The sequence below is a fragment of the Nyctereutes procyonoides genome, unplaced genomic scaffold (genome assembly GCF_905146905.1).
Source record: "Nyctereutes procyonoides isolate TBG_1078 unplaced genomic scaffold, NYPRO_anot_genome, whole genome shotgun sequence".
NCBI lineage: Eukaryota > Metazoa > Chordata > Mammalia > Carnivora > Canidae > Nyctereutes > Nyctereutes procyonoides.
In genome coordinates, this window is record NW_026575148.1 from 10,934,154 (window position 1) to 11,006,242 (window position 72,089).

The window sequence follows — 72,089 nt, forward strand, 5'->3', positions numbered from 1 at the left end:
CAGGCAGATGCTCAACCACTGAGCCACCCAGGTGCCCTGGATTGGATTTATGGATGGAAAATACCTCCTTTCTTTGGGAATTTAAAATCAGTCTGAACACATAGACCATTGAAACATGTGAACATCAACTTGAAACTCCATGAACCAATGTCTTCATGTAATAAGTAATTTTTAAGTTTCCTGTGCTTAGAAGTATACGTGAGGTTTACTTTCTAGAATCCACCTGATTTTAGTCTACGTTTTTAGTTTTAAATATCTAAAAAAGATTGACTAATAGAGTAAATCTTCCAATTCTAGGCAATCTAATTTGTAAAGTTCTGCCTAATTTGGCTTCCCCAGTTATTGCCTTCTTTTAAGAAATTCAAATATACCTTCAAATGGACCATCTTTAAATTACTACAATTATGCTACATATGCTGGACTTTTAAAAAGCAGCATTTGGAGTTAATTTGAGTCAGATTAAATTCTCAGAGTTAGATTAAACATAGTAGCTCAATGAATCCAACATGTTTTCATTAGATGGAAATTGTCTCCCTTTTGACATTATAGTGTTTAAGCCAGATTTATTAATTATACTTGAATTTGTGGAAGATTCCAATCAATCACTGTTGTTGCACAGGTCAGTTATTACACTGCAAGTCAAATGAAATGTCAGATTCAAAACCCTAGAGAATTTCAGGTTCCAGAAGAACAGAGAACCCTTAAGATACTAAAACTTGTCTAGAGTATATTAGTGTTAAATTAGAGACGCTGAAAAAATTCTTACAAACTTACATTAGAATCCGGAGCTTTCTTCCAATACATAGATAGTAGAGAAATATAGAATTTTTCAAATCATCTAATCAGTTATGGCCTTTTACATTTAATGAACCAAAGTGGAAACTTAATTCTCCTTTTATATCCCTTTCCTGTTTTTTAATCCAAAAGACACATTTTATAATTTTTCTTTCCAAGACACAGTTTTAGGTCTTCGTACGTTCTAAGCTGCATTTAATGTATTAAGACTTGAGTAGTTCAATTGGTTAAGTGTCTGCCTTCAACTCAGGTCATGATCTCAGGGTTCTGGGATGAAATATTATGTCAGGCTTCTTCTTCCTCTTCCTCAGCCCCTAACCTGCTTGTGCTCACTTGCGCTCATTTTCTCTCTCTCTCTCTCTCAAATAAACAAATAAAACCTTTTAAAAAAATTTTTTTGGTTACGTAATTTTGGATATCTGTCTCACTTTGTTTTTGCACTTGACTTTGTACAGATTTAACATATGCTCCTGCTGTCAGATCCTTCAGATGTTTTTTAGACTCAACAATTTGGGGATTTTTTAACATGTTTTGGACTTAGTTTTTTATTAAAATCAGAGAGTAGAATTCAGTATATTTGGTAAGAAAATAAATTTTACTTTCTACATTGCATTTCTAGGCAGAGCCATTTCAATGGGAATTTTGAAAGGTGGATTAGGGAATTGTAGCTGTTAGTTGATCTGATTCTCCAGTTAGCAGGACAGACATCTGGTCATTGACTTTTTTCTTTTTAAGAATTTTGGCTTTTGGGTAACAGAAGGTACTCATTCACTATGGGAATGGTGAACATTACATTTTGAGAGCAACTGCATTAGTAGTGTCAAAAGCAATTGTCTCAGAATAAATCTGGCCCTTCACCTTGCCTGTGTTGCTTTGTGGAATACCTCTCAGGCCTGCTTTGCTAGCCAAAGTACTCAAGTCAATGGGAACTCTTGCAGAACTAGAGGCAAGGCTATCACTTGCATTGTAATTTTGTTTATATTTATGCTTAGAGATAATGTTCCCGTTCAAAGATAAGAATCATTCAACTGTATTGCAATTATTTTATTCTTTTATGTTTGAATAATAAATACATCTAAAATATATTTTGTATACATTGAGAAGAGCATGGGCAGCCTGGGTGGCTCGGTGGTTGAGAATCTGCCTCTGGCCCAGGGCTTGATCCTGGAGTCCCAGGATCAAGTCCCTCATCGGGCTTCCTGCATGGAGGCTGCTTCTCCCTCTGCCTCTGTCTCTGCCTCTCTCTCTCTCTCTCTCTCTCTGTCTCTCGTGAATAAATAAAAAGACAAAAATCTTTTTTAAAAATTTAAAAAAATAAATTGAGAAGAATGTTATCATTTTCAAAATTTTGTTATGAGATCTTGGAGTTTATTTTTTAAGTTTTTATTTAAATTTTAGTTAGTTAACATATAGTGGAATATTAGTTTCAGGTGTATAATATAGTGATTCAACACCTCCGTACAACACCTGGTGCTTATCACAAGTGTCATCCTTAAACCCCATTGCCTATTTTACCCATCCCTCCAAACCCTCCCTGCTGGTCACCATTGGTTCCTTCTATGTAGTTAAGAGTCTGTTTATTGGGTTGCCATTCTCTCTTTTTTCCCTTTGCTCATTTCTTATGTTTCTTAAACTCCACTAATGAGTGAAATCATATGGTATTTGTTTTTCTCTGACATTCCACTTACCATAATAGTCTCTACTCCAGCCGCTTCATTGCAAATCGCAAATTTTATCATTTTAGAAAAGCAATCATTGCTACTCCATGAACAGAACGATGTACTCTTTCGTTAAAGAATATTAATATGAATTGAACTGAAATTTCTCTTATATACGTTTTAGCTGAACTCATGTCAGCATTTCCAGATCTCTTCATACTTTATTGTTTACAAATTTTGGAATATTTAAGATACTGTTATTAAGGGACTCTTTCTTGTGGAGGTTTTTTTAAAATTATTTTTTTAAAGATTTTATTTATTCATGAGAGACACGGAGAAAGAAGCAGAGACATAAGAAGAGACATAAGCAGTGGGAGAAGCAGGGGTCCTGCAGGGAGTCCCAGGAGCCCAATGTGGGTCTCAGTCCAGGACCTGGATCACTTCCTGAGCCAAAGGCAGACGGTCAACTGCTGACCCACCCAGGCATTGCTTTCTTGTGGAGTTTAATAGAGATGCCTGTAGTGTTCAAAAATAAGCAATATTTTTATTATTTTCCTATATACATACTACTTTTCATGTAACATTTTTTAATTTTTAGTATACTGTGAGATTTTTTTTCTATTCTGATACTTTAGAATTTTGAAAACAGTTTTTGATATATATATAAAGATGACATGAAATTTATTAACATTTCTTTATATTGGCCTATTCTTACATTCTATTCGACCATAGTATATTAGTCTCAAAATTTCTGTAAATTAAGGATGATCATTTTTTAAATATTAACATTATTATAGATCAATATCTTTATTTAACTTTTTTTTTTTTTCAGATTTTGGCTCAGAGTTATGCAAATATCCTGGAAAGAACAAAGCGTTCATACTTTTTCGTTTTGGCAGAGAATTCATGACAAGGAAAAGTAGTGCCTTAAAAGGTATAAAATAAAAATTCAACTCTTAGGCTCTCTGGGCAAAGAATCTTTGCTCAAGCAATAAAGATTCAGTAGTATGAAACCCAAAGGGCATATAGTGATGAGCTGGATATTTTTTCCCTGTAATCACATTCTTGAACCATGCTTTCCCCCAGCCCAGATATATGCATCTCAGTCCTCTGAAAGAGCAGCAGGACAGTGTAGTGGTTAAAGACAGTCTTTGGAACCAGACACAATAAGGGTTGAATGCCAGCTTTGATCTTAAATACCTGATTTTACCTTTCTAAGCCTTAGTTCTCTCTATGTAAAATAGAATAAAAATACCTTGCAGTATACTTTTATACTCAATTTATACGCAAATAGTACCTTACATCAAGGATTAGTGAAGGCTTTGGAGAGAAAGCATTTTGCTCTTTTGCTGTTTTTTAAGAAATCCAAGAATACCATGTTTCAACCTAGTAGTTGATGTAAAAATTAGTTATCCATCAAGTAATTCTTAAAAGAACTAAATTTTGCTGCGCTGTCAACAAATATATTTTAAATTATTGGTCCATACTCTAACAAAGATCTCAAATATTTTTTGACCAAAGACTGTCATTTCTAGACTGAGTTTCTCTATATTATTACAAGCTGCTGTTGTCACCAAAGGAACATGGGTCATTCATCTTTTTTTAATTTCTATCAACAAAATGGATATAGTCTTCTGAAATGAAAAGATACAATCCCAGTTCAATCTGGAATACTAAGATACAGTTTCTATTTTGAAAAATAGCAATATAAATCCCATAAAAAGGAAGTTAAAGGAAATCAACTATGGTGCTGATATTGTTTTTTAAATATTTTATGTTGATCGATGGCCATGTAAATATTTGAGCAGAGACACAATAATTAGATACTTCCTACCTTGTCTTCAATATCTGAAATATGTGCAAAGAATTCCTACAAATGAAGAAGAAAATTTAAAATGGTCAAAATATGAATACACAATTAATAGAAAGGCAACCCAACATCTATATGAAGTGATACTCAAACTCAGGAGTAATTTAAAAAATTAAAACCATGATGAAATATAATTTAACACCGATTATATTATTATATTTCTCTCATATTCAGAATAACATGAAGTGCAGGCAAATATATAGGAAAATGGAGGAATTTTCTTCCATTGCTGGTAGTAGTGTAAATGATTGAATAAACAATGTGTTACTTAGCAGATGTCAGTGAAATGCAGTGCTGCAATTTTACTTCTAGATTGTTTTGCGGTCCAGGAAAATGCTTGCAACAGTGTAAAATGGAACATGAACAAGAATATTCATCCTTTTATTGTTTTGATAATAAAGAGATATAAGCAACCTAATTGCAGCAGATGCTATTGGGGCCTTGACCATCTCCCCTTTATAGGGCTTTTTGTGTACCTGTCCCACAACTACCTGAGTGTGGGTCACTAAATAGTTCACAGCTGCACTTTTCTCCAGAGACTCAACCTTGTTTGACAGAAGCTTCCAATTCAGGAGGCGTCTATGGGTTTTCCAAACCCACCTTTCTACTCCTTTTTCTCTATTTAGGTCTGTCTCAAAAGCCATCCATTAGCCTACAGATGGCTGATTGATGTGGAAATAAATAACACAGACTTTGCCTCTGGGTGGGGGCAACCTCTGAAGTGTTGGTCATACTCAAGAGTCCCTTGGATCAGGCTGAGGCTAGATGAGTCCTTCTTTAACTGCTTTCCTCACTCCCTTACAAGTTTATCCTAGGAGCAGTCCCTCAATAAATAACTTAAACAAAAATTTCCATCCCAAACTCTGCTTCTTGGAAGCTTGAGATAAGAAGCTATTGTAACTGTTAGAAGAATTCTTAACTGAAATATGGCATATGTGATGACAGATTACTCTGCAGTGGTAAAAGGAAATGAATCTACCTACATAAAGCAATATGAATAATTTGCAAAAGCATAATTTTAGGCCAAAAAAAAAAAAACAAGAAAGACCTACAGCCAACATGATCAGTGTAAAATAGATATAAAAATAGCACTATCAATTTCTAATTAATAGTTTATTCAGAGTCAGGAAGAATGGGTTATAAAAATTGAATTGAGTGTAGTAGAGATGGGCCAATGTGGAAAATGAACTGAGGATTTTTCTATACGAATTTCATAAAACAAAAATAACAACAGTATAGTAGTTGCTTGAAGAAAATTTTTACTCCCTAACCTGTAGCTCATTTCCTTTTCCTTTCCTAATTAATGGATAAAAGTATATTTAAAAACACTGTTTAATATGATGTAGGGCTTTTCATCCTAATCCAACTTATTTGGGAAGTATACACATGTAAAAAAGACATTTGATTATTAATGATTTTCTGAAATATAATATATTTCCTTTCTGTTATTTCTACCTGCTTCTGACTTTAGTAATCCCTCCTTTAGTAACTGCCTAGATCAATATAAATATATATTAACTGGTCTTTTTTAAGAAAAATAATTTTTATGTGATTGTTTACTATTTCCTTTTTTTTTAAAGATTTTATTTATTCATTTGAGAGAGACAGTGTGTGAGTGAGAGAAGAGAAGCAAGGGGAGAGATAGAGGGAGCTGAGCTGAGGAGGGAGCCTGGCAGGGGGCTCGAACACAGAACTCTAGGATCATGACCTGAGCAGAAAGCAGCTGCTTAAGTGACAGCCACCCAGGCCCCTCTTTTTTTTTTTAATTTAGACCGAATTAATCAATATATAGCATATCATTACTTTCAAATGTAGAGTTCAATTATTCATCAGTTGCATATAACATCTTTAACTGGTCTTCTAGATCCATTATTGGATAAGTGGCATAAAGATGATTTGGAATGAGATGGCTGCTATTTTTACATGTGGAAACATAAGGTCTTTGCATCCTTTCTCCAACATTATTCAGGGACACATTATCTCTAGACAACATTTTGCTATTTGGCAACTACTGAAGAATTTTACCATTTGCCTGCACTAACATTTTCAGAATAATGATAATATATTTAAACGTTTATATTTTGAAAGCTATTGATAAAAAGTTTGGAGGCTTTAGTAAAATTTTAATAATACTATAGTAAGTTTTAATAATGCTACAGAGATTTTAGAGAGGAGGCCAACAAGTCACTTGCTGACCTTGTGTAAACTGAGTATTATCATTATAAATGGGATTGATCGCTTTAAAAAGTCTAAGACTTGAAATGCATTGAGCTTTTAGTAATTCTCAACAGGTAGATTCCACCAAATACTTTTAATATCGATACTTTTTTATTGGAAGCCAATCTACAGGAATGCCTGGGTAACTCAGTGGTTGAGCATCTGCTTCAGCTAAGGGAGTGATCCTGGAGTCTCGGAATTGACCGGTGTTGGGCTCCTGCAGGGAGCCTGTTTCTCCCTCTGCCTATGTCTCTGCCTCTCTCTCTCCGTGTGTCTCTTATGAATAAATAAATAAAATCTTTTTTAAAAGGAAGCCAATCTACATAACTTTCTATAACTTACTCTTTCAAATGTCATTCTTAGGTCCTGAGAGAAGAATCCCAGTATTACTAGCTCTGTGATGGAATTATAATTATAGATCAAATCAGTAATTAAAGTTTGCTGTATATGGAATAGATTCAGGTCACTCCTGGATCTGACATATCTGACCGAAATTGTGAGTTGTCATTAATTAATCTACATCAAAACTTGACCAAGAAGAACTATGAGTCTCCAATTGGAAATGATTGGCTCAGGGATTTTTTTCTTTTTTTTCTTTTTTTTTTTTTATTTGGAAACCATGACAATTACCTCCTGGGTATCCTTGAACTTCTAAAGTTTTAGGCAAAAGATGCATGTCAATATAGATGCATTAACCAGATAACCTATAGATTTTCATCAGACTCTTCAGGATCTTCATCCAAACAATAACAAAGCCAATACATTATATAATACCCACACATTCTCTATCTCTCTCCTTCCCTCCCTCTCTCTTTCAATCTGTATCTCTCTTTGAGTTAAACAAAATATCCAGAGAGGTAAGTGGACTTGTCCTAAATGGACTTGTCCTTGCTACACAGTTAAGCAGAGCTGAGACTGAAATTGCATTCTTCTGTTTTCTGGCTCTACTCTCATTTCCATTATAACAATGGTCTTTCAACTCTTGCCAGTATTTTGAAAGCATCAGTCTTGCATTATGGTAAGTAATCTACTAGTACCTTATCAAATATACCAAATAATGATAAGAAGTTATGCTCTCTTTAGTGTTTATAAATGTATTGTGGCAGTTTTGCTTACTTAGGATCTGAAAAAGAAAATCTCTCCCTTTCAACTCTGACTCCCAGGCAAAATTGTTAGAGATAAAATAAAAATGTCCTTTCCACATGTTTGATTAGTTGCCTGACAGGCTTTGGTAATTGAAACTAATTGAATCATTAACCTACATATACCAAAAAGTAAGTCTATTTTAATGATAGTCACATTAGAATTTGATGGATGGTTATTAGATGTCAACCTTATGCTTCTTACTCTTAAAAAGCCGTCTTAAAGTAAATAGCAGACCTTTATATCAGAATAGTAGTGATACATTTTAAATATACCAAATAAAGCTTATACACTGCTAGAGCTCAAACTTTGGAGAAATCTTGTTACTTCTTAGTGTCTTTTAAAATTCCCAACATATTATCATTTTTCACTGTATCATATTCTTTCATCTTTGATTTTATTGTATTAGCCACATTATATCAAGGCTTCAAAATGATTAACTCATTCAAATGATCAATCTATCTTTCAATAATGTTATATGCCAAATTATTTTTTACCTTTCTAATGTATCTGTCACAATAAAATAAATTTTAAAAAATTGTCAACAAAATTTGAGGAAAATAATCATCTAACTCTGTATAGGATCAATAAATAGTAGTTAACAAAATGATGACATACTGAACCATAAGATTGTATAAATCTTTTTTTTAAGATTTTATTTATTCATGAGAGACACACAGAGAAAGAGGCAGAGACATAGGCAGAGGGAGAAGCAGGCTCCATGCAGGGAGGCTGACGTGGGACTCAATCCTGGGACTTGATCCTGGGACTCCAGGATCACGCCCTGAGCCAAAGGCAGGTGCTTAACTGCTGAGCCACCCAGGTATCCCTAGATTATATAAATCTTAATGGTTTCTTTAGTTGGGAAAAGGTAATTGAGGAGGGACATTTCTTAAGTAGAAATATTTTTACATAAAAATGGCTATTATAAATAAAAATGCATAAAGAGGATAAACAAAAACATTTCTTAAATCAATACTTAATTTTTTAAATATATTCTATTTTATCATATGAAAAACAATTTGTCAGAGTAAATTTGTAATAGTAGATATTTTATATTGAAAGGGGAATGATAGAAAGCAAATAAAATACCAAAATGAGAATAACCAAACATACACAAACAATATATCAAGATAATTCTAAAAAGAACAGACGTATTTCAGAAAGGATTTAATAAACCCAAAAGATATTTTTATATAATAATTACTCTGCTTAACCATAATGGTTTTTTTTTCAATCCCATAAATATAAAACAAAACTAATTTTTTAAACTTATTCTATTACATTTTAAGTTTTTAGAGATGGTCTTAGTATCTAATCTGGAGCTGGTGGGAAAAGATATCCTAGATTCTACAACGATCTTCCCCTACTTCTATAAGATTAAAAAAAATAAATGCTTATGTTTAAATATGAGGATAAAGTTAAGTCCAATAATTAGATTGATTATTTGTTTTGTCACCCCATGTGATTGGATTTATCACTCTGTTGATTCTAGATATTGAGCTAAGTGAGAGCTGGTAGCCAGAGTACAAGTTAAGCAAGTATCTAACCTGAAAAAGTATTTAATACAAAGTGTAAATACTTATTCCCAAGTTCTGAGAAAACCAGGTGCATATTGATTCAGAAGAGAACTGCCTAGCCCTTAATACTTTAGAAAGATCTTATAAGCAGTAAATGCTTCATATTGAAGTCAAGGAGCCTGACTGAAACTATGAATTGTTATTTTACAACAATCAATCTGCAAGTAGATAGAGGAAACATCTACTTTATATATGAAGAAACTGAGTCAAGAGTCACCCTCGTCCAAGATCATACATTGATTTACTTCTAGGGTCGTGTTTGAAATGAACTTTCTGGACAACCAGCCCACCACTCTTTCTTTGATAATGTGTTCCATATCAACAGATATGATCACAATCATATAAGTAACCCATGTCTTCCACAAATGATTATATTAACATACAATTTATTTATAGTATGAATATCTTTGCTCAAATTAAAGATACTATCCTAAATAATGATGACTCTGAGGTTTTGTAATGATTCCTTTTACACTAGACATGATTTAGCTTATTGCTCAGCATAATAAACAGACCATTAAATACTGCATATAATTGAGTTAAAATAAATTGCTCTTTATCTGGGTTTCATTGGGCTAGCTTAATTGGCTTTATTAATAAAGACAATTTGTAATAATAGTAAGGGTAATATGTGTAACTGAATTCTTCACCATGAATATTTAACTGATACTTTAATTGGATATTTTGATTTAATGATAAAAATAATTCAGGGTAAACATAGAATTATCTTATAAATAAGTAAATAATAAAAATCTAAAAAACAGATGGTTTTAAGTGGTTTCCTTTAAAAAATATATAATTGACCAGCCCCTCTGAGGAAGTTTTGCATTTAAAAAATACACTTACATATAGATACAGAGACATGACACAAAATAAATTAATTGAAAATGGTAAGAAAGTAGTCTTCAGATACATGAAAATTCATGGAAAGGATAGGATAGCTCAATGAAACAGAACAGAAAACCCAGAAATGGACTCATGACTATATAGTCAACTAATCTTCAACAAAGCAGGAAAGAATATCCAATGGGAAAAAGTTTCTTTAATAAATAGTGTTGGGGAAACTAGGCAGCAATGTGCAGAAGAATGAAACTGAACCATTTTCTTACATCATATACAAAAATAAACTCAAAATAGATGAAAGATCTAAATGTGAGACAGGAAACAATAAAAATTCTGGAGGAAAACACAGGCAGCAACCTATCTGACCTCTGCTGTAGCAGCTTCTTATTAGACATGTCACCAGAGGCAAGGAAAACAAAAGCAAAAATGAACTATTCAGACTTCATCAAGATGAAAAGCTTCTGCAAAATGAAGGAGGCAATCAAGAAGTCTAAAAGGTAACCTTTGGAATGCGAGAAGGTATTTGCAAAGGACATATCTGATAAAGGGTTAGTATCCACTATAAAGAACTTATCAAAATCAACACTCAAATAATCAAATAATCCAGTTAAGAAATCCACAGAGGACATTTTTCCAAAGAGGACATCTAGATGGCCAACAGATACATGAAAAGATGCTCAACATCCCTCATTATCAGGGAACTGCAAATCAAAACCATGATGAGATACTATCTCACACTTGTCAGAATGGCTAAAATTAACAAACCAGGAAACAACAGGTATTGTCGGAAGGCACAGAAAAGAGAGCCCTCTTGTACTGTCAGTGGGATTGCAAACTGGTGCAGCCACTTTGGAAAAATTGTATGGAGATTCCTCAAAAAGTTAAAAATAGAACTCCCCTGTGACCCAGCAGTTGCACTACCAGGTATTTACCCAAAGGATACAAAAATACAGCTTTGAGGGGGCACATGCATCCTGATGTTTATAGGAGCATCATCTTCAGTAGCCAAATTATGGAAAGAGCCCAAATGTTCATCAATGGATGAATGGATTAAAAAAGAAAACATCAGGGATGCCTGGGTGGCTCAGCAGTTGAACATCTTTGCCTTTGGCCCCGGACCTGATCCCAGAATGCTGGATCAAGTCTCGTGTTGGGCTCCTTGCCGGGAGCCTGCTTCTCCCTCTGCCTGTGTCTCTGCGTCTCTCTCTCTCTCTCTCTCTTTCTCTCATGAATAAATAAAATCTCTTTTAAAAAAATAAATGAAAACCTCAAAAGGAATGAGATCTTTCATTTGCAATGACCTCAGTGGAGCTAGAGCGTATTATGCTAAGTCAAATCAAAGAAAGAAAAATACCATATGATTTCACTCATATGTGGAATTTAAGAAATGAAACAGATGAACATAGGGTAGTAAAAGAGAGAGGCAAACCATAAAACAGGCTCTTAACCACAGAGAACAAACAGGGTTGCTGGAGGTAGGTGGGTGAGGAGAAGGCTTAAATAGGTAATGGGGTTAAGGAGGGCATTTGCTGTGATGAGCACTGGGTGTTATATGTAAGTGATGAATCTCTAAATTCTACAATATATCTTAGCTAACTGGAATTTAAATGAAAATTAGAAACAACAACAGCAAAAATAACTTATTATTGTGTTGTTGGTTGGAGTGTTCTACAAACAACCATTAGATCTTATTCATTTGATGGCGTTAATGAGTTTTATATAGATGGTTTTCTAATTATTCTATGATTTTTTGTGAAAGGGGTGTTGAAGCCTCCAGCTGTACTTGTGGTTTGTCTATTTTATTTTTCATTTCCATCATTTCCACATCACATATTTTGCATCTCTGTTGTTTGGAACTCACATATTTAGATTGCTGTGTCTTCTTGGTGGGTTATCTGGGTTATCATGTCTCACTCTGGCTCCCATTGTTTTCTTCACTCTGAAGTATACTTTGTCTGCTAACTATATAGCTACTTCTGCTCTATTGTATTGTTTCTCAGTATTGAGGCCCCCAGCCAGACCAAACAAAACTTAAATTTATTTTACATGTAATACCCATGGGTTTCAATTGTACTAAGCAAGAGATAATAGGAAAATATCGCGAAAAAATTACTTAAACGTATTTCAGTTATTACACAATTATTTAATTCTTGAAAATAATTTGTATTAATTCCAAAAGCTCTACAACTCTCCAAAAGGTCTCAACTCTCTACAATTCTCAAATTATACAAGTTTTAAAAGGATGAGGGTCAGTAAGTTTTAAACTTTATTTTTTTAAGATTTTATTTATTTATTCATGAGAGAGACACAGAGAGAGAGAAACAGAGACACAGGCAGAGGGAGAAGCAGGCTCCATGCAGGGAGCCTGATGTGGGACTCGATCCCGAGTCTCCAGGATCACACCCTGGGCTGAGGGTGGCGCTAAACCGCTGAGCACCCCCGGGATGCCCAGTTTTAAACTTTAAATGTTAAATTCATTACCTTCAAATTAGATTAATTTAGATTATAATTTAGTTTCAAGAAGAAGTCCTAACTGATTTTGACAAAAAATTTTGCAAAACCTAAGTACAAAATTAAAAAATGAGTGCCTGTGATTGAGTATGCACAAGCTACAATACGTTTCTTTCATTTGGATTTTTAATTTTTGTAGTGTTCTTTTTAGTTATGACAGCCACTAAAATCAGATAGAGAAATAATTTTTTACAATAATTAAATTAATTCAAGAAATTTTTATTTCATGTATGGCTTAATAATTTTAATTTCTAACTTTATATATGTTTAACAATGCCCATTTTATAAGTGGTAGGTACATGTAATTTACATAATGATATAGTGGTGGATGTATATAATCAATATGCATGTTCGTGGGTATACTCAATTTAATGATAGAAATATGTGAGTAAAAACTTTGTAGACCACACTATTGTGGGTTCTACAACTGCTAACTCTTGTCCCAAGCTTCACAGCACATGTATTGAAACAGCAATATATAGCCTGATAAACATATATACTCTAGCAAGGATGCTTGATATTGGTTTATATCTGACTAGTAAAAAAATATGTTCAACTTAATAGTCAATGCACTTTGAAATATGTATGTGTGCTTGCTTTATGATCCCAGAGGTAATACGTGTTGAGAAGTTGATAACGTTATACTATTTTTCAAATAGCCACATAAAGCAATTGATCATATGTCAAGACTTGGAAAGAAACTGAAAAAAAAGAAAGCGAGGGAAAAAAACTGGCAAGAAACTGAAAAAAAAATTCCCTTTCTGAATTATGCTCCATCTTTTAATAACATGGAAGGGTAATGTACTCAAATCTAATTCTAATAAATGCTGTATTAACATTCTAGTCCTAACAACATCCAATTACTGCTAAACCTATAAAATGGGGGTTTTATAAATACAAAATTTCAACTGTGTTTTTAAAATTTCAAGACTGTTTCTATATCCCCAAACTGTTTTAATACATCACATGGCAGTGAAATATTAGGCCAAAACCAGATTACCTTATAGTAGTCACAAGGTATACACTGTTCACATATCTTTGACACATTATCAATAAAGGAGACTCTGGTATTAAATATTGATACTGCACATTATTTGTAATGCCATGTATATTTATCACATATAAATTCATGAAGAAAAAAATTCAATATATATATATATATAATTTTAGGGATTTTGTGCTCTTTTTATAGGTCTGGAAAAATGAGTATAGAATCAACTTCCATGATAAGGCATTTATGGAAAGAACATTTTGGGTCCATGGAATAGTTGCTAATAGTTTTATTTAGTAGTGTCCACTAGTAAGTTTTTCTTTGTGGTAGTATAATATATTTTTACTCCTGTTAATACAGGATTATCTATGTTTTCCTTTCCATAGAAATACATAGCTGTAACACATAATCTAAGAGCTTGACCCACACTAAAGAACCTTTTCTTTATAAAGCAATTTGTTAGGCACGATTAAATCTTATCCTGTAGGATTCCCAGATATGGAATGACTATAGCCGAAGTTACAGAAATAATAAGCAATAATAAATACCTTAGCATGGTAATGTGTTTTCTGTAACTTCGGCTACAGTCATTCCATATCTGGGAATCCTACAGGATAAGATTTAATCATGCCTAACAAATTGCTTTATTTTTTTTAACAAATTGCTTTATAAAGAATAGGTTCTCAATAAATATTAGCTCAATAAAATGATGTGAGGGATTCTCAATTCTCATTCCTTTTATCTATGCTTTACTTCAGTCTCTTGTATTCTTTCCTTATTTGTCTCTTTTCCCCTCTTTCTTTCTCTACGTTGTTTTTTGTTTGACTCAATATACCATGAATTAAGAAAAAGCAAATTTCGAAAGCCTAACTAAATGTAATAATCTAAGTGTCAGTATCAAGAAAATTGCCATTAAAATGGTTGAAGAAGCATAGTTGTCTCTGGAACAATACTTTAAATCTTTTAATTGTCTAAGTTTCTATGAGTACATTTGAAGATATTTAACACTTCAGAGTTTTACGGTTTGGCAGAATAACTGGTTAGATGTGTTACAATCAACTTTATGTGCAGAGAAATCATATAGCCTAGCAGGTACATTCCTTGATCACACACTGGATAAATAAACATACTCACCCTATATCAGGATAGCTCTGTTTTTCACTAAGGCAGCAAATGGTAAACTAAAGCTGCACTTTAATTAGACATAAGATTGCAAGGAGATTATATGCTATCTAGGTTCTATTCCTAAAAGGACCATCTTAAACCCAACCCTGTTGAGTCCTCTCAGAGGCTAGTTTTCTAATTGTCCCTAAAATGATGACTCACTGCAGGAGGAAATGCACAATGGAATTCAACAACATGAACAAAAATCCCTTTAAAAGAGTTAAAATGACTAATTATTGGAAGATGCCCACACATTATTTTTTAAAGCACATTCTTTGAGATTTTAACTTATTGCAGAGAGTTCAATAAAATACCAAATAATGCTAATGTAGTGAAATAAGAAAGATTGTCTCCATCTGCCCCTTCCACCTTCTCCCTTGTCCCTAGTTTCCAAACTGTGTATTCAGTTTGAGAATAACTACAAGTATCTTGGTGTTTTTACTGTCTTTAATAATAGATGGGATATAAGCCAAGGTTTGCAAACAATTGGCCCAAAGGTATCCTTATGAGTTCCACTCCGTATTAGAAAAATCAAAAAAGTCCAACAGATAATGTAGATTTCCAAATTCTCTCAGTAACAAAATTGACTGTAGTAGAAGTTAGTGCCCTCCTTTTAATAAATAAATAACTGTTAATTGCTATCGTCATCCACATGCACTCCCCTTTCCAGCACATTCTCTTAACACCTAGCTATTTCACCTATTTGCATTATTATTACTTGCCAGTATTATGGAAGCATTTGAAAGTGAAAGTCTATATAAACCAGGTTAGCCCATTAGTCACCCAGAGTCTATTTAGAAAGGAAGGCACAGAGTTTTCTATATCTATGACAGCCACTTTTTTTTTTTTAAATTTTTATTTATTTATGATAGTCACAGAGAGAGAGAGAGGCAGAGACACAGGCAGAGGGAGAAGCAGGCTCCATGCACCGGGAGCCCGACGTGGGATTCGATCCCGGGTCTCCAGGATCGCGCCCCGGGCCAAAGGCAGGCGCCAAACCGCTGCGCCACCCAGGGATCCCTATGACAGCCACTTTTAAGACTAAACATTGTAGTGTTACATTATTATGAAAAGAGCTTAATCCTAAAAATAGTTGTTAGTACTTGGCACTATCTATTATTCTTATAAAATAGAACAGGGACAATATTTGGTCTGAATGGAACTTTGAGTGTATATTGCCTTGTGATTCAATGGGTAGAAAAATATTTCTCAGGCTTAGCACTTGCCAAGAAGTAGCTAGTAATATATTTTGTGTTATGCCAATAATCAGACAGTTTGTAGATATAAATAGGACATGTATTAACGTATAAAATTCATGACATTTTAAAGTCAAAAGCTATAGAAAGCTTCTGATGATCCTACCAGATAAGCTTCAAAATATTCTGAATTCTTTTAGACTAAGAGAATGAATACCTGTTCAATTTTCTTTTCTTTTTTTAAAGATTTTTTTTAATTTATTCATGAGAGACACACAGAGAGAGAGGCAGAGACACAGGCAGAGGGAGAAGCAGGCTCTATGCAGGGAACCCAAGGCAGGACTAGATCCCGGGACCCCAGCATCATGCCCTGGGCTGACAGCAGGTGCTAAACAACTGAGCAACCCAGGGATCCCCTTTTTTAATTTTCAAATGAGCCACAAGACATCTGAATAAACATATTGCATGTGAATGATCAATGTATACCCCTGGATCTAAATATGACCAATATATCTGTTCATAGTATTTTTAGTAGAAACACAATTTATCTCCCTTTTTAATTCTAGAATTGTGTGCTAGATGCATGTTTTTTAAAACAACACAAATATTTCTATATTTCTTTTTCCATATATCTTAACAAAACCACAATTCTAATTTTAGTATCTCCAACTAAATCAATTTAAAAAGCTTCTACAAATATTTGACATTGCTGTGGTAAAATGCTATCCGAATAATCCAAATATCCAGTTAGTTAGAATTCATTACCTGATAACTGTGAATTCAGAAGAAGTTATAAATTTATAGCAATGCTACAGAACATTCAAGAGAGAAATTTATTTATGAACCAAAATGAGTGTTGGTGTATTTATTTCATGATATGCAGGTTATTAATCCAAATTATTTTGTCCTCCTGCCACCTAGATTATTATATTTGGGTAACTTAGTATCTTTATGCTTAAAATATAGCTTTTGGTTTGCATTGTTATAAGGGTTACTTGTATCAATACTATACTAAGATAACTATCTTATATATTTGCGATTTATTTAAGTGATTTAAAAATGTTAAGACTTGCTGTGCCTGTTCATTAAGATGAATGATGATTGGTGCTGCAAATGTATCTACTCTAATTCTATGATTAATATAGCTTTTAAATACATGATTCTGGAGATATAGATACTATCTATAAAACCTTTTGGCCAAAATGGAGTAAGACTTATGCATACATTTGTTATGTAACATTCTGTTTACCAAGTAAAATTAGCTAGTCCATTTGAACTCTTCATGTAAATGTATCTTATACTTCCATAGTTAGTATGTTATACTCAACTAATTATGAATTATCATTGTCATACAGCAAATGTGGATATAATCCCAATGCTATCTTTTAAAAGCTCTGTTCTTTTAGACTCATTACAATGTCTATCTCAACATCAATTTAACAATCATTTGTTCAACAGTTTTATTGGGAAAATCAGGAAAAATAATATGCTTAAATTCCTAGCATAGTTACTGGCAGTTAAACTTTGAAAAAATAACAGAAACCTGCCTTCTCTATTATTTTGTTTTTTTTTCCTATATTATGCAAACAATTGTTTTCTTTCTTCACTTTGTCTACACAGATGCAATATTCACCATTTTTAGAGCTAATCAAGTTTTCTTCTTTAAATAAGTAATAAATTTTCATGATTAAAGCTTCATAAAACAAAATTAAATGTTTCAGGTTTATGTCACATAATTTTCCTGTTTCTTAGGAAAGAAATGGTTTTAGCATCATGATTAAAAATAAGCACTCTAATGTCGTACTGCTGGGATTTAAATGCCAGCTCTAACATACTTTAGTCATGACCTTAAGCTTCATGCCTCTCAAAGTCTAAATATCCCTCTATGTAAAATGGAGATGATAATAATGGTAACTGATTTATAGGGTTATCATCAGGAATAGATATGATAATCCACATAAAATTTATCAGCATGGTGCCTCCAAAAATGTACCCAATTAAAATAAGGATCAATTTCTATTATCACTACATTATGTGCCAGTCTTTGTGCTATTATATTATCAAAGTGATGTCTCTGTCCTCAAACAACTTAACATTTTGTAAGGGGAACAGATGAAGAAACAAGCAAATCAAATATATTTTAGGGTTTATCATGATAGGGATAACTACAGGAACAATAGAAAAAACATGTCATTCTCATCTTGATGGTCAAGAAATAACATGTCTTAGCAAATTTATGAAGGATTAAAAATAGTTAACCTTGTCAAATGGAAAATCACATATTTTTCTACCAGGAGCACCTCCTTTTCCTTTGGTGAAGTATCCCTCACCAAAAGTACCATTATATGGGCATTTGTGGCTCATATCATGATCTCTGTGAGTGTGATCCTGTCATCACTCTGGATAGTGCCTGACCCAAACTTTTATGAATTTCTTCCCCCAAATTTTGAGATTTGCCATCAAAAAGCAGTGAAAGAAAGTATCTTTCCAGTGGTTGGAACTATATGGAAACACGTAATATAATGTAATATACTATACTATAATAAACATAATAATTGTTGACCATATTTTCTGCCAGATTAAGAAAACCAGTCAGGAGAGCAGAGAGAGGGGGGTTAAAAAAAATAAAAAGAAAAAGAAGAGGCCGCTAAATCCTGGTGCCGGTTGATTCCTAGCTTCCAGGTGTTCCCAAGACTTCAGTCTTTTCATGCCTTTTGAGAGTCTTAACTTCATAATTATTCCTTAAATTCTCTTTTCTAATAACTTTACATTTTTTCTTCATCTAAAAACATAAAACAAAAGTTATTCTATTTTATTGGCAACCAAAATTCAGAGTTTCCGCTGAGAACTAAGGCAAAAAATGTGCTGGATGAGTTCACAAATGTCAAAGTAGGATAATCTCTAATCCTAACGTAACATTCGAGGCCTGATTCTGACAGTCACCTGATATTTCTTTCCGTGAAGAAGACATAAAATTTTGACCTTGATTCCTCCCCACCAAATAGTTTCTTTCTTATTTGTGTTAATCTAGAAAAAATAATCCCTGCCTTGGTAAAGTTCCTATTGGTTAAGTCAAACCACAGTTTCACTTTTCTATTTCCCTCATTGCCCTATTTACAATTCCAGGATAGCTACGTCAGGTTTAATGTGAAATCCTTTCTCATAATTGTCTCTGTGACACAGTGGCCCTTATACATGTTCACTGCTTCTTGATCTGCAAGTGTCTGCATAATTTTTCAGCAGCCTTTTATGTTGTGATATTATACTTTCAATATGCCATACTCTTCCTCACCACTCATACCCACACAGTAATTTCTCCTGATATAGCTTAAAATTCTGGGTAAAGATGTTTTTGTCAGTTCGGACACACATGAAAATGAGGCAGGTCAACAAATCAGTATTTTAAAAAATCATAAAAACCTGAAATGCAATCTAAAATGGCATTCCCAGTTCAAAGTCCTTCAACAGATTTCTGTTACTCCTAACATAGAGATCAAAATCATTGATTTTCCCTATAGGCCCCCTCAAGATAATATGGACCGTGTCCTATTTCTAGCTTCCTCTCCTATCCATCCCATTGATGTTAGTCTTTGTTTACTACCTAAAATTTATCATTTTCCCCAGTTTCTGGGCCTCTGCAACTGCTGTTTCTACTGGTGAAATATTCTTTTTCAGACATTCTTTACTTAGTAAACTTGTCAACTCAAATTTTACCTTCACAGAGAAGACTTTTATGACTCATACAAAGTTTTAAGTCCTATCTCTTATGTTTTATATTCTCAGATACTCAATATTTTTCCTTCAAAGCACAGGTTGGTAATTACATGATCTTGTGATTCTGCAACATATATACTTACATACATACATATGTATGCAGCTTACATGTATAAACACACATATCTTCCTTTCTAGACTAGTTCTATGAGGCCATAGGCCATGTTTGTTTGACCATCATTGGATCCCAGAACTCTCACGTGCAGCAAGGTCGCAATAACACATAAAACACATATGCTGTCTCTGCCTTGGGTGACTTTAGGCAAGATGTCTAATTTCCTGTGCCTCAGTTTTCTTATCTCTCAACAAGATTGACAATAGTACCTACCTTGTAAGTTATGACAATTAAATATGTGAAAGAGTTTTAGAATGGCTGTGCTAGTGACCCCTCAGTTCATCAAAGGTAATTATCCAAAAGGATAGGAAATGTAAGTCCTCAGAAGATGAGACCCTTCATTTCTCTGAATCCAGCAGTCTTAACTAAAACCATCAAAAGATTGCCCTGATTGTCCCAAGAGAGTCTTATGAGAAAAAAAAAAAAAGCTGGCCCCAGGAGGAAAGAATTTAGCTGCTCACAGCACCTCACTGTAGAATTTAAGCCAAAAATGGAGTAGCAAATAGCAAACTGGGTCTCTCTCCATGAAGCCCAGACTTCCACTTGTCTGAGTCTTTTTCATAATGTCTTAGGGAATAAGAAAAGACTTCCAATAGATAAGAGCACAGAATTTATAATCAGACAGATCTGCATGATAGACTATTTTGTCCATAAACATTTGGTTTGAGTTATATACCCTCAACCCTACGCTAGTGAACTGAGATGTGGCCTTGAGATTTGGTTTGGTCAATGAAATATGAGAAAATAATGTGTGTCACTTCTGGGCAGAAGCTTAAGAGACAATATTATGTTCATCGCATTTTCTTTTCTTCTGTTTCTATGACCTAAATCCTACAGCCGTGGCCATTTCAGAGTGAGGAAAACAATGGACATTGTTAATATAAGCCTTTGAAACTGTGAAATGTTCGTGTTGCTCTTTCTCCAGCTTAGCGCATGCTAACCAATACATCTGATTTTGAATCCCTGCTTCACTGCATAGCTAGTTCTGGGATCATGAGCAAATTACCTAAACTACTTGACTTATAATTTCCATATCCAGATAGGAGAATAGGAAAGTCTGCGATAAATACATTTGGTGGCTCTATTAATCTTGTTTTACCTACCCTCATTCTTTCCTATATAGAAAAGGCTAAAAGGCTAAAAACAATTTTTCTTCCATCCAGCTGAAGCTCTGAACAAAAAAAAAAAAAAACATGACTCACTGTAAATGAACTGCACTTCTCTGAGATTTGGAAAGCATAAATGTAGCAGAGGCTATCTTCCAGCTGCTTTGGCTGTTTTCTGTTGGCAAGTAAAGATGTGGAGATGTCTGTGTTAAGTCTGTTGAAGGCAGCAATGGCAGGATGGCAACTAGTAGTCCTGTTCTGCTACAGGCTTGGCATCATTCCTGGAGTCCACATCTCAACACCCATAATGCTTTGAAAACATAATTCCTAACTCCTTTTTACTACAAATGTCTAGAATGGTCTGCTTTCTGTCCAAAATCCTGGCTGACGCTATTCTTGGTTATTGTGAACATCGAAGTATATAGAACATGTAAAACCTTCGTCTCCCAGTCCTCAGAATGTAATTAGCTCAATAAATATTAGATACTATTATTTTTATTGACAGTCCTTTACTTAGATGCTCAAACACAGAAAATTATACCATCACTGAGCTATTTCTGCAGTTCATCTATTTGACAGTATTCTAGGTGCTGAGGATAAACAAGCAAGTAAGAGAAGACAGATACCTGTCCAAACTCTTTCTTTTCCTTTTTTTTTTTTTTTGATACTTCATGGGTAAAAACAATTTTCTCAGCAGTATCTGCAAGTCAAACTCCTGATAATTTTACTTGTCCCAAATACTCCTAATGGCTATCTAGTATCTCTCTTCAGGGTTTCATAACTTCAATTCAGCTGCTGGGCTAATGTGACCTCCCAGAAAATACCTATGATCACTGCTAAATGTAATAAACTTACTTTATATGAGACTAGTATCAATTTTTCTAGCAATCTTTGTCACATGGATATTCCCAACTGCAACAAATATGAGGGATAAAAAAAGGAATACCTTCAAAGCCAAATGATTTCCCACTAAACTATTAAATCACTTAAATGGCCAACTTGGCACCATTAAATTTACTCATGATGGTACTTCCCAATTAGAAAATGTGTTTACATGTTGGTGAAAGACATACTTAGGATTTAATTGGAATTGATGATAGCACAGTAGTTGGTAAATTTAATGATGCCAACTGGTCATTTAGGTGACTCTGTCATTAGTTATATGGGCTGATAAAATCCTTATTTAAAAGGAGTATATTGCAACATTAATTATGGAACAGAGCTTCTCATTTCATGCAGATAGATGTGAAACATATTGAAGGAACTCAGGGATCCATTCCACCAAATGTCAACGTTGAGTATATTGGTAGAGATAGGGATTCAAATAGATAGTAAAATAATAGTAATTATTCAAAATATGGCCAGCATGATTGCCTGATGTCTTTTGTGAATAAAAAATAAATATATCAGAAGATAGAGACAGTGGAGATATTCATAATTGATTACTAGAGGATAACTTATATGATTACAGTGCTACTTCACAATTATCATGAGTGTAACTTTCTATACTATTAATTAAAATTAATAGCCCCAATGGCAGGCATTTTTTAACAACATAGTATAAATAACTAAATGTGTATAATGTTGTATAGTTCAGAAAGCATTTTCACGCGCTTCATGTAATTGTTATAAAACTTGTGAAATTATACTGATTAGGAAGATTGTTCTCAAATAATTTCAGTGGCTTTCCCAAATCAAAGATAATACAGCATCAACTCTAAATATGAGCTACATGAACTAACGATATCTGGTTTTATATCCAGAGCTCTGAGTTTATTTTTTTTAACAGTGCTGACACACGGTGAATATTTTTTGGTAAATAAATGTTAGCCACAGCAGGAGTAGTGCTTTTGGTGCTGGTTGTATTGGTTGTGGTAGTAGCAGTAGCAGTGGTGGTGGTGGTAATAATTTCAGCAGCAGTAGCTGTATCAGTAGGAGTAGGAGTAGTAAGCACTATGTCCTGGTGGTTATACTTCAACTGTATCACTTTCCTCCATATCTATTGTGAGAATATATTCACAATAGAAGGGTAATTTAAAAGCATATTTGTTACATGTTAAATTTTCCAGTTAACAGAAATATATGGCTACTTACTCCTTTCCAAACCTACCATTCTCAGTATATTAGCCACTAATTTCTAATAGATGCTTAGGTTCAGCATTATAAAAAAATGATTTATTTCAGAAGAGAACAAGTAGGTTAGACATATGACTCTGTTGAATTAAAGATGACATAATATTAAAATCTTATGTTAGAAGAAGGATCCAAATTTGATATACAATGATCTGATCTAGTATCCATGAATTCCTTCACGTGGTAAATTTAAAAACAGAAAACTAGTGGGGCACCCTGGGTGGCTCAGTCAGTTGAGTATCCAACTCTTAATTTCAGCTCGAGTCTTCATCTCAGGGTGATGAGTTCAGGTCTCACATTGGGTTCCATACTGGAGGTGGAGCCTACTTAAAAATAAACAAAAACTAGCAGTCATGATGAATATGTATCAACATAGAGAAAAATCAGTGATCTTGCTAAATGATTTAATTCCTTATTAAAATTATCAGTAATTAGATATAACAGCAATAGCACACTAGACTGGAAGTTTGGTTTATATTCTAGTAAATTACTACCACATCGTTGATGATTTTTGAACTGCACAATAGTTTCCTTGGATCTTTCTCAAAATACAAAAGTACCCAAGTAATCAAATGTACCTTACCCTGTAAAAGGAAATTAAAATACTCTCAAAAGGAAGCTCACATCTCCTTTGCTTTACATGCTTACTTCATTCCTCTTATAGATTAGTTCTTTCTGCTCTGCTTACCGATGCAGTGTCATCCAACAGATCCTGACTTTATTTCAGGTGAGTTTAATTATTCTGGGCAAATGAACTGCAATCCCTCAATCCCAATTTCAAATTACTAAGAGAATATTAATAGTCTATATGGATTCCAGTGCCTATTCCTGATCTAACAAACTGCACTTGAGAAAGGACTGCGTAATTACGAACTTGGCAAGCATAACTCATATCTGTTATGGGTGATGAAGTAGTTCTCATAAAAATAGGCACATTATCCTTGAGGTGACTAATATCAGGTAATTCTGAAACAAATTACTTAACCTCTTTGAATCTCAATTCCTTGTGTGAAATGATGGTTACAATACACTGTACAAAAGGAATATTTCAAAAACAGTCATCACGTGTAAAAAACATGCTTCATATAGCGTCTGGTATATGGGAGGTACTCAATAAATGGCAGCTGCTTGGATAGGGGTGATGGTAAAATTGGGAAAAGATTATATGGCACTCATCTGTGTATGCCTCTCTAGGATTTATTCCTCTCTAGGATTTATCATGGTATCTCTAAATGTATTTGATTCTTCTTTTTCCCCCCATGTATTATTTAGCGGTTTTATTGGCATTATTTAACAATCACCTAACAGAATATTTCATTTAGGTCTTAAATTTTTTTTTTATTATAATTGACACACAACTAATGATACATGCTAGTCTCAAGTCTAAAACATAATGGCTCAACTTCTCTATACATTTGTGGCTATCACAACTGTAGCTTTCATCAGTCACCATACAATGCTATTACAGTATCACTGACCATATCCATATGCTGTGCCCTTTATTCCTGTGACTTATTTATTCCATAACTGGAATCTTGTATTTCCTATTCCACTTCAACTATTTTTCCCATCCCCTTCCCCTTTGTCAACTTTCAGTTTAATTCTCTATATTTATAGCTCTGATTCTGCTTTTTGTTCATTTGCTTATTTGTTTTGTTTTTTAGATTCCACATATGAGTGAAATCATATGGTGCTTGTCTTTCTCAGTCTGAATTACTGTACTTAGCATAATATCCTCTAGGTCTATCCATATTGTTGCAAATGGCAAAATCTCATCCCTTTTAAAGGCTGTATAATATTCCTGTGTGTGTGTGTGTGTCTACACTACATTCTTCTTATCCATTAGTCTACTGATGGACATGGGGTGCTTCTACATCTTGGCTGCTGCAAATAATACTGCAGTAAACATAGGAGTGCATATAGTTGGTTCTATTTTAATAAGTTTTCATTAACTATTCAAATTATATGCTCTAGCAAGGAAGGATAAGCAGGTAGCATCTTCTTCATAAACATATATAAAGTGAGTATGTGATTCTGACTTCAAGAAATTCATCACAACCTTTTAATTCTGTTGGCACATAAGGAGTATTCGTGAATCAACTAATTCCATAGTTTAATTTCAAAAGGCTCAAGATTCTGACAAAGGGCAACTTTCCTGATGTTTGGCATGTTTTTCATTCTCAATGCACATTCATTCTCAGCAGGATGCAAACAGTGCATCATGGAAAATTGCTTTATTTTCAAAGACTGTAATAGGAATAAAATGAATTTTGAAAACTCAGATATATGCATACTTGGCAGTAACAATTATGTCTACAATCATAAATATATCAAATGCTTCATTTGTTCTTGTGGTGTTTCAAAGATTACTTTTCAAATGTTCTCATAAAAGCATTCTTTCAACTTGGTCTTATGTCCTAAAAATAGCAGTTATTTACACAAACAGCGTTCTTCATGAGGTTTGGAAGTTTCTTGGTTTTATATGTTTTTTTCCATTTCTTTAAAAGGCAGGGGCTTAGACAAAAATATGAGGCCATGACTCTGTGTAATATATACACACACATGCACATATATGTAGAACTATATATTGCTATATAACTATATATTATTATATAGAGATTATATATAATATATACATTCAGTATACCTATAAACATATTTTGTTTTTTAAGATTTTATTTATTTATTCATGAGAGACACAAGGAAAGGGAGAGATCTGGCAGAGGGAGAAGCAGACTTCCTGTGGGGAGCATGATGCAGGACTTGATCCCAGGACCCCAGAATCACAACCCAAGCCAAAGGCAGGCGGTCACCACTGAGCAACCCAGGTGTCCCCATATATACATATTTTGAATAAATAAATGAATGAAACTATACATGCTCATTCACTAAGCACCCACTATTATATGTCAGTGTTTTGGCACTAGAGATTCAGTACTGAATAAGCAAGTAAAAATCTCTACCTTTTTGGAGTTATTCTTAATGAGAAGCTGGAAAACACAATAAAAAGGCATTTCAGGTAATGCATAGGGCTAAGGAGAAAAATATGAAGCAAGGAAGTAGGGATATGTGGAAACTGAATTTTAGAAAAAGTATCAAGAAAAGATCCCTGAGAAATAGTGAATTTTAGTATTTACATATATACAGTTTGTTTTTAAAAAATATTTTCCTCCCAATTTTAAAAGTAATTTAGGTTGATTCTCTAAAAAAAAATATCAAACACTATGGACATGTGTAACATAAACCTGAGAGTCTCCTTTACTCTAGTTATATATATACATATATTAAAAACATATATAAATATGCTTACCACAATCCTCCACATAGGATGACCCTGTGTATACTGCTTAGTAACTTTTTTCTCCTATTTCAATATAGTTTATACAGATTCACATCAATTTTACTTACCTGGCCAGCTGATTATAATGGAAACCAAAGTAAGCTGCAGGAGGAGAGTTTGAAAATATGAAGCCACTTTGGTAGCACTAAAAAAGAAGCAACAGCCCACTTATACATCTTTAAAAATCATTTTGAGTTCATGATAGATTAACACTTTAGTGTAAACCCTTTCATTTATGAAACACAATTTTAGCCTGTCTGTCTTTACAAAGTTCCTAAATAATGTATTTATTCTGGATGATGGATTATGGAAAGCTTGTTCATATATCTGAAGACTGACATATTAAATCACACGTTTTCATCTTTCAGAAATGAAGTAAATTTGAAATCTCTCTATGGTATATAATAGACTGTCTTGTTTTTTTTTTTTTAACAAATGGTCTCATTCTCATTTTTTATATAAGTCTACATTTTCAGGGTGCCTGGGTGGCTCAGTCAGTTAAGCACCTGACTCTTGGTTTCTGCTCAGGAAATGATGTCATGGGTCTCATTAACTCATGGGTCATGGCATCAAGTACTGAGCTGCACACTCAGCAAGGAGTCTGTTTGAAGATTCTCTCCCTCTGCCTCTCCCCCGATCTCTCTCTCTCAAATAAATAAATAAATCTTAAAAAAAATAATCCTACATTTTCAAAAGCCTAACTACTGAATGTTATATCAAAAGTTTTTAGTAACTAATATTTTCAATAAGAAATTATCAAAATTAGCTACCTATATAAATAAGCACTCTGATTATGATTTTTTCTGACCAACCCTAATGATTTTTTTGTTGAAATAAAATAATTATGCCTCCAATATAATCATTAATGTCAATAAATAATAATTTGTCTCAGTATTACGAGGATCAGGTTCTTTGGCAAACAATTCAGGTATAGTACCATGTTCCCATTAAGAGTGAGGTAAACAAGGCATATGGTTTCATATCAGCTAAGTAACAAATTGTTCTTTACAATCAAGATAAGTACTATGGAACCATAATAATTACTTCCTCCTTTTTTCTTTCCTGCTGTCAAAATTATTCTGTTCCTTTTTTCTGAGTAATTTGTTTGGCAATTCTATTTGACATCTCCTTATAACTGGAGTCTTGAGGTGCATGAATTGCATTCTTGGTGGAGCCCTGTCCTCCTGCAAATAGATATCTCCCTGACAATAGTGAAGATGGGCTTAGTGGAAGTTTTGAGTCCATTTTGGACTATTTTAAAAATTGCAGAACAAATTGTAAAGATACCGTTACTTAGCAGAGTAAATAACCTCTTTTAGAAAGTATTGGGGCTTTGAAAAGTTTTCTTTGATGACACATGAAAAACAAACAAACAAAAAAAAAAAAACTAGAGACTACTTTTATTCTTATTTTTAGCCTGCTATTTTGAACCAAAATACATTTCAATTCAAATATTATGAATATAAACATTTTATTTAAGTAAGAGCAGATGTTTATTATTTTTCCTAGAATGAAGTTTAATTGCATAAAATATTAATTAATTAATTAATTAGATAGCAAGATTAGCAGAAAATAATTTTTCAGAGTAGTAAGGCTGGTAATCTATTCATTTTTCTTCCATTTTGTTCTTATTAACTTATAAGTAAATATAGCATTTTGATGGTAGTGGAGTATTATTTAAATAACAAAGGGAAAATATCTTCAGAAATAGTTGTTCTGTAATAGATAAGTGTTGTGAGTGGAAAAATTCTCACTGTTTTTATAGTGTCTGTTCCTCTGCCTTCAAAAGTTTGTTAAGCAGAAATAAATTGGAAATAATGATAAATCTTATTATGATCCTTATATAATTACAGTAAAGGTGGTTAATCTTTTTCTAAAAAATATTACTAAAGCATTTTCATTTTATTTTAATTAACATTATCAATATCCAATGGTATCTCCACAATTTCTATATCCAAAGAGAGTGGATAACATTCTGGCTGAAAGTTGAAGACTAAGGCATTTCTCTATAATCTATATTGTCTAGTAAACAACTCTTTATACTCAGTTTATATATAGATTGGGGTGATTTTTGAGAGAAAAGCATGGAGATAGTGTAAAATAAATCCCCAAAATCCAGTCACTTCTCATTCTCTTATTTCTTAGAGTCCCAGAGGTCCCAATTACTGAGCATCCTAGTGCTACCAATTACTGTTGGGCAGCTTACTAGATGCTGAGTGAACATAAAACAAAAGCGACAGATCATTGCCCTTCAAACATCTTAACCATGTATGGAGGTGTTGGTGAGAGTAGGTATGTAGGTGAATAATTTCATTAAAATGTAATAGGTGCTAAAAAGAGGAGAGTTAAGTTTAACATGGTGATTCAGAGAAAGGCTTCTGAATGAGTGTATGCTTTAATTGAATCCCAAAGGCTTAGTTAAAGAATCCTCAAAAAGACATCCCAAGTAAAAGAAAAAGCACAGGCACATGTATAGGTACAAAAAGGTCTGGCTTGTGATAAGAAGCAAAGTAATTCTATAAACTTGATGTATCCAGATTATAGAAGAGAGAGGAAGAAGTGTCTAGAACTGTTGATATAAGTAGGGGCCAGCTCATACAAGGTCTTACATGCCAGAGTAAATGATTATAAGAATACTCAGGGAACCAAGGCATTGTGGAAGTCTCAACCTGGAGTGTGACTGAGTTCTAGCTCACATGGACGACTATACTGGTAGATGGCATTTGTACATTCCATGGAAGCAAGCTGGATGGAAAGAGTAAAGGAGGAATTCAAGGTACTAAAACCATCAGGGTTAAAATATGATTTGGAGAGATTTTCCTAGTAAAGTGATAATGAAGGTGTTGATAATATGGAGAAAAAAATTGAGAAATGAATTATAACAGAAATAAAGACCTGAACTCTTCAGATTCACTGTTAGATGGGTATGGCATGCATCAATCAAGTGAATACGTCCAGTGGGAAAGAAGTTTCCAAATCAGAGGAGACCTCTAGCCTGGTAACTTAACCTTGGAATTTATTGGTTATTATGAAGAAAAGTAAGCACTTTAAGTATGAGACCGGGCAGGGACTAAATTCGGGTCCTCTCTACCCTGAATGCAGAACCCAGTGCTTTTTAGCTGCCTTCCTAAAAATAAAGAAAGAAAAATGATAAAACTCTGTTTCTTGAGTAGCATATAATGCAGGAATGAAGGAGGGTGCTTACTACAAATACTGGCAAACACCAGATAGAACCAGTCTGCACCAAGGTGAACCCCAGTGCTGAACTTTCATGACTTTTTCTCTCATTATAACACTAAAATTCATGCTTAGGTGTGGAGATTTAACATTCTAATTAGACATATGACACATGGAGAAGGATGATCTTTAAGTGTGTAGTTGCTAATAAATCCCTCCTCTACATGCTTAGAGGTCATCTTTTTCCCATCTCACTTCTTTTAAAAATTTCTCTTTGACCTTTCCTCGGGAAGTTGTCCTAAGATTGTTTCCTTTTTGCAGCTTACCTTGTGCTCTAGTGTTAAGTCCTACTAAAGCCTTGTCTGAAACTCTTGTTCGGCTTCTTTTCAATTTCTATCATTTGAAGGGCCCAAGGGCCCAGTTAAACATCAAGTGGAGGGTCTCATCCAGCACAAATGTAAAGATAAATAAAAAGATTGACCACGAATAGACATTTAAGAAATAAACTCTTTTGTTTGGATTATAGGTCAACACAGAAAAACCTATAAAAGAGTCTAAGAAGAAATACAACAATCCTGAAAAGTAATATTATCCTGAATTTTTTTTTAGGTGAAGACTCTGAGCCTCAGAAAAACGCAACTTGCACAAAATCTTGTCTTGTCTGAGCCAAGATTCCATCTCTAGTATTTCTGACTCCAAAAATATTCCTTCTACTACATTATGAAACCATGCCAAACTATAGTGTTCATATGTGAGAAATTATGTCTTCTACTTCTAAAATATTCCCATAACGTAAACACATAATACAAGCTTTAAAGAAATATTTTATTTTGTACTATAAAATCTATAATGAATTAAGATATTATCTTTTCCTATAACTTTAACCTGATGTATTCATTATTATGTCACATTTTTGGTCATTTTTTTCACATTAGCATTTTGCTATTGATATTACAGTTTAAAAATCTATGTCTTATACAAGCAAATGTAATCAAATGATCAAATATAAATTTAATTACATTTATTATAATATATTAACCATAATATATTGTATACATTATATAATGTCAGAATATTATTTATTGTAATATTAATTGAAGAGTTTATTCCAAAACAAAAACTTTTATTAAAAATTATAATATATGAATAATATAACTGTCCACTCATGAAATCAAATGAAGGCTTCTTCTATTTTTTTAAATTAATTAATTTATTTGAGAGAGAGAGTGCACTAGCAGGCGGAAGGGTAGAGGGAGAGTGAGAAGGGAAACAGACACCCCGCTGAGCAGGGAGCCTGAATTGGAACTTGATCGCGGAACCCTGAGATCATGAGCTGAACCAAAACCAAGAGTCAGATGCTTAACTGATGGAGTAACCCAGACATCCCACATCTTCTATTTTTTAAACACAGCAGGATATTTCAATAATGAATATTGCTTGCACTTGTTCATAAAATTATTTTCAAGAAATTGTGTTGGGTAAATATGTGTATGAATCACTAGTCTTATCGGAAATTTATCATAAATTATCAGAGTATCACAGAACCTGCCTTTCCTTACTATGGGGAAATTTTGCTATATTAAGCTATATCTTGTTTATCCAATTATATTTTGGATTCAAGAAAATTATGGAGTAAGCCAATCTACATACAAAATAAATTATGTGATATGTTATGTTGTCATTTTAAAAGTTATTTGTGGAGATCCCTGGATGTCTCAAAGGTTTAGCACCTGCCTTCAGCCCGGGGTGTGATCCTGGGATCCTGGGATCGAGTCCTACCTACGTCGGGTTCCTGGCATGGAGCCTGCTTCTCCCTCTGCCTGTGTCTCTGCCTCTCTCTCTCTCTCTCTCTGTCTATCATAAATAAATAAATAAATAAATAAATAAATAAATAAATAAATCTTTTTAAAAAAGCTATTTGCTATTTGAATCAATATAATGTCATTTTCTTGGAATCTTAATTTAAGCATTATTCTGTAGAATGCATGTTTCCTAACTTTAATGTTTATTTTTTTTCATTTTTTCAATATTTGCTAAGAACATATGATGTGCCCAACATTCTGATAGTTTCTGTAGATAAAACGGTAAAGACACAACACCAGCTTCACAACAGCCCCTCTTCTACAAAAGGTAAAAAACTGATATAGTATTGTCATAAGTTGGGTTCTCCAGATGCAGATGGTAAGACAGAGTTTGGGGTACAAGATATTTATCAGGGATCAACATCTGTGAAATGAAGGGTGGGTGGGTAACAGGTTTGGGCAGTGGAGAAAGTCGAACTGTATAATAAGGACAATCAAAACCTTGTTTGGGACACCTGGGTGGCTCAGCAGTTGAATGTCTGCGGTTGGCTCAGGGCGTGATCTTGGTCTTGGGATCGAGTCCCACATCAGGCTCCCTGCACGGAGCCTGCTTCTCCCTCTGTGTCTCTGCCTCTTTCTCTGTGTCTCTCATGAATAAATGAGTAAAATCTTTTTAAAACAAAACAAAAATCGTAGCCAAATCAGTGAAGAGCTTTGAAGCAAGTACTGACATCAAAGTGTCCTGCCTAGAAATGATAAAACCAGACCTGTGTACTTCAGCATCATTCAGTCACCAGATGCAGGCTCAATAAGAAAACATGTAACCTTGGACAAGGGTGCAGTCTGCGACCAGGCAACCCTTGAGGATCTGAGGTCTCTGAAGGTACTCCCAGTGTCTGGACCACAAGTCTTTGATTAAAGGGGGATGTGTACTGCGTGCCTCCACATGCACCATACTCCATCATAAATGCATTCAGTGAATTACTGGGAGTAAAGGTAAGGGGCCATTCTTATTTTCATCTCCAATTCCGAAAGCCATGTATTCTTATTGCAGTGCAGAGCCAGATAAAATTCTTTAATTCAATGCATTTATTGCATCCTGACATATGAAATCCTGTCACTGAAGTATGTTGCCCCCAGGCTGCCCTTGCAGCTGTGTTTTTAGTAAATCTTTTTAATACTCTATCATGCTGGAAGCTTCGGTGATACGGAAATGACAGACCTGTGTCTGCTTTCCTTTGTATAACATGGGTTACCTATTCTGACATAACATTATAGGTGTTCCAGTGCCAGTCATTAAAACACTCTGTAAGCCCCTAAATAATAGTGCTCCCTTATTTCTTGTGGTTAAGAAAGGAAAACCCATGCTTAGAATATTGCCTATTCTTCTGATGAGCCACTGGCCCTTCCAGGATGTTAGGGGAACAATGTTGTTGACACCTAGTGCCTGGTTTATCTCCTCTAGAAATGGTCCCTCTCAAGAAATCAGCAAGGGTATCATGTGATGCTGATGCCTGGTACATCAAGCTTAGTGGAGTGGTTGCCATTTGTTTCACACCACTGTAGCAATTGTTCAAATGTTCATTATGCTGGGATATCAGGTGATAGACACAAACTGATGTCATCTAACTGATCCATTTTGTCCACTTGAATGTTCAGAGTCTCTTCTGTGGTAGATGCTTTCTGGTGGTCATGAACAAAAATCTCACATTGTGTCCATTCTCATAGATCCATTCACAAGGCTCTATTGCATAGCTTCTTGTCCTCAGTCTCCTAAGTTGGACAGCTTCCTTTCCTTGGCTCAGTTATCTGAATAAATGGCTGGACTATATAGCATACTTCAGTCAGTCATCAGACAAGCTGCCCCAGGAAAAGATGTGACCTCAGGCAAGATGACTTTCTCCAAGGTAGGCATATCTTGAAGCTCGTAAATGGTAGCCACGTGCTGACCATACTCCCTGAGGACTGACAACAAGCTCTTCTTTCAAGGATATGAGCAATACAACTCTGCATCTACCTCAAATATAATGTTACAACAGCTTCTCTAGCAGAAAACACGAAATATTTGAAGAGATTTTTTAAAGTACCTTCTAGATATCCCATGATCAACCATTTGGCAGGAATCATAAATTATGGGGATACAATAATAACAGACTTTAATTTTATATTTTGATGAAAATCACCTTTTTCCTCCCTCTCTACCATTCCAAGTTCATGATGGGGCAATTGTAGTTACTTAGTTGTATATATAGGAGAGGGTAGTCAAAAAGTTGCTCCCTGAGAGGGAAAAAAGACTGAGGAGATATTTGAAAATCCAAACAAAAGATTAGAAGCTAGGTATATACCTGACAATGGAAGAATGAGTTAGTGATTGACCTTGCTAAGGCAGTGGGAAATGCACACATGCAGAGGCCTAAAAATTAAAGAGTATAGTGTCTTAGAGAACTATCAGTTGTTTATTATGGAATGAGCAGCAGAGAATAGTGGGAGATATGACTAGAGAAATAATAAAACACCTTTTAAACTTGCAAGCCATGCTGTAGAACTTGAACTTTATGCTAGGAGTGCAAGGAATCCAAGAACATGTTTAATTGGAGTAGGGATATATTCATATTTTGTGTTTCAGAAGATCACTGAAATTGTAATTTGAAAACAGACTGAAAGAGCTACTTTTCTCTCCTCAATATTGAAAACTTCATAGGATCCTCCTCCAGTAAAAAGGTATCTTGTATTTAAAAAAGGAACTGTTCACCATCCAAATGTTCAATTACCTGGGCTTCCAAATTTGCTGTAATAGAAAGTGACCTTGAAAAATTTTTGATGAGGCCAGCATGTAGAGGAAATCTACTGTTATAGCCAAGAGTGTTTATGGTAGACTCATTCCATCTATTTTCAAAATCAGACTTGATGGCTAAAACCAATTAAAATTTTTATGACATCTATGATAAATGCAAAATCTGATTCTGTCTAGAGCAGTAAGTAGGAAAGAACCAAATCAGGTTGCATTTCAGAATTCTGTACCTAATAATACAGTATATTATACAAGTAATCATGCAAATTGAGTAAAAGTAATCACAAATTAAATATCTTAATAATGCTTAGATCAAAAATTTTAACATATGAAGTTTTAATATATAATAATCTTTCTACAAAGAACGGGGAAAAAAAGTTCCTGTCTTTATTCCCATTATACATATTGTTTTTCCCAAAGGACAGCACTTGGATTTTATGTTAGGATAATCTATATGCATGGAGATAGATACTTAGATAGTTATAGGTAGATCTTCAGATTTTTATTCCAGCACCCAAATCAAATCAGTTAAGGAAGGAGTAAAAACTTCAATATGACTAACGACTAATTTGTAGATCAAGATGGATATATAGTCAAGAAGGATATATGTGAAAGATTTTGGGGTAAGAAGGCAGATTATGAAACATGGAATTAAAAGACAACAAGGATTAAGCATATATAATGTAAAATAAAGATTTGAATATATGAATTTCAGTTAAGTGAAAGTAAAAACAATAAATTCTGCTTGCATAATTATTACAATTACAGTTGATTTGTATATATTTAACCAGGAATATGCTCTCTTTAATCTATTTATAGAAAAATAGTGGCGATTAGAAAGCACTCAACATCAGAACAGCTAAGAGACTTTACCATCCCATCCATGGCAATCCACAATGGAAAAGTACGACTAGTAAGTGCTCATGTATCTGTGACCATTTGGAGATATGGTCTCGTTTTTCATTCCACATGAATTAACTTTTCCCATCTAATTAGAAATGTTCCTTTTTAGTCAATATTTAATTTTCTTTCTCTCATTTTCCAAAGCACTGGGATTTTCTCTCTACCCTTCATTTAGAATTGAGGTTCTGGTGTGTTTTTTCCAATTGAATAAGCAAAATGTATAAATCTGGACAGTCACTAAGCAGGAGCACAGGTCCCAGTGAGGACTAATGAGCACATTCCTTCAACTGTTTTATCATTACTGTCTTATTTAGGAGGGTCAATGAAGAGAACAACAACTTATGAGATCATTTCTGTAATTTTCCAAATAACTAAAAATGAGACCATTAGAAAATCCCTTTACCTTACTTTTTGAGTCATATCTGTTTAAAATGACTTAGAATTGTTTGTGTCTGAAAAGAACTTTTGTAACTCTAAGCAGTTTTCAGTGTATCATTGTCTCTAATTGTTTCTGTAAAACATTTTATATCTCAAGCTAATTGTTATAATAGATTTAAATTAACAGTCAGACACCTTTCAGTTTGACTTAAATTCAGTTTTGGCATGATGATTTATACAGATCTGCCTTCTTTTTTTTTTTTTAAGACTTTATTGATTTCTTCATGAGAGACACAGAGAAAGAGGCAGAGACACAGGCAGAGGAAGAGGAAGGCCCCCTCATGCAGCCTGATACGGAACTTGATCCCAGGACACTGGAATCACGCCCTGAGCAAAGGCAGACGCTTAACCATTGAGCCACCCAGGTGTCCCTACAGATCCACCTTCTTAATCCAATTTCTTTAGTATAGATCCTCAATATGGGCCGTTACACAGTTCAAGATTTTATCTCAGAGGCTAACCAAGGCAAACTGTCCAATATTTTTCAGAATTAGTAGAATTTATAGCTATATATGGTCATTACCTATTTCTGTGAAGTAAAATGCTTCTTTTTGGCATGACCAAGTTTCAATTTATATTTCATGAATAGCTACTAAAACCATGCCAAGAAAAATGAAGTTTAATATATATAAAATACGTTTATTTACACAATTTCCTACACGAAGTCAAATGGCTATAATAATGTTGAGTCATAGATATTTTTCTTTTAGGTCATAAAAATTATTAAAAATCTTGAGCAACACTGTCCAATAGAATTGTTGAGAAAAATAAGCATTTCTATATCTGTGCCTTCCAATGGGTAGCCACTGGCGACATGTGCCTATTGTGCATCAGAGATGCAGCTGGTACAGCTGAGTGATCGAATTTTAATTTAATATAATTTTAAACGCTTTATATTTAAATCTAAATAATAGCCAGTTGTGTCTTAAAGCTACCATATTGAACAAAGTATTTCTATGACAGTAAGAAACAATTACACTGTATTCACATTTTCACAATGTTAGGAGAAAATGAGTATAACACTTTAGTATGAAAGGTATAATATTAGACATAGGGTGACTAAAAGAACATAGAAACTCATATTAGAAGAAATGGGGAAAAACTGAGGTAAGTTATAAAACAAAAGAAAAAAGCAGTTGTCTTTAAGGATGGATAGGCATTAGAAGCAAGTAGATCCTTTCCTGAGCTTGAAAAGGAAATAAATTATAATGATTGTAGGCCATACTCATTTACAAAAATAAATTGTTCTGTTCACTGTGATCGGTGTTTGTTTCTTCCTTCTGTCTTATACCTCCACGTGCAAGAAAACAATCATCAGGAGATCCTACAAGCAAAGTTTAGAGAGTATCCACTGGGACGCCTGGGTGGCTCAGCAGTTGAGCATCTGCCTTTGGCTCAGGGCATGATCCCGGGGTCCAGGATGGGGTCCCGCATTGGGGTCCCACATTGGGGTCCCGCATTGGGTTCCCTGTGAGGAGCCTGATTCACCCTCTGCCTGTGATTTGCCTTCTTCTCTGTATCTCTCATGAATAAATAAATAAAATCCTAAAATAAAAAAATAAGGAGTATCCACCAAACTAACAAATTGTTTCCCCACTGGATACCAGAAAGTACAGGTACATATTCTGGAGTTTGGTAGTCTACCTTTTCCATATGATATTTTAAGCAATATATAATTATCCAGTTTTGAGCCCAGAGTTAGAAAATCATTCCTTGTTTCTATCTTCCATAACTAAAACTTTAAAAATAGATCTAACTAAGCATTCATAGTGGAACTAAGAAGCAATATTAGGAAGCTGGTATCTGCATATAACAATGAACAATAGTTCTCTTACTTTTCTTCTCCCCTTGTTCTCACCTCCTGCTATGTCCCAGTTGAACCTAACCTGCAACATGTAATTTTTAGTTCAATTTGTGACCTATTCCTCATTGTCTATCCAATGGACTTTTAAGCTGACTCCTTCTAATTGCACCTCTCTGTTCACGACCTCTTCTGCTCCTGACTACTTGGGGTTAATGCACTTGCCTTTCCTTTTTGTACTCTAGAAGTAAGACCCCTGTGACCATTAGTCTGGCTGACACTCAGATTGATTTATCATAGTCTTAAAGTGATTTTGTAGCTTGCAGAGGTATCTATTTAGTATGTATTCAAAGATACCATTTAGACCACTATCCATATTTTCTGAGTTCTTAAAAGGATTTGATTTTAAATTAGAAGCACACAAAAAGCAGTATGGGATATTGCCTAAGTATTCATCTTTCTGCCCTTTGAAAACACCAGCTGCACAAATTAAAGAAAGCCACACATTCCTTCGTGCTCCTCCCATCAAGTAGGTGGGCTTTGTGACTGTTTTGACTAATAGAATATATTAGAAGTTTTGCTATGCCTGCTCTGGCTCCAGGCCTGTAGAGACTGGCAGCTTCCACTTCATGTTTCTTGGAACACTTACTCTTGGAAGTCAGCCACCATGCTGTGAGAAAGCCAAAGCTGCCTCATGGAGAGGACTAGCCTGGCTGAGCTCCCAGCCAGCAGTCAGCACCAACTTGCTATTCCATGTGAGGAGCTTCCTCAATACCTAAACCTGATTTAGATTATTAAATCTTGGATCCTGATCTTGAACCTGATGTTGCTTTGGGATGAAAATTTGGACTTAGGGGAACGGGTGGATGCAGTTTGCATGTGAGAGTAACAAAAGTAATTTTTGGACAGAAGACTAACTGTGACAGGTTAAAGATGGCCATAAGTTCTTCACACTCTGCCTATTACCAATTGTAATCCATACCCACTTTCCTCGCATCTGTGATTCTCTGTGACTCCCTTAAAGTATGGAAGAAGTGACACATTATAAGACTGGAAATTTCACTTCCTGTCTCTTGGAACTCTAACTCTTAGATGACAGCTACCGTGCTGGGAGGAAGCTAAAGCAAACCCTTGGAGAGATTCACATGAGGAAGAGTGAGGCCCCAAGCCAATAACCCTGTTATGTTCCTAGCTATCAGCCAGCACAAATTTATCTGAGATGCGAGTAGATCTCCCAGTCCAATTGAGTCACCATAGCTGATAGTACATAGAGCAGAGATGTACACCCTACAGAACCCATCATATATTCTTCATCCACAAAGTCATGAGCAAGATGAAGTTCACGTTCCAAACCACTGAGTTTTGGTATTACTTGTGACATAGCATAGACAATTGAAACCCCAGAGAATTCTGAGAAACATGTTTCTGTTCCCTCCAGGTGGAATTCTCTTCACACAAATCTTTGTAGGATTAGTTTCTGTTCAGCATTAAGTACGCACTTAAATGCATTCCTGGTCTTAGGTATCTTTACACTCTCAAACCGAATACATTGTTCCTTCATTGTGTTGTTTATTATCCATTTATATCTACTCTCACCTAAATTAGAATGTAAGCTACATAAAATAAGGAAATGTTTGCCTTGTTCTTCGCTATATCTCTTTTACCTACAGCAATCCCTCAATATACATTCCTAACGTTCAACATTCATTGCATAAATTACTAATTCTGTTCCATTAGCTTATTACGATTGAAGAGGATCTGATTACATGGTGGTGGAGATAGAGAATATTAGAAGCTTGTACGTTCATGCTCTATATCCTCAAATGCCATTCTCACTGTTTCTCAAATATTGAGCCACCAAATTAAGAAACTAGATCCTAAATGAATCATATTTCAATAAATGGTCAATCACAGTGACATTTTATACTTACAGTCCAAATGTCCAGACAGCTGTAATGTCAGCTGAGTTTGTTACAGACCAATGTAATTTGAATTGGCCTGCTTCAATGTGTAGTGATTAATTGGAAACAACAACATCAAAATCTCCAATTCAATCATAAGAAGTTGTCCTCGAGTGTCGAGAGTCGTGTTTCAAGCATCTCTCATGGATTGGCTGCCTCTCTGCTTTGCATGAAAGGTGGTTTCACACATTTTGAGCTACACACACACACACACACACACTTCCTCTCTTTTCCACGTAATTTAAAGCATTGTTGCTGTCACCATCACACTTGCTCAGTGTCATCCTTTTGTGATGTATGGTTTTCATTAGTGGAAGATAAAAGGTAATATTCTATTTCAAGGAGAAAAACTCTAGCTTTCAGACAGTAAATCATGCATGTGGAATCCAGAGGACATAGTCCTGTGCTCTCTTTACTTCCCCTTTACTCACTCTACTTGCCCTATGTGTCTTTACCAAACCCTTACTGAATGGACATCAGAAACTCTTTCATCTTCATACCCTTCTCCCTTGTCCTCTACAAAATCTGATTTAAAAAAAAAACAGTTAATAACAAAGAAATATTAAAGTTATTATAATGCCCTCAAGGAGACTAACATTCAGGATCTTAGTTACAGTGGCAGACCAGACCTTGAGTTAGTATCCCATTGACCCAATGAATACATGATATAACATTCCTATACTGCCCATGTTATCCATTGGTTTTCTGGGCATCTGGCTTTCTTTCCTAAAATGTGGATTTATGCGCGTGTATATGTGCATGTGTGTGTGCGTGTGTGTGTGTGTGTGTGTGTGTGTGTACTGTTAGCTACTCAAGAAAATTCCCACTAAAATTTGAGTTGCAAAAATATTACTGATTCAGGTCTTACCTCCTTGATTGCAGAAATACAAAGAGGAAGGTCTCTTTGTCACTGAAATATTAGAGCAATCATTACAAAACTGTTAAATCATGAGGAAATATGACCCTGATAATTAGATCACGAGAGGCAGAATAATCCTTATGAGTACCTGATATACATTTCAAATTTATCTGAGCACTGCCTTCCAAATGTGTTAGCTTTCTGGTATCTGTTACAACACTTATTAAAAACAATTTACAGTTTGCTTGTTTGGATTTTCCTCTATTATCTGTGAGTTCATTTCTTTTCTTTTGACATAAAAATGCTCGATGAAAAATTTCAAGGGAACCACGTTATTATCTTCCAGGGCCCTTGATAGAACCAAAGCAATCACACTAGTTTCCTCCAGCTTCTACTCTCAGACACTTTTGAATCCTGTCATCCAAATCATCATGGTGCTAATACATTCCCAAGCACTGAGGACTCGGAGGAACACGACGCCTCAATGTGTTTATAGAATACACTTCATGTAGACAGGCACGAAAGGAGCAGTTTGCATAATCATCTGCCAAAAAGAATCCATCTGTCAGAAGAGTGGAAGCTGGTATCACACAAGTTCACATTAAAAAACATAATCTCAATTTCCATTCTATGCACTTCATTTCCTTGAGCCTAATTATCAGTGTGCATATAAATGGGGAAAATACTTCTTCCTGGTTACAGTTCAAAATTCTGGTCTTGGCAAGAGACAACAATAGCTGCTCATTTCTTTTGGGGCTGTACCATGCAGCTGAGAGCACTGGGGTTGAAAATGCCAGGCTAAATTCCGTCGTTGCCAACGTGGAGCTTTACTGCTTGTGGCAAATGTGGTTATGTGTGAACAACAGAAATATTGTCTCATTTTCTTGGTGTTAACAAATCTTGGCTTGGCTCCAAAGAAGAAACACAGCCCAGTTTCCCTGAAAAGCATTCATTTTTGTAGTTATTTTCTGATAAAGTTCTTAAATTTCTGCCCAGTTAACTATGGCAGAAACAAAGGTCTTCAGAGAGAAAAAAGAAAAGTGCAAAGGTTCACTTAAAAGGCTATGTTAAAATCCAATGTTAGGCAAAAATGCAGAAATGAATTATTTTCTTCACAAAATACTCTTTACTTAAAAACTATTTGCACATATTCTGTAAAAACTAAACTCTCTCCATTTTTTTATTTTATTTTTTTTCACTTTTAAGGTGATTTTAATCACGCAGCTTAAGAAAAGTAAGGACTCTAACAGAGAGGTACATCTGTGCTTTCTGACATGTAAAGTGAACAATTATAATGCTGAAAAGTATTTACAGTTATTATTAAGTATCTGCTTAATGTTGGGCAATGATCTAGGATTAGATTATGGCAGTAAACAAAACTAAGAAAACCTGCTTTTATGGTGTTTGCATTTAATACAATAGATGTGTTTCAAATATGGTACTGGAAGTAGTTTGTTTTATAGAATACATTTCATTTTTTGAAGCGTTTTTACCTTCCTATAGAACTTTGTATGTCCTTCAAGTCCAAATTAACAATATAAAATACCTGAGTCTTCGGCAGCCTCCTAAATATTTTTCTTGATTTCTGGGTAGAACCTGGTGGTTGAAGAGGGTAGTGAGAAGACCTACATTGGCTACCAAATGTAGTTTTGTAGTTTTGTCTACCAAAACTCACTGTGAATTATTGTGTCTGGCTTAAACCTCAAGTGCCAGGGTAGGGTTCATTTTCATTCACAGCCCTTGCTTTCGTGTATTGCCCTCACCATATCACCATGAGCGTAGGATGGAGGGAGTGGGACCGGCAGCTCTGTCTGTCCTTTTATTTATTTATTTTATTTATTTTTCATTTTTTTTATTTTAATTTTTTTTCGGTCTGTCCTTTTAACCACTAATTTCAATGAATGAAAGACTGCTGTATTCAGCAGTCTCTTCTCAGTGTTTGTAGAGCAAAACATATAAACTGGCTATCTCACAAACCTCAACTGTTACACTGGTCATCAGAATAGAAAAATTTTTTTTTGATATTGCAATTCTAAATCTGGTCCTTAAAACTATTTAGCACTGAGTTTAATGTATGGGAAATAGAACTAGCAACAGGAAAAGGAGCAACTAATTTTGGATTTAGTGTTGATTCTACTTTTCTTTAATAGGGTTATAAGACAACAGACTTATTTAGACATTACTTTCTTCACTTGTTGAGATTTAGATTCTCTTCCTTAATAATTCCTTTGCTAGATTAAACCCAGTATCTGTTCTCCCTTTTTTATGATAATAAAACCCCTGATATTAGCTAGAGGCATGACTAAACCCCTGATATTAGCTAGGGGTATGATTACCCAAAATAAAGACTTTATGTAGCAGTCTGTCTCAGAGCATCGTCTCGCATGTGATTAAGTTCTAGCCAAGGAAATGTTTTTGACAGTGGTATGTATAACTAAGTTCTTGGCAATATCTTTAAGTGGGAAAAAAGTTCTCCCCTTTTCTCTACTGGCTCTGCCCTACTGGTTTGAAGGTAGAACTGATATCTGGTACTGGATAATTCTTGTAAAATATGTAGAGCATGTGCGAATAAAGGCTTTGTATTACAAAAAGTAACTCTAGTACTTTATGTAAGTAGGATTCTACTTTTGCAATGTTTATTAAGTTTATTAAGTGATAAGATATTTATTTTTAACTCAGACTGAATAAAAGGTTTTTAGGTTTGTGCTTCACAATTCCTTATATTTCCTGTTATATCACCTACTGATTGTAGATACCAGTTTTGCCCTCATGTTCATTCTGCACCTGCACCCTATCTTCTAGTATTTTCAGAAGTCTAGTATTCTCAAACATTTTACCACTCTGTTCCTTCATGTTGCCGTCTTATTTTACTGGTCCAGAAATATTGAATAGATTCTGTTCATTCTCCTTTCTAGACATTTCTAGTTAAATCTCTGCTGCAAGTCCAGTTTTCTTCCTTATTTCTTGACGTACTTTTTAAAATTAATATGTATTCCAATTCTGTTCATTATTTGGTTATTATTGTTTATTCTTTTTGCTTCTTCCTTGATCAGTCTCACAGCAGCTTCTAGGATTGCTATTTATGTGATAAACTCAAACTTTGTAAACTGCTGAGAGCTTTCTTACACCCTTTTGGGGTCTATTAAATTATTGCAATCAATTTTTGAAGATTTTTTAACTTAAGATGTAAAATGTTTGAATGTCAACTACAATGAAATGAGAATACTCATATAAGAAAGACAAAGGAGAAAAGAACCTTCACACAGGAAAAAGATTTTTACAATGAGAATATCATTATTGTTAGCTGTTTAAAAATTATAAATTATTTCATTTGTTACTAAAAGGATTTTAGATTTTGAAATATGATTTGTTCTATTTTTGTTGATGCCCATAAAAGTCACATATTACATTACTTTGTCTTCCAGATATGTTATTTCTGTTGAAATAATCCAGCTTATAATTGCATATAATTTATTTAGTATTTGTACACTTATAAATAATTAAAATTACAAAATGTTTTTAAAAAGCAGTATTAATATAAGTTATAAATGTGGGAGACAGAGTCTCCAAGTTAATGAATCTGTAACTATGTGCCAATGCACCAGTATGTAATATTGTATGTCTTTGGTTTTCTTGATTGACTTAAATGCCTCCATGATTCTCAGGAAAATTCCGATTTGAAAAACAGCCAAGTATTAAAAAAAAAACTAAAAGATACATATGCATTTTATGCATTTAATAAAAGCCCCAATGAAAATACCACTGTCTATATATTTATATAAAGTTTTCATTACGTAAATTATTTTTGCACACATCTTTGGTTATGGTGACAGTCCAATGAAACTGGTTCTATTTATTAAAATTCCATTTTGTAGTTTAGAGAATTGAGAGTCTGGTAGCTTCAATACTAAGTGCTGTGTTTCTATATAATAATTAACTACTGTGCATCCCACCAAAATCTGTCAGTTATTTTTAGATTTATTTACTGTTTTTGTTTTCTCTAAAATGTACTATTATATAGATTTTTAAAAATCAGAACTTGTTATATTTTTCTAGGTATACTTATAGACATTTTCTATGCATACTTATATATACTTAAATTAATTAAAAGATAGACTATGGGTACTGACTTTAGTCCAAGAAACTAAAATACACCAGTGTCAAACATAAAATTTCAATTATGTATACATTGAAATTTACTTGTTCTTCACTTTATTCCATTCTTTCATTTTCTATATTTATACAAATAACAATTTTTTTTAGTCTGGTGATTTTATATTGTTTCAGTATCTTATGAGGTTAATCTTCTATAACCATTCTTCTTTGTTATAATTATCTGGCTGCTTTTAGACATTTATTTTTCAAAAATAATCTGAGATCATTTTACCCAACTTAAAAAGAAAACAAAACTCTGTTGTGGTTTATTTGGAAATTACATTAAATTTACAATATAATTCAGAAAGAATTGATAATTTAATTGTATTAATCTTTGTGTCAAAAGCATGGCATTCAATTATTCGGATTCACTATGCCGCTGAGCAAGATTGAGTAGTGTTCTGTATGTAGTGTAATACTTGATATTCTTGACCTTCATTCTACTTCCTTATTCAATATTTGCTTTTATATCATTTCATTGTTATCACGGTTTTCCACTTCTATATTTTGCTGGTTCATTTAAAGGCTACAAATTGCTTTCTTTTATTTTCCCTTTAGGGACTTCTACTACCCACTATGATAGACTAGCTTATATTAGACCAACTTGTCCCTACAAATATAAAAGCTGAAAGAAATACCAAAAACAGCTCTTTCAAGAGCCTAATAGAATACACTTAGAAAAGCCAGAATTTTTCAAGACAAAGATCCTAGAGAGAAGACAAAAATACTGACAAAACTCAGGCTAAAAAATTGAGGGAAAATATATTTATAGTCTAAACTAGATATCAGCAATCAACAAGCCACAAGCTACTCAGCTCAACATCTGTTTTGTAAATAATGTTCTGTTGAGAGACTGAGAGACGCCTGGTTGGTTCAGCAGTAGAGGGGTTGAGCGTCTGCCTTCAGCTCACGTCATGACCCCGGGGTCCTGGGATCAGTCCTGCATCAGGTTCCCTGCAGGGAGCCTGGCTTCTCCTTCTGCCTATGTCTCCACCTCTCTCTTCCTGTGCCTCTCATGAATAAATAAATCTTTAAACAAAATTTTTAAAAAATAATAATGTTTTGTTGGAAAAAAAGACATACTCATTTGATTATGTGTCCTCTATGGATGTTTCTGTGTCTCAATGTCAAATTTAGTAGTTAGGTCAGAGACCCTAGGAGCTGAAAAGCCTGAAATATTTTCTATTTGACTTCTCACAGAAAAAGTTTGTTGACCCTTGCTCTTTATCCACTTTTGATTGTAAAAGGGAGTTTCTTGATACTTCAGGTCAAAAAACAGGCATAAATTAGGATTGCCCTAAATAAAGGCCAAGACAAAATTGATTAACCCTCATAAAGAATGAATTATCCCACTCCAATCTGTTCCTATTGCTAGCTGCATTCTAGAATTAAGATAAATAGACTATAGAGTAATATAGCTTCTTGCTCAACCTCTACAATTTTTTTCAAGTAAAATGCTGGCATTAAATAAATAATTTCCAGGATTGTCAGAAGATTACATAGAAATAACACAAATTCAAGAGAAAAAAAATAAGAAAATGAAACAGACCCAGAAATGACGGAGATTAGAGTTTCAGGTAGCATTTTTAAATTACTGCAATTAAGGGGTTCTTGGCTGGCTGAGTTGGTGGATCACGCAATGCTTGATCTCTGGGTTGTAAGTTCGAACCCCACATTGGGTGTAGAGATTACTTAAAAATAAAGTATTATAGAAAAAATAAATTACTGTGATTAATACGCTAAGAGAAGAGGGGAAAACATAGAAATCTTATCAGAAAACTGAGATGGGATCTATAAAAGTAGAAAATCTTGGAAAATTCTGAAAAAATGATGCCATGGAACTGTCAAATCATATGAAAATAATCAAGCCACAAATTTTAAATGCTTGTGTAATTAAAATGGTGTTTAAGTTAAAGTCATTGCTTTTGTTTAAAATACTTTCCTCCTAAGAGCAGTATTAATTCATTAAACGGCTTTTCTCTCTCTCTCTCTCTGTCTGTCTCTCTATCTTCTTTCTATCTGCTGGAGTCCCTTAACACAATATTCTCTTGCTTGCTCATTAAGGCTCAGTAAAAATACTGAAGCGAGGGGGCAGCAATTTGAAGAGAGGAAGAGAACACTATATTTCTGGTCTTAGAAGAGGCAACAGTCAAGTTGTCAGCTCCATGCCACTCTAATTTTCCCCAAGGACAGAAAACATAACATGCCAAGGTCACAATCCCACAGCTCCCTTGCAGAGCAAGAGCAGGTGTGCCATGAGTAAACATGCAGTCTTTCCCCTTCTGGGGAATGGGATTCATGGATACCTTCAGGCCACATTCTCTCTGGAATCCATCTACACTTCCTCACCCTCAATTTCCCTCTACTTACCTAAAGTGATACCAAGACTAGTGAGAGACTAGTAGTACTGACCCTGTGCTTTAGGATTCCAGTTAAGCCTGAGGCCTTGCTGCCAGCCTCTATGCTTCAATTTAACATGTACCACATGAGAGAGATAAAGTTGTTTGGTGGCAATCAGGATAAAGATAGCAAGGCAAAGTGTTCAATCTGCCATCTTTTCCTATTTTCCTGATCTTTCCTATTTCCAAATGTATTTAAATAATACTGTTTCCTCAAAAAGACTTATTATTCCAGAAACTTATTTTAAACAAATCTAACTCTGATGGAAATTTAATGCAACTGAAATAAAAGCCCAAAATAGACTTGTATTCTTGTATGGCAGTAAACCAAACAGATCATTAGTGGAAACACCACTATAATAACTTTCCTTTTCATACACCAAACAGTTTCATGCAGAACATAATTTTACTAACAGTATCTCCTTTTCTATGCACTCCATAAAATCAATTATAAAATCCATTTTACAATAATTATGTATTATACATTTTAATTTCAATAGAGCATTATAAAAATAGAGTCATTTCTTCTGTTTAGGCAAATTGGTAGATTTTCCATATTTTTCAAAATTCCATATAAGATAAAATATGATGGCTGTGAATTTCTGAGGCAACTGACTTTGTCAAATAGGTATAATATTTAATATGTGGAAGATGTTATAGAAATATGTTCGATATTATCTAATTTTTCCCCTAATGAATATATAATAAATAAAAATAAATAACCTTCAGAAGTCTAGAATTTTTCAAGGGTTAAACATACTGAATTACTAGGATGGTAATTTTTCCTTGTTTTCTGAATTTCAAAGGACACGGCACTGGCTGCAAACAGAGCTGAACCAAATTAACACTGAACAATGAAGAAAAATGAAGGTGGCATCTTAGCCCAGGGGATCTTACCAAAGGAACATAGTTTCTTTCCCCATTTCTAAACTCATTCCATTTTCAGCAGATGAAATGGATCTCTCCTATTCCATACTAATATAAAGGAGACTGAATTCAAGAAATTCAAATGCTTATGAGGAGAAATGCTAATTATAATCACCCATATTTATATGATAAGTATCATAAATAGGCCTCAGAGTACTATGATTAAAAGCTGTTATTCTTTTAATTTAGCAAGACAAATTTTTTTTAAGGAGGAAAAATGTATCCTTTTAATGGAAATGAAATAAAATCCTTGGAACAGAGTAGTTTGCTCTCCATATATGTGCATATGCCACAGCATGAAAGGATAGTGTATTTATCATTGTCAAGGGCTAGGAAGTTTTTAATTATTTGTAGCAGTTTAACGGCTGAAATTCTAATTGAAGAGCTAATATTTGGACTTTCCTATTCTCATAAAATGTTTAGGCACACACATTAGAGTGTTTTAGCCTAGGAAGGCAAATGGAAAAGAACAGAGATCTACCAACTATAGTTGGGTTATTTATAACCAGGAAAAAATCAAAGGAGCCACTGGGTGAAAATCTTATACAAATCAAACAAGAGTTTTCAAAAATATCAGTTTGGGAAATACTTTTTTAAATAGTAAAAAATATTTGGTATGCACTTACATGAAATAAAAACAAAACAAAACAAAATAGATGGTTTTTTGGTTACTTTAAATATTCATGAAATCTTTTTATGGGGCTTCCTTATTCTTATCACCTTACCATACTTGAATTTGTACATGAAGTCATTCCAGACAAAATTTAAAATACTTTGAGGTATATTATCAGCACCACACATTTCTAGTAATATTCTAAATTCAAATACAAGCTGGTTGGTTTAACTCCATGAAAACAGAAATCATGCTTATAGAAGAAGCAAGACCTAAGAGACTATGGTCTAAAACACATCATTTGAAGGGGTTAATTTTCCCATTGCTACAAGTCCAGTTCTCTAAAACCAAAAGACAATTTTTGAATAGTTTCTGCTATATTAATATTCTTTTGCTATATAGTTTTCTAGTACTGTCCAGCAAGACAAAATTTATATGCAAGGTGGCAGGTGATTATCTGAGACAAACCCAAAATTGTGGGCAGTATTGTTAGTGGAATTCCAACATGGCTTAACCACAATTATTCAGCCATGAGGAGGCACCTCATAGGCTTTCGATCAATCACTAAATTAATTATGACCAGTTTCAATGTTAAAAGGACCCCTGAGGGATCCCTGGGTGGCTCAGAGGTTTGGGGCCTGCCTTCAGCACAGGGCGTGATCCTGGAGACCTGGGATTGAATCCAGCACCGGGCTCCCTGCATGGAGCCTGCTTCTCCCTCTGCCTGTGTCTCTGCCTCTCTCTCTCTCTCTCTCTCTCTCTCTCTCTCTCTGTCTCTCATGAATAAATAAATAAAATCTTTAAAAAATTATATTAAAAGGACCATTGAGAGATACTTCAATAACCTAATTATACAAATGAAGGATAGAGGACCAAAGAGATTAAAGTACTTACTTCCAGTTACCACTTAGTAGGGTTGGAGGAGACCCCAGGTTTCCCGATTTCTACTGACACAGATTCTATGCCCATTTACTAACCATTTAGTTGATACCTCTCAACTGGTTAATTCAATAAAAACACAGAACAGTTGGATACACATATATGTAATGCTTCATAATATGCAAATGTGTATTAGATATGATATATATATCCCTTTTAAGATACTCAGAGAAGACAATTATCAAATTATCTGAAGGAGAAAGGGAGATGACGATTGAGAAATTTGGGGTATTGAGAAACAAAAAAATTTGTTGGGTGAAAATAATGAATTTGGTCTTTGACATGTTAAGTATTAGGTGTCAACAGAATAGCATTTGCTTGAAGGCAATGAAGGGAAGAAAACAAATGCATCTCAATGTGTTAAAAGCAATGGATTTACTATTTGACACGGTCTTTGGGATGAATTAAGTTATTATACAATAAAAAACAAAAAACTGGAAAGCTGATTAATTTCAAAAGTAGTTAACAATATTACAACATTAAGAAATGAAGTCTTAGGTGGTTCTCAGGTAAGTTTAAGTTGCTTTTCATTAAGAAAAATATATTAAAAAAAGAAAAATATATTTTAAAAAGTAGATTGAAAATTTGTTTATAAATAATCAATACTACCAGCATTTGAACTGCCATAAATTCTAAATGGATTCAACTTTGTAAGACTGCTTGACAAATGCAGTGACAATGCAGTATGCAATTATCAAAGACTTTATAAACTGTGCATTAAAATTTCCAAAACTATTGTGAAACAGAAAACAATTTTCCTATTTAATGACAGCAGATAGAGCTTTGAAAAGAAATCTCTAAATTTATTATTTAAAGTGTTTCTCTTTTTGAAAACATGGTGAACTAATTTCTTCATTTATAGAAAAAGAATGTTAAGATACAGATTATATAACTTAATTCTCAAGCCATACAAAGTCCTTGCCTTAAATGTTTATTTCCTTTACTTCATATGATTTTAATTGATTTGAAATAGATTTCAGTGACATTTACAAATTGACTTTTTTTTCCAAAGTCAATTTATAAATCTGTCATCATTTTAAAACTGTGGAGGTTTTTTTTTTTTTAATATAACTATGGTATTTTCTGTGAAATATAAAGAGAAGTAATTGTCATTATCCTTGTGCTCATGAAGGTTACATTCTTATTCGGAGAGCAGGATTTACCAATAGTATATATTTACTATATCTATTAATCACTAAAAGATTTCCTGACTCAGTAATGTGCTAAACTGAAAAAAAAGAAATCTAAGACCAGATTATGTAAAAATTACATAAATCAGACAAGTATTTAAATTTACTATGAGGCACCAGGTGGCCTAATGGTTGAGCATGTGACTTCAGCTCAGGGTATGATCCCCGGGTCCTAGCATGGAGTCCTGCATAGGGCTCCCCTCAGGGGGCCTGCTTCTCCCTCTGCCTATGTCTCTGCCTCTCTCTCTCTGTCTCTCATGAATGAATAAATAAAATCTAAAAAAAAAATTACTATGATAGACAACATAAAGGTATTAAAGGATTTTGAGCAGACAACAATCTTTTTCTTCTTTACATGTCAAGATAAAATTAGTTTGAGGAAGATTAAGCTAGGAGTAATAGGAGTAAAGAATTAAAGAAAGGAAAAATACAGGTAAAGAGACCAGTAAAAGCTATTATTATGATCCAAGAATGAAAACAACTAATCCCTTAATTAATGTTCTAGTTGTGAGAGTTATGAGATGTGTGACAGTGATTTGTGATATTATAATGTACTCAAGTTTAATATATGTGAAATCTAGGGTCACAATAATGTATAGTCAAAGGTCACTCTAAAAGTTTTGCCTCCTATAATATTGAGAGGATGATTGCTTATGCCAAATACATTTGGGGAAATTAAGGAGAAATGTCTTTGATAATAAAAGCAATCTTAGATTAAGACTATGAGGGAGTGTCTAATATTAACCATTACAGCATGAAGCAAAGATTACCTACTGTGAGGCGTTTGGCTGAATAAATTAGCAACTTGAGACACTTGTTTGCATTTTCCCAGAGAAATGAAACCCTGCTGGGCATCCATTTACCATCACAGCAAGAAAATCAAGAATGACAAACTATAAGGAAAAGAATTGTGTGGGGCTTGCATCTCACAAGGCACAGTGGAGAAGTAAATATGGGGCCACAATAAATGTTATGCTATGGTGGTATTTTCTTTCCATTTCTACACATTTTACAGGAACTTCAATCATGCCTATCAATTTCCTCCCAGTTTTGGGAGTTCCTAGAGGCTCTTTTACTTGTGCTCAAAATCTAGTCCTCTTAGGTGTAAACTGCATGACAGCTATCATTTCCTCTAGTTACTGCCAACTTTAAAGAATGACCAAGCCCTCTGAAGTGAATCCTTGAAATTCTTGTCACTATCTGTTGAAGGGGCTGTTTTTACTAATAGGTTCTGAAGGAATTGCGAGCACTGCTAATGCTGTCAATGACTGTGCTACTAAGTGATGTCTGAAACTGGAGGCCAGCAGAGATGGGCCTGTGCCCTGTTGTTTCTGAGGTTGTTGGCACCAACACAGTTGGTGCCCTGTCTTTTCTATGTCCCCTCTAGTTAGAAGACCTTCCTTTCTCATTTGGACTTTCTTAGGTCTACTAGTATATAAGTAATAAATCCATAGAAACTAGACTGGGAAATGATCTTAGTGTTTTTGACTTTAAATAACTCTTTCATGTTATTTAGAGTTTAAATAACTCTTTAAATACTGTCCTTGGACCTCATAGGTCAGCTTTAGCACCGCTCCTTCAAAGTTTCATAAACTAAGTTTATGGTGAGAGATTACTGAAGCAGAAATTGGAGAGATCAGAACTGAAGACATGGGTTTTAGAGTTGAATGGTGAGTGGCAAAAAGCAGATATTCTTTTCCAAACCATATGAAACTAGGAAGGAGAATTTTTCAAGAAATAAAGGCTGGAGAACTTGGTGGATCCGTGGCTACAAAAAGCCCCTGTTAGAAGTTACTGTGGCCGAGTTCAAAAAGGGTGTTGCCTGTGTTCTCCTCTAGGATTTTGATGGAATCTTGTCTCACATTTAGATCTTTCATCCATTTTGAGTTTATCTTTGTGTATGGTGCAAGAGAGTGGTCTAGTTCCATTCTTCTGCATGTGGATGTCCAATTTTCCCAGCACCAATTATTGAAGAGACTGTCTTTCTTCCAGTGGATAGTCTTTCCTCCTTTATCGAATATTAGTTGATCATAAAGTTGAGGGTCCACTTCTGGATTCTCTATTCTGTTCCATTGATCTATGTGTCTGTTTTTGTGCCAGTACCACACTGTCTTGATGACCACAGCTTTGTAGTACAACCTGAAATCTGGCATTGTGATGTCCCCAAATATGGTTTTCTTTTTTGAAATTCCCCTGGCTATTCGGGATCTTTTCTGATTCCACACAAATCTTAAAATAATTTGTTCTAGCTCTCTGAAGAAAGTCCATGGTATTTTGATAGGGATTGCATTAAACGTGTAAATTGCCCTGGGTAACTTCTTGCAAGATACATCCACGAAGGCAAAAGAAACAAAAGCAAAAATGAACTATTGGGACTTCATCAAGATAAGAAGCTTTTGCACAGCAAAGGATACAGTCAACAAAACTAAAAGACAACCTACAGAATGGGAGAAGATATTTGCAAATGACGTATCAGATAAAGGGCTAGTTTCCAAGATCTATAAAGAACTTATTAAACTCAACAGCAAAGAAACAAACAATCCAATCATGAAATGGGCAAAAGACATGAACGGAAATCTCACAGAGGAAGACATAGACATGGCCAACACACACAACAGAAAATGCTCTGCATCACTTGCCATCAGGGAAATACAAATCAAAACCACCATGAGATCCCACCTCACACCAGTGAGAATGGGAAATTAACAAGGCAGGAAACCACAAATGTTGGAGAGGATGCGGAGAAAAGGTAACCCTCTTACACTGTTGGTGGGAATGTGAACTGGTGCAGCCACTCTGGAAAACTGTGTGGAGGTTCCTCAAAGAGTTAAAAATAGACCTGCCCTACGACCGAGCAATTGCACTGTTGGGGATTTACCCCAAAGATACAGATGTAATGAAACGCCGGGACACCTGCACCCGGATGTTCATAGCAGCAATGTCCACAATAGCTAAACTGTGGAAGGAGCCTTGGTGTCCATCGAAAGATGAATGGATAAAGATGTGGTCTATGTATACAATGGAATATTACTTAGCCATTAGAAATGACAAATACCCACCATTTGCTTCAACATGGATGGAACTGGAGGGTATTATGCTGAGTGAAATGAGTCAATAGGAAAAGGACAAACATATGTTCTCATTCATTTGGGGAATATAAATAATAGTGAAAGGGAATATAAGGGGAGGGAGAAGAAATGTGTGGGAAATATCAAAAAGAACATAAAGAGACAGAACATAAAGACTCCTAACTCTGGGAAACAAACTAGGGGTGGTGGAAGGGGAGGAGGGCGGGGGGTGGGGGTGAATGGGTGACAGGCACTGAGGGGGGCACTTGATGGGATGAGCACTGGGTGTTATTCTGTATGTTGGTAAATTGAACACCAATAAAAAATAAATTTATTTAAAAAAGGATCACAATAGTACTAAAATATAAAAACTGGATTAAATTCTTAAATTCAATAATAATTACTTAGAAGTCTCTTCACAATTAGTTTCAACTACTGGTATTTTAGAAAGATTTTGTAAATTAGAAATAAAGTATACTTGCTCAACAGTAACTGGGAAAGCTGATTAACCATCCTGTTTATGTTGGAAATAGTCATTTCACCTTTCTCTAATTTAATCAGTGAGAAAAATCAGTATGTGTTTAAGTAAGAGTCACGTATCCTTAGCCCACAATCATCTTCAGCCTAGAGTTGTTGATGTCTAGCTTGTAATAGCAGTAGAGTAGTATATCTTGGTAGGGGAGAGAAGGGCTGCATTTTTTTATTTTTCAAAAATTTGGTAGGCAATTTAAAGAATACATGTTTTGAGAAAAAGATTTACTAAGTGAGTAGATCTCATTTTAAGAAATTGTTCCGGGACCTGTTAAGTAAAATTTTAAGGTAAATTTAAACATAACAGGAATGTATTTTTTTTTTCTTTCAAAGAACCCCATATTGTGAATTATTTGGTTAAACAAAGAATCCTTTAGTAATATGTTCTTAAATTTGCTTCTATTATTCATATTGCTCATGTGGAACAGAAACTTACTTGAAATACCCGTGTAAGGAGTGGATAGTTCTGAAAAAAAGAGGAGAGCAGCAATAGCAACACCAATAAAAATAAATGTATTATTTAAAAAAAAAAGCCCCTGTTGAGCTGCCAGGCATCTGGAAAATTGCCAGAGGTAGACAACACTGTAAATTTCAGGTGGTGCCCAGAGGCCAAATCCCAGAAATAAAGAAAAAAAACCCTAACATTGTAGAGAAGGAAATCTATTGCCAGTTATCGGAATTCCCTTCTTCTAATCACATAACTTCATATCCAGTGACTAGCAATACCCCTAAATCTCCAATACAAGTGAATCTTGATAACAGAAAGGGAAGGAGGGTATAGGATACACAAACTGGACAGAGTAACTGTCACAAAATTATGGAAAAAATATTTTAATAATGAGAAAAAGCTTGATGGAACATGGCTTTTTCTGAGACAATATGTCCATGCATTTTTTTTAAATAAGCAATAAGTTTAGACATGGCTGAAGAATTCATAACTTTAATGTATTTTGTTGAGCCTTATATATATCTTATTCAATATTTATTGTCAATACTCTAAGGCACATTCCAAAAGTAATGGTTTTTCAGTAGGAATCTTGATCAATGATAGGCAAAAGAATGAGGTATGGCTATGCTTAAATATTTATTTTCAACAGCTATTCTTTGTATTCAGCTAAAAAGAAGAAAATCTTGTTCCTGCTTGTAGTAGCTTTCCAAAAGACTTTGATGATTCCTAATCTCATGACATTATCAATTAACTGTTAAGTAGTATCAATATAACCCATATGAACCCTCAAAGTAATATTTGTGAGAAGAACCCTCAAGCGAAGAGATAAAATGTTTAAAAATCCACAGGCTCAAATGTTGAAAGTGTTAGAGGAATAAAAATCCTAATTCCAGAAAAGGAATTTCAGATTGATCAATATCATATCAGAATTATTCAAAAAATTAAATTCTCAAAAATTCAAGACCTCACAATTTTTATCAAGTATATGTACTATGTACCTAAAAATACAAACCACTTCACTTTGTGATATTGCATTTTGTTTAAATATCTACATGCATAAAAATAAATAAATAAACAAACATCTACACATATATAAGCACTGTTAAATTTAATAATTGGTCATTTAAAAGGAGTTATTTCAAGTGTTTGTGTCAGAGGACATAGAATCTGAATTTAATCTTCATTTTGTACCTACTCTTCCCTTTTCCCAGGTCAGTCTTTCAGAGAGGACAGAAGCTGGTATAAATGGTTACACTGGATTTCTTCTATATGTTTCTGAATCTGTCTTTAACTCCTTAATATCCCTAGAACTCATACCACCATAAGTATAAAGACTTAAAAATATATACCGGACTTTGAAAGACCTATTTTAATCCAAATAGCATATGTGGAATGCCCATTGTACTATAGGTTAGGCACTATTTTGTTTTTATTTTTGATCATTTACATTTATCTGTTATTTTTCTTTTCTAGGCAAGAAAGTTGACAGGTTGCTATAATAATGAGATGCTACCTATGTCACTTGGTGAGGAAAGCTTTTCCCGAATCCAGTGAAAAAACTCAGATTTATTTCCTGCCTTAAATGTTTACCATCTCTCCCTTTGTGAACCCATGAGATTCCTATATACAGGTGCAGTAATTTAGCCTGCAGCTTAGCTCAAGAGCTGTGGTGATGCTAGGATTTTTACCTTTCATTGCACCTCTGGTGTCGGTTCATTTTGCATCTTCCTTCATGCCCCATAGAGCTGATCTGAGTACAGAAAACCCTTTGAAGTCACTTGGAACTTTGTGCTCTGATGAGGCCTGAAGGACATGCAAAGTAAGAAACATGGCCATGCTTGCAAAGAAGGTGAAATTCAATCAGCTTTACTAATGTGTTACTTATACCTCAAGGCATGTCTATGTGTGTGTATATGTTTATATTCAATAGAAACAGAGCAAAGCAAATGTTATTTTGCAAAAACAGAATGCTTACTTAGACATGCTGACTACACTTAAGACAAATTATTTCACATACAGAAAAATAGATTAAATAAATTAGTGAAAGAAATGCCTTCAGAGGCTCATATAGATAGTATTTCCTTGCACCATAACATCTAAACCAAAACTCAATATATATATATATTCCTTTTAAAGTAATGTAATTTAAGAAAGATTTTGATGTTAACAACAGTTAATGGTTGTGATATGCCGATAACATCAACTACACAGGCACAAATCTTAACACCACATCAAACATAATCCCTATTTTTCAGTGTGCCAGTAAATGAACAGTAAATGAGCATGCACTTTTGTGGCTGGGCCTGCAAACCCATCTATGCTTTGCCAATCTGCATTGACCGTGAGGCACTGGCAACAGGGAGTCTGCAAGGCTGGAAGCTGTTTGCTTCCTTTGAGCTTTCTGCCTACTTCCTGTTCCTGTCAGCTTCACCTCAGCCTAGCTTTTTGACATTTGACAGACAATTTGTTCTAGTGGCTCTGGTAATTAAATCTACTTTGCATTTTTCTTACCACTTCCTAAATTAGCCCCATCACAGGCTCTCAGAGACAAGAGCACCTACTGACCAGTGCTCCTCCTCATGTATCTGATTTTCAAGTTCCTGGGATCCCTTCCCCAAGCTACTAAATTGCAGTAATTTCAATCACCTCCTTTTGATTACCCAACTCTAAGGATGGTAGTTGCCACCTGCAATTGCTATCTCTGTGATATGTTGATTAAAACGGTTTTATATTAAATTCTCTCATGTTAAAATGTCTGGTTTCTGTTTTCTGACCAGATTCAGAATGGAGCATATTTAGTTTAATCTAATTATTTAGGGATTTTTCTAAAGGTGACCACATATTTTGAATGTAAACAACACCTTGAGTGCAGACAGCTGTCCCAGACAAACCAGAACATACAGTCACACTAGATATGTCAGTAAATGTAATCCTAAATGAAGTTCTGGGTAGCAATGTTAACAGAATCTGAATTCTTCCTAGTATTGACCTCACACACCTCGAGGCTAAGAATCACTGCCTTCGCCTCACAACACCCTCCTTGCTGGGCAGGTTTCAACACTGGCACTTCAGGCCTGAACATGGCTATGAACCGTAGTACTAATGTTACAAGAATTGTTGACATGCTACTGATCTTTCCAAAGTACACATGTGATTATCTCTTTCCTTTCCTTAAAACCATTCAGTGGTTGCACAAATATATTAAAGTCGATATACTTAGATATTTGTTTCTCTAAGAAACCCCAAAGAGTATATGAAATATGTTTTGTATAAATACTCCTAGAACCCTTCATAACTTAATGATATAACACTGTAAACAACATTAAAATTACTTGTTTACTTGTATGTATCTCCTATTAGATTACAAATTCTATGAATGGCATCATGTTCACCTTTGCTAGTGATGAACATATTGTCTAACACCCAAAATAATCTCAGTAAATGTGTACTTAATTTCTGCCATTCTGTGAATGTACATATACATTATGCATTGCTTACCGTTTCAAGTTGCTCAAGGATTATCTAAACCCATTCATGGGCTCAAAGACTTCAGAGTCATATGTGAATGGCTAAAAATTCTTTATTTTATCTTAAAATCAATGCCTAAATAGATAACACACAGCCACTTCATTTTGGCAGGCTGTGAATGGATTTATCTTTGGTTCACATCTACATATACCAGTTCAGGTCCAATCTCAGTGGATGACCACTACCATCCACCTAGTTTTATAATCCAGAAGCATGAAAATTCTACTTTACCCATTTTCTTTTAGTTGCATCACCCAATCAGTTAACAAGTCATATTGATTCTATGTAATTATTCTCACATATGACCTGCTCTTTTATCCTTTTACCAACATAATAAACACTATTTTCTCCATCTGAACTCCTCACCTCCACAGACTTGCTTCTTCAAACCGATTCTTCATATAGTAGCTAAAAGGGATATTCTAAAATACAAAACTGATCATGATTACATGATTTAGAACCAACTAAAGGCTACCCATTGCCTTTAGGATAAGACCAAACACTTTATTATGATTTAAATACCTGTTGTAGCCTTGACTCTTGAAAATTCTCTACAAGTAATACAAGCTCCTGCCACAGTACTCAAATTTCAGATGTCCCCTAACCTTGCTGGGCCCTTGTTTGAATTCTTTATGTGGAGCCAGTTAGGAAATGCTCTTCACATAGGATAAATTTCTTGGGCTTAAGGCAAAGGAGCAGGATAATCATCAAGAGATCTGGGATCTCTTGGCCTCAATTTACTCAGTAGTAAAAAACAAGTAGCGTTACTCCTTCATCTTTAGTGGTCTATCGCTTCCTTTTCCATCTCTTTTTTTTCAGAGCCCATCAAATATGGCCAAATTAACATGTTGTCATCTAGTGGTTTTATTTCAACAAGATTTACTGAAAATACTCAGACACTTATAACACTTTTAAAACTAATGTAACATGAAAAGTTTTATCTAGAAGGGAAAAAAATACCCACCCAAAAGCAAAATAAGAAGAATCTATGTTAAGAAACATCTGAAGTAACTGTTTTTGTTGTTTTTTTTAACAACTGAGTAATTTATTATAGTTAGATAAATAATTTAATCTGTATATTTCTTAGTAGCTAATGCAAACAGGAAAATATATTTAGACATGTCTTGTCATTAGTGTTAAAGCCTGGGCTGGTTATTCTTCATTTAACTGCCTTCATGACCCATACATTGTCCCACTCTGTTCTTTACCCATCTTTGCCCTGCTGTATGCATAGGAGGCCAACATCTAGGGATTGGTTCAAATGGGCTCCCCAATCAGACAGGTTATAGGTAGGGTCACCGATGAGGGTCAGTTAGGAAAAAAAGGGGATAATTTGTGATTTCCAGTTTCTTCTCTACTTTATTAGAACTATCTCTCTGGCTGAAGCTACCTCATGCCATGAGTTTAGTTCCCATTACATAGACCCTCATGTTGCTCTAGCTCATACCACTTCTTCTTTACTTTTTGATTCTGAAAAGGCAGGGTTATATCTTAGTCACATATCTCTGGATGTCTCAATATTCTTTTTGCCATAGATTGAATGTATATCCCCAAAATTCAAATATTGAAACCCAACGCCCAGTGTGATGTTATCTGGACATGGAACCTTTGGTAGGTGATTAGGTGAGGGTGAGGCCCTCATTAATGAAATTAGTATCATTACAAAAGAAACCCTAGAGAGGGGATCCCTGGGTGGCTCAGTGGCTTGGCGCCTGCCTTTGGCCCAGGGTGTGATCCCGGGATTGAGTTCCAGGATCGAGTCCCACATCGAGCTCCCTGCATGGAGCCTGCTTCTTCCTCTGCCTATGTCTCTGCCTCTCTCTCTCTCTCATTAATAAGTAAATAAAATCTTAAAAAAAAGAAACCCCAGAAAGATCCCTGTCCCTTCCACTATCTGAAAAGTCAAAGAGAAGACTGTTGTCTAGAACCACAAAGTCAGCTTTCACCAGACACCAAATCTGCCAGTAATTTGATCTTCGACTTCTCTGCTTTCAAAATCTGAGAAATAATTTTCTATTGTCTAATAAAAAACCCAAAACCCCAAAAACCCAGTCTATGGTATTTTGTTACTGCAGCAAATAAGACATTTTATTTTCTTAATGCTGCTACATCTTTAACCCATCTTTAAAGTACAATTATTTAAATTATCTGAATAGGTTCTATTTTATGCCAAATCCTACTTGATACAAAAACTTAAAAAAAATTTTTGTAGCAAATAACTCATGAAGGTAATAATCTATTTTATTATTCTACAAGTAGCAGCAAAAATATAACTAATGTTTTTCATTACTACTGTTTAAAAATGTAGAAATTACATATAATCACACATTTTCTTACTTTACTATCATAAAACCTGACTGTATCTATTAAATCCTAACTTAGTGAAACAATTCTGAGGAGCTTGTGGTAATATGAAAAATGGTTTTAGGATCATAACAGCATAGATTTTAACCCTAGCTATATTATAGGTTAATATTAAATTAAGCAAGCAATTTGCTATTTCCAGCTCAATTTTATTATTTGAAGAACTTTTAAGATTTTTGTGAAATTAGAGACAAAATAAAAAACTCGGCACAAAATATTTGCTTAGTAAATGGTAACCACTTTAACTCTGTTACTTTTTAAATAATAATTATTGTTTATGCATGAATTTACCCTAATTATATGTCTCAGTTGGAAATACAGGTCGCATTTTAAGATACCTGAATAGATAAATCAGAAACGTATACAGGCTACACTGGTGTTGAAGAAGAACTCGATGCTATGTATGGCAAAAATATAGATTGCAGGGCTACCATTCCACTTTGTAAATTCAGTAGCTTACACTGAGTTCACATCAACAGATATATCTTCTACAGGCCTACCTTCTTCCTTTGGCACATGTTTCTTTTTCAGAGCAATTGAACTAATGCTACCATAAAGTCTTGCATCATAGAGAACTCTGATTCAGAAAATCTAGGTACTGATCCAAGTTATACCATTAATTTAATAAAAAACAAACAGAAAATTCCAGGGCCTAAAAGGGAAACAGATTCCCAAATATTACATTAATTAACACATTTATTGAATGTTAAAAATGTATCTTCTCTCTAAAGGCATCAAGTAAAACAGTCTCTGTGTATGCTTGAGAAGATTAGATTATATAAGGAAGAAAAATCAACCGGAGAAAATTTTTATTAGCTAACTGAAAATTTTGGGTGTAAAGTGTATAATAATATAATTTTATAGGTGCAAAGTGTATAGCATTATTGATTACGTCAGATTTCATAGGTAGAGTAGAGCTATATTTATATAATACCTTTTACTTATCTCCACCTTATCATATATCACTTTGTTTTTATCATTTTGTTGGGTTTGTCTTTCTTTTCACTGAATTCTGAAAATTTTTAAGAGGACTGTAATATGTACTAAAGGAACACACAGAATAATTACATTCATTTAATTCCTAGCAATAACTACATCAAAATTATAAATAAATAGAAAGTCTACCTGACAACAAACCACTATAACCAGAAATTAGAAGCAAGTAACAAAATAAGGCAAAAAAAGTAACTTTTTGAAAGCAAAAGTTTAAAATCTACAATAAATATAATTCTTCCACAAAATGGCAAGACAAAGATCAAAAGCCAATAGAAAAGAGGCCAAGAATATTAAGAGAAGTCACAAAAAATGAAGCATATATGAATCTTAACATAAAAGTAAGGCTGACTTCAGTCATACTGAAATGTCAATTAAGTTTACCCTGAAATAGCATTTCTCACATTGTAAAAGATAAAATCCCCAAATAGAATACTGATGAAGGGTAACGAGATACTTTTTATAAATATTCAAGGGCACATGCCTTTGAGCAATTTCAGTTTAGGAAGTTGGCCCATAGATATGCTTGCATGTGTGCAAAATGATATATGTGGAATGTTACTTGTTGCATCACTGTTTATTGTGGTAAAGGACAGGAAACAGCCTGAATGTCTATCAACAAGAGGCTGGTAAATTAAAGTATGATACCCTAACATGATAAAAAATAATGTATCTGTTAAAAGAGAATATAAAATTTTCTAACAATGTAGGGTGGATGGATGATAAATAGATATGGTGATCATTTTGCAATATATACAAATCCTAAATCATGTTGAATACCTGAAACTAATATAATGTTATATATATCTATTTTTTAAAAAGATGATAAATTTTATGTTATGTTTCTTAACCATAATTTAAATTATTAAAAAGATAAAAGGAGGAAAATAATAGAAATTTGTATTAGATAAGAAGCACCTAGAATTACTGGGGCTCCAGACTCTAGTTGTGCTATAGTATTAAAATTTGTCTCCATCACATTGAAAACACTGAGATATCCATTTCTTTTTTCAAGGTCTAGTCAATATGGCTTTTCTTCCTCAGTAGAAGGGAATCGGTTTATTTCCAAAGAAAAGGATAATCATCTAAAATGGCATGCCAGTTCATCTATTCAAATATTTTCAAAAGGTAGCCTAATATAACAAGGATAATATGATTGGTAATATTTAGAGAGCCCTTAGCAGGGCACCTGGATGGCTTAGTCAGTTAAGCATACAGCGCTTGAATCTGATTCAGGTCATGATCTTATGGCTGTGAGATGTAACCCTGTGTCAGCTCCATCCTAGGCATGGAACCTGCTTGAGACTCTCCTCGTTCTCCCTCTGCCCCTCCCTTTCCCTACCTCCCTCACTAGAATGAATGAATGAATGGATAGCATTTAGCAATTTACATAGCAAAATGATCTAAATCATCTCCTTTGACACAACCACCATTTAAGGCAAGATAGAAATATAATTCATTGTGCATCTGTGGGAGAAACACTTAGAAAAATTTATTATGCTAACATTTACCTATTATTACATTAGAAGGTTCCTAACAGATATATCTTCCCACTGAACTTCTTCTTGATCATTTGATTAATATGAGATTTAGCTTTGTTGACTAGACTTCATGGGTTTGAACTAATCAATATGCTTATAACAGTGTTTGTAAATTGGTGCTTCTTTTTATCCAATGACATAATGATATAAGTAATAAGTGAAATAAAACAGAATTATGTGAAATAATAGGAATATTTTTATTTTTTTTAAGAATTTATTTTGGAAGATTTTATTTATTTCATCAGAGACACAGAGACAGAGGCAGAGACACAGACAGAGGGAGGGAGAAGGAGGCTCCTGGCAGGGAGCCTGATGTGGGACTTGATCCCAGGACCCCAGGAACACCACCTGAGCCGAAGGCAGATGCTCAACCACTGAGCCACCCAGGCATCCCCAATATTAATATTTTTAAATGATCAATAAAAACTAGAAGAGATTCATTGCTAGATTTAAAATGGCTAGAACCTACCTGAAGAGAATAATATTCCCTGTAACCAAATAAGAATTTAAGAGGAACATGAATTTCAATAGTGGATGTTAATTACCAATCAAGTGTCACATGTCCAGACCAGATGTCAGAGTCTGAAACAGTGATTACTTAAAAATATAATACCCAGTCATATTATATTTCTTAAACCATCTATACCCTCTCATTATCACAGGATGTTCTCAGCATGGCTAATAGTGTTCTTCATCATCTATGTAGTCTCATTTTTTGCTATTCTCTACTTTATAATTCTAAAACTCTGTGATCAAAATATTTTTCAAAAACTGAAATTGCTATTTTTACTCCTAGATTTTGTAGGTGCCTGTCCCTCTCCTTGGGATATTTCACCCCATACCTCCCCCATGTAATTATTACTCATTTTCTAAGTCTCAGTTGGTGTCACTTCTACTGGGAAATGTTTCTTGATTACTCAGTACAAGTTAGGCATCCCAGATATGTCTTTCTATATGAATGCACTTCTCCTACCATTAGAATATAATGCTATTCATTGTTTCTACCCCCATCTTACTATAAGATCTATAAAGGTAAAGTAACATGTTCTTGCTGTTATACCTGAGACTCTAGAACAATGAAGATAATTATTAAATTTTGAATAATGTTAATATAAAGAAATTTTCAAAAACACCTCTTATCCATGTGATATCTTGATAACACCTACTCTTAAAAAAAAGATTTATTTATCCATTTTAGAGATAACAATGGGGAGGGGCAGACAGAGAGGGAGAGAGACAGAATCTCAAGCCAACTTCATGCTGAATACGGAGCCTAACACAAGGTTGGATCTCAGGACACCAAGATCATGACTTGAGCCTAAATTAAGAGACACACTTACCCAACTGAGTCACCCAGGTGCCCCAAGTAACACCAATTCGTGAAAGGATGTTTTGGAAAAGTGTTCACATATACTTCTGATGGACATATGGCTTATATCCCTTTCTGAAACAATACCGAACTATTTATGTGTATATACACAAACATAATTATATATGTGATATATATTCCTCAGTGCAGTGAACCTATCTACTAAAATAAAGCCACCAGTAGGTAACCTTAAAAAAAAAAAAGTTGCTTCTTCAGCATTGTCTTCAGTGTACACACACAAACACACACACACAAACACACTGTTTTTGGTTAATGCTTTACAAATATGAGGTAAGGCACATTTATCTGGATCTTATGTTATGTGTGTGTGTATAAAATCAGCATATATACATATAATTGTATTTGTCCCTTGTTCATAAATACTTTATTACATTCTTATGTGTATATGAAAGCTTATATGAACACACTAAGGGGATCCCTGGGTGGCGCAGCGGTTTGGCGCCTGCCTCTGGCCCAGGGCATGATCCTGGAGACCCGGGATCGAATCCCACGTCAGGCTCCAGGTACATGGAGCCTGCTTCTCCCTCTGCCTATGTCTCTGCCTCTGTGTGTGTGTGACTATCATAAATAAATAAAAATTAAAAAACAAAACACACTAAGATCTTTTGACTCCTTGTTATGCATCAATACCTAAGTATGTACCATAGAGTTAGTAACATATTTGCCCCAGGTATATCTAAGCAATAAGCGCTGACATTTGTCTTCCAAAATCCTCAGCACAGGGGAAAAGTCTCAGTCCTATGTGTTTCCCTCCACAGTATTCAGTAAATTCATACATCACTGAGGATATTAAATGTGTACAGATAGCTTTATGGCATTCATGAGCTTGATTTTTGGACTAAATATGAAAGGAAAAGAGAGGGACACCTGGGTGGCTCAGCAGTTGATTGTCTGCCTTCAGCTCAGGGCATGATCCTGGAGTCCTGGGATCGAGCCCCACATCAGGCTCCCTGCATGGAGCCTGCTTCTCCCTCTGCCTGTGTCTCTGCCTACCTCTTTCTGTCTCCCATGAATAAATAAATAAAATATTTTTTACAAAAAGAAGAAACAAAGGAAAAGAGACAGAAAAGAAGCCTGGAGGGCTAAGTCAATTGTATTTATTTTGAACACTAGACCGGTTGCCTACATAAACAAACATGAGAAAGAGATTTTTAAAATTAGGAGTTCTTAAAAATCAAGTATAAGTGTCAGGAAGAATATTGGAATGTGATCTATTTTGTACTGACTTTTTGTTTTTGTTTTGTTTTGCATAAAGCTATTCGTTTTAACTTGTGGTACTAGTTGGGTACCCACAGCCACTATATTGTTTGTATTCTTGCAACATTTACAACCAGATATCAAATGCATATGCATACCCCACGTTAGATAAGAATATAGTTTTTGTTGTTTTGTTTAATCATTGGATACAACTAAACCTGAGACACAGAGAAGAGAGTCAGTTATGCTGAGGTTGGCAAAAAGTGTTTATATACCTTCATAAAAGAGATCATTTTTGGACAGGGCATTGCATTATAGGAAGTAAGATTAGGGAAGACAAAGGGGAAAATATACATGTTGCTGCTCACAAAGGCTGGGACTACATCTCTAATGTGTGGCAGGATGCCTAGGAAATAACAGCTTTCAAAAACATGCTCACTGAATAGATAACTGAATGAATGGCTGCATAGAAAAAAGTCACAGTCTACTAATTCAGATACAGCATTTAGTCCAGTCCTATAAATCACTAACAGATATGGATTGTTACAGAATGAATGAAATATGATGAGAAAACTTAATAACAAGAAAGTTCTTGGATTCTTTTTACCAGCCCCCTATTAATTCTCTTATGCCAAAATTGATATGTGATGGAGGGTTGCAGGAGAGAATGGAAAAGAAGTTTAGGGCTACTTAAAGGCTTTAAATACCATGCTAAGAAGTCTCACTTCATTCTTTAGGAAGGTAACACAGATGCAATGGAACTTTTAAAACAGAGGATTGCTAATAGGACTTGCTGCTTCAAAAAAATAATTGGCAGCAGTTATGAGAATCTATCAGAAGGAGAATACAGGTGGCAAAGAGCTGAGGTAAGTTATTGAAATAATACAGAAGTGTGGTGATAAGGATGTGAATCAAGGAGATGATAGTGGAATTAGGCAAGAAAAGACAAATGTGAGAAATAACTTAGAAAAAGAATCCTGGAAAAAGTATGTAATAAAGGAAAAGTAAATTTGCCTATTATTATATATATATTATTATTATTATTATTATTATTCATTTATTTTGTTAGTGGCTAACTTTCAAATGCTCCCAAGACACTCAGATGCAGGTGACTAACAAACAAATGGAAATACAGGCCTAGATTTTAGGTGACAGTTATATGCTAGAGCAGTAAATTTAAAGTCATGAAGAACATAGTTGATAGTTTTAATCATGGAAGAGAATAAGATCACCCATGGAGGAACAAGCATAAGTACAGAAAGGTCTAAGAACGAAGAAAGTAATCTGAACTCCCTGACAAGGCTCCTTACAAATTTCAATTTGCAGTTCATCAGGGTTCATGTTGTTTTATTTATTTTACTCTTAGGAAAGGAATACATTAGTATCTATATATCTATCTACCTACCTATATTTATATCTATCGATCTATTGTTAATTATGTCAATTATGTTGGTATATTCAGTAAAAAAAAAAAGCCTCAGTCTATCCCTTATGGCAATAATTATTACCCTTTACTCTGCTGTGTCCTTGTTGTTTTGTGACTTGATTCTGTTTAATTTTAAGTACAAAGTTCCATAATTAGAATTCTACAAAAGTGCAAATTGAAATAAAAAGAATAAAGTACATGTTTTAGTACCAAGCATACTGGAATACAGATTATCATGTAAGGTTATCCACATTTTTATAACCTTAAGATTGGATTATAAGACATTCTAAATTTATTTTGAACATTTGTAAGTTATAGGGCATACAATATTTTTTATAGTTTGATTTTTTTAATAGTATTATAGTATATACCTTTACATATCTGCTTAATTAAGAAGCATTATAGATAGGGATTGGAGAAGGTTAAGTCCTAAACCCCACTATCTTTTTAGCCTCCTGTAACTTTTCTTTTGACCAAGTACAAGCCGGGCAGTGAAGAAGGAATAGTTTGCCCTCTGAAAAAGTAGTTACAATATCCCTGAAGAGAAAAGGAACCAGGGGATCCCTGGGTGGTGCAGCGGTTTGGCGCCTGCCTTTGGCCCAGGGCGTGATCCTGGAGACCCGGGATCGAATCCCACGTCGGGCTCCCTGCATGGAGCCTGCTTCTCTCTCTGCCTGTGTCTCTGCCTCTCTCTCTGTGTGTGTGACTATCATAAATAAATAAAAATTTAAAAAGAGAAAAGGAACCAGAAAAGACGCCCTTGCTTTTACTTTTGGAGAACACTTATACACAGCTTTTGGCCTAAGAATAAAGAAGGGGTGATATATCACCTCTAACTTAAATATCCCTGCCAGTTATCCAGTTATGCTGTTACTGCTATCCTTTCAACGGCATTTCAAGATGTTAACTGAATTCTAAATATTCCTACATTTTGTAGGTTTTTTTTTTTTTTTTTTTACTTTGAAAGTTATCCCATCTGTTAGGAGTTCAGTTGAGCTGAGAGAGAGAGCTGAGCTGCCAGGTGTCAGAGTAACCAATTAAATGAAGCAAGAAGCCAAAAAATAAGAGGTAAGCCTTTGTTTACTGCAATGATATATGCCAGAGTCTAAAACCATAGAAAATGTCAATGCTCCCTGTTCAATTTTTGCCCATGGGACTGTACACTGGTCAAGGACCACATTTGGAGTAGCACAGATGTGGGGGTCATCTGACTGTTGATGGAGCCCCAACAAAAGGCTCTGGTAGTTTTATGGATTCTAGGATGGGGACAGGGCAAAGAGGAAGGCTAGGAGTAGAGAAGTACCGGGCACTGATTTGGAGAGGGAAAAGCATCTTCAAGGTAAAAAATCACTCTCTGATTCTTTGGTATGAAACCAAGAGGTTATAATTAGGTCAGATTTTTAAAAAATGTTTAACGGAGTCCAATATACTAAGTTGCATCTTTTCTTAATGATTATACATATTTGAAGTTGTTTTTTATTAAAGTTTCATATATGGTATGCATATGCCAAAGTCACTTTTTGTATCAATATTAATCTGCGTGATTAATCATTAAGCAATTATAGCTCAGTTACTATATCCATTCTAGTTCTTTTTTTAAGACTCATTTTATGTTTTTCATTTCATTTCCAGGGAAAGGTCAAATTCAAAAAGATTCTAAATGCTCCTATTTCAATATTCACTTAAAGCATGAAATTTCAATAGAAAATTATAGGACGTCAGTTTGTATTCAACTTATATTATTGATTAGTATAGTCTACTATTCAATTAAAGCAGCCAGAGCAGGACAAGAGAGATTACAAAAAATGTTTGGATTGCTGATTTGTGCAGGCACATTGCCATGTCTAGTCTTAAGTGAGCTTTCCCATGACTCTATTTATAATACAACTTCAAATCCTAATTAGGGGAAGAGAACTAACACATCACAAGATGTGGCAAATGCAGTATATTTTCTGTAACTTTTATTACTGCATTATATTTTCTTTTGTCAGTAAGCTGAGGCATATCAACAATTTTAGAGTTTATGTGAGCAAAAATCAACACAACCAGCCAGTACCAAACAAACTGGAAGTGGCTACAAGCACTCCTCCAATAGAAGATAAGGAAACACTTTTAGAGAAGAGTCAGATGAAAGAAAGGAAACTACTTGACTGGCCATAGCTTAAGGGGCTGCATTATTTGGGAAAGTCTAGTTGGCTGTTTGTGATTGTGCTTAGGTTTCAATTCCTTAACTTTGATGAGTTACAGGTGCAGGTTTGATTTGCTTAGGAAGGCAACTAAAATACTAGAACCATCTCAGTCTAATGGTCTCTACTTAATTCATTGAACAATCCCAATTAATATTTTGAATTTCATTTCACCTGAGTTTTAATTGGGATTCCTGCTTTTTGTCAGTTTGCAATTGCCTGAAACATCTTTATCCACCCCTTTATTTATATACTGTTACTAGGATTTAAATGTTTCTGGTCAAACTCAGGTAGCTGGATTTTATGAAATTAACACAATCTTAAAGCCTGGATCTTTTAACAGGAAAATCAATACCTTACAAACATCATTAATTGATAATGTTGCCTTGCATTATTCTTTACTGTTGTTTTTTTTTTACTAGTTATTTCACTTTTTAGTTGTCATTTTTTAATTACATGTATCTTTATGTTTTTGTTTTTTTCTTAGATTGTACCTGATTCTCTTCATTCTCTTTCCCTTCTTGACCCATTAACTTGGAAGCTACACAATTCTTTTCAGTGTCATCAGTATGAAATCTTCTGATTTAATCTTAATACAACATTTAAGGCGAAGGTTTATATGCTAACGCTATTGATGAGTACACTCCCGGGAACACAGGATTAAGAAGGGAAGGAGCAACAGAGCTGAGCTCCTGTAGCACCTTGACAAGTGATGGAAGAAGGATATACCACCTACCTAATTTTATCGTTAAAGTTTGCTTCATTGGGTGTCAACTCACAATGAGCAGTTCTGAGATATACATAGGAGATACTGTGCAGGCCTCAAGGTGAGGACTAATAGCAGGGAGCCCGGATGCAAGGCAAGACACTGTGGGCAGACACAGGAGGCACCCGGAGCTATTAGCGCAGTGGTCCCTCTTCCCTAAACCCCATATTCCACTACCTCTACCCTATAGGTATGTAGTAGCAGCTGCAGCAAACTGGCTCCACTATCCTGAGGCACTGTCAAGATTACTTTGGCAGGAAAACAAGACAGGTGCACAGACCTGGGATGGTACTAAAACAAACTGCTCCATCTCCTCATCCTACAGTATCCTTCGTCACCAATTTCACATTTAAATTAAATAATAATTAGGAACTCAACTCAAAGATGTTTAACTTCCTCGACCACCTCTTCCATGTTAAAAAAAAATATTTAGAATGTTTTATTTTTCCATTCTTCCTCCGACACACCCCCTCCAACTTGAGTATTTTTAGAGATTTTTTTTCCCCAACATCTCTTTGTTTGCCTAATCTTAGTATTACAAACTCCAAGCCATGTAATTGTCATATATTTGTATATAACTACATAATCCTAATATTAATATATGTAATCCTAATATTAATCCCCGTACCAATATTAATTTATAAATTTGATATTAATGTCCTAAAGTTAATTTCTCAGTTTTCTTTCTACTTCTACATCCCCTATATCATTCAAACTGAGTATATGAAGGTATATTCTCTGTGTTTTCATCTTTATAGTGTCTGCTCCTTGGTGAGATTTTTTCCACTTTATTCTCACAGAATATTTTTCTTCATTATTTCTGCTCTATATTTCCTATTCTACTTTTAGAACTTCATTCACACACGAGCTCTCTAGATGTAATTTCTGAACCAGAGCTCCCAACCTTTAAATTTCTTTTCCAGAGCCTCAGGGGAAAATGGAGTAGGCTTCTCATTGTAGCACTATGGGCTGCCTGACCACCAGAAGCCCTTTACAGCTGAACAGGTGCTTGTGGGGAGCAAATATTTCAGTACACATGTACCCCATCAACTTCTCAACAATCTAACAAAGTCCAAAAACCGGGAAATTCTGTTCTAAAAATTCTAAATTCCTTTACTCATAATTTTCACTTTTCATATTTCTGTCATATTGGTGACATTTCTTCCTCAATAATGATCACAATCTTTATTTGTATAGTGATTTTTTTTATTTGGAAATCATTCATATTTTCTGACTCCTGAAGGATTTTGGAGAAAGAGTTGACCATAAATGCCTCTTTTTCAATATTATTATTTTCTTGAAATTCTTCTCTACTTTGTCACTTGTACCTTAGTAGATTCCACTTGTCTAGGATTTTGGCTTGGTCTACATCCTCAAGCTACTGTGATTGTCATCGGTATTTTCCTTTTGATTGTTCACAATTTGGTGTTCCCAAAGTCCTTATTAGGTGAACTGTTGGGTTCTCTCCTGCACTAGCAAACCATCAAGAGGAGGGAGCCATGCATGCTTTTGTTCTAGTTGGTCAGGTAATCTTTGAGAGGTCTACTGAGGTACAGAGAGACCACACTCACCTCTCAGGTCTTCCCTTTACAGTAGGTAGACAGGCAGTCCTTTCTCAGTTACAGAGGCCACTTCACCCAGAGTTGATTCCTACTGCATATCTGAAGGGTTAGGTGAAGCCTTTCTTATGATGATGTACATAACAAAGTAAATGCCAACATATGTAGCCCCTGGAAGATGGCTTAAAACATGGCCATTTCACCTCAACTTTTGTCTCTGATGTCAGTGATCAGTCTGACTTTTTCCAATGCAATCCCTTCTCTGGGGCATTGCCCTATCATGGTGTCTTATTTTAAGAAGGCATGTCCCAAGAAACCAATAGTTTCTTCCTCATGGAAGGACAGATTCTTTCCATAAATTCAAAATCTCAAAAGGGAGTCTACCTGTGAGTAAATGATTGAATTATATTGGGATATGTCCAATAGAAACCTGCACAAGAAACAGAGGAGTTATTAAATCTTTTTGAGGACCACCCAGAGAAATCTCTACTAATGAAATGGTACCTAATCTGGGTTTCAAAGAATAGGTAGGATTTGGGGGAGGGGGAAATGCAATCCAATTATATTATTATCATGAATTAATATTAATTATAATATGAAATGACATTATATTTTGGATGACAGGAAACCAACAAATGAAGATACCATCCATGTAACAAATAATGTAACAAAGTGGGAAATAATCTTTTATGTCTCAGTTA